The sequence below is a fragment of the Capricornis sumatraensis genome, chromosome 10 (assembly GCF_032405125.1).
Source record: "Capricornis sumatraensis isolate serow.1 chromosome 10, serow.2, whole genome shotgun sequence".
NCBI lineage: Eukaryota > Metazoa > Chordata > Mammalia > Artiodactyla > Bovidae > Capricornis > Capricornis sumatraensis.
In genome coordinates, this window is record NC_091078.1 from 67,611,422 (window position 1) to 67,683,510 (window position 72,089).

At 38.5% G+C, this 72,089-nt stretch overlaps 1 protein-coding gene across 1 annotated transcript; it reads right to left on the reverse strand.

Annotated features, from left to right (window-relative positions):
• Nucleotides 1-9,213: 9,213 nt before the first annotated feature.
• LOC138087613 (histone-lysine N-methyltransferase SETMAR) lies at nucleotides 9,214-18,243 on the reverse strand. The gene is made up of 2 exons (XM_068982885.1): nucleotides 18,072-18,243; nucleotides 9,214-10,483 (listed from the first exon to the last, which is right to left on the reverse strand). The coding sequence occupies exons 1-2, from the start codon at nucleotides 18,186-18,188 to the stop codon at nucleotides 9,680-9,682; spliced, it is 921 nt and encodes a 306-aa protein (XP_068838986.1). The 5' UTR covers nucleotides 18,189-18,243; the 3' UTR covers nucleotides 9,214-9,679.
• Between the last annotated feature and the right edge of the window lie 53,846 nt (nucleotides 18,244-72,089).

Genomic DNA, 72,089 nt, shown 5'->3' on the forward strand with positions numbered 1-72,089 from the left:
AAAGAGCCAAATGACCTCAGTTTTTGAAATTTGCATTGAGGACCTAAAGTTGGCCTGCTAGCAACTCCTTGTTGGTTTGTGGCTTTTTGGTTACCCTTGGCATGTGCTTTCTCTCTTGGAGCCTGTGGGTTTTGCAATATGAACGTGGAGGTTTGGAGTTTTTATGTCCCATAATGTCTGTAAGATTCTAATAATCAAATTGGCTTTGTGATAAGGGATAAATGATTACTTACTGCTTTGTATGTCCTCAGAGTGGCACTGTTTATAAACAAATAAGCTAAAACTGCAATTGGAGAATTCTAACTGAATTTCCTCTTAATTAAAAAAAAGTGTGAATAACATTTGTTATCATCATAGATGTTTTATGGCAGTGATGGAGTAGGTGGACAAGGTGTCTAACCAAACCAGCTGTGAAAGTACAGGTGTCTTAGTAAAAAAAAAAGTTTTCTTTAAAAGGGAAAAAAATGTGACTTCACTGGATTGCTGTCCAGTAACGAATGCCTAATGAATGCTTGTTATACTTTAAACCATTTCAAAGGATAGTTGCCAAAAAGTCTCCCTTGCCTTTAGCCTTATAAGTTTCCTAAATTTTAGAAAACCTATTTCTGTCTGGTATCATAATGAGAAATTGATACAAATGTCAAATTTGCACACACACACACACATCAAATTAAAGTGTTTTGAAGACCTATGAGGTATAGACATAATATGGAGATCTTTCAGTTGAGACCCTCTCTTATTTTTTTCTTTTATTGGACTGTACATGCTTTGAGAATGAAGATTGCTTTTGGTCTCTGTTTCTCTAAAATGTAGCATAGTAGGTGCTTGGAAACTTTTGCTGAGTTAAATATGAGTTCAGGGACTTGACCTCACGCCACCCAGCACACACTAGATAACTTGATTTTTGAGGAATCAATGAATGACTGAATAACAGAATTGTTTAGGTGACTGGGTGGATCAGCCAGAACTACTTCCCAAGTGCTCGTCTTTGGGAAGAAAAGTAGGACCAAGTGTCAGGTTGTTTATAAAGCTACACTGATTTTAAGAACTGCTGAGATATTCTGAAAGAGATTATATGTGCCCCTCCCTACCTTCCCTGCACCTTCTCTTTCAGAAAGGTTGTGGTAGTAAATATTAGTTGATCATAAAATCCTCTTACTAAACCAAAAAGATCAACAATTTAGTAGCCAGAATGGTTGTAAACTAGTCAAAAATTTGGGAGCAATTTCTGCAGAGAAAGGTAGGGTACTGGGAGGGTCTGGGGTTTGCCAAAGATCAAAGATTAGTCTCGGAACCATCCTTAATTTCCACGCTTGATGGAGGTGAGAATGCATTCCAATGAGTGTACAGTTGGGGGAGTGGGAAAGAGGTAGACTGGTTACTGGAAAGGAAAGGAGAAAGAAGTTAGTTTTAAGAGTTGGGGAAGACAGGAGAAACAGGAGACAGACACTTCCAAAATAAACAACAAAAACAAACCCACTTTGCTGTGAGGGTAAATGGAAGTTCTAATTGAGGGGATTCAGCTCAGTTCAGTTCAGTTCAGTCACTCAGTCGTGTCTGACTCTTGTGAGCCCATGAATTGTAGCATGCCAGGCCTCCCTGTCCATCATCATCTCCCGGAGTTCACTCAGACTCACGTCCGTCAGCCATCTAGCCATCTCATCCTCTGTCGTCCCCTTCTCCTCCTGCCCCCAATCCCTCCCAGCATCAGGGTCTTTTCCAATGAGTCAACTCTTCGCATGGGGTGGCCAAAGTATTGGAGTTTCAGCCTCAGCATCAGGCCTTCCAAAGAACACCCAGGACTGATCTCCTTTAGGATGGACTGGTTGGATCTCCTTGCAGTCCAAGGGACTCTCAAGAGTCTTCTCCAACACCACAGTTCAAAAGCATCAATTCTTCGGCGCTCAGCTTTCTTCACAGTCCAACTTTCACATCCATACGTGACCACTGGAAAAACCATAGCCTTGACTAGATGGACCTTTGTTGGCAAAGTAATGTCTCTGCTTTTAAATTATGTTTAATACAGGCTAGGCAAATACATTTCAGGTTTGTTTGGAAGCACTTTGCTGTATCTACCTACTCTGCACAAATGCCTAGAGGTAGCGGTAGATTAGAAAAAGACAGAGTGGTCTGGGGGTGGAGGGCGGGGGGAGGGTGGTCTGGTCGGAGGGGCACATGGTGAGCAGAGGACATGGGCCATGCGGGGTTGGAATTAGTGGCTTCAGCCCTTTTTAATTGGCTGCCCTTGTATACAGGGAGCATTGAATATGTCTAAACCAGAAGACTAATTGAAGTACACAGCAGGGATAGTACTGAGGTACCTCAGATAATTTATATTTTCCCAGTTCAACCATGGAGACTTGGCAGTGAGGACAAGGCTGGGCAGGTGGTTGGAGGAAGATGAATGACAAGGAGACAGCAGGCTGATGGAAGTGATGGCTAGGCACAGACCGAAACAGGAGTAGGAGGGAAGGAAGGAAGAAGAGACAGGGAAATAGAATTGCGGCTCTCCTGTTTAGCTGCCTGGGAGCCTTGTAAACAGGTAGCCTGGGAGATGGAGTATAAGAATACCAACAGTATCCAAAAAGACAGTCCAGAGTATTCTGCAAAAAAGGCAAAGGTAAGAACAATTTAAAGTAAAATCACACACACACACACATACACACACACACACACCCCCTTCCAATGCCCTCTGAAGGTAAGAACAACTTAGAGTAAAATCACACACACCTTCTAGTGCCCTCTGAAGGTAAAGTTAAGCAACCTGCTACTTTAAGCTTCTTCCAGAAGGGAAGGGGAGGACAAGAGAGAGCATGGCTTTTCAAGTTGGACCTCAGAGAAAGATGAGTGAGAGATGAGGTGGAGAGGGAGTCAGGGGCCATCTGGTCACTTTGAGCTCTTTGGGCTCTATCCTGAGTGTGATAAGAAGTCATCGAAGGGTTTGAAGGCAGAGGATGCCCTGTGGGGATGGTGAGGCTGGAGGCAGACAGGCTGTGTCTGAGAAGAAATGACGGATGCCTGGAATGCAACAGTAATGGGGCAAAACAATAGATTTGAGAGATGCATAGGGCAGGAATGTATAGCACTTGGTGACTGGTTATTTATGGGGAAGAGGAGGAAGAGTCACAGATGACTTGTAGTTTTGGGCAGTGAGGAAAAAAGTAATGCCATTAACTGAATAACAATATATACAAAGAGAGCAAGGCTTTTTATCATCTCAGGGAAATTCCAAATAATTATAAAGTAAAAGGGATGATGAACTAGAGGGGTGGAATGGAGTGGGGGTGGAGTTTCAAGAGTAAGGAGATATCTATATATGATTATGACTGATTCATGCTGATGTATGGCAGAGACCACCTCAACATTGTAAAGCAATTATCCTCAAAGTAAAAGTAAACTCCAAGGATGTTCTTCACATACTCTTCATAATTTGGCTGTAATTAAATGATCAAAGACAAATATTCTTTTAATTAATTGATTAACAGATCTCCTTTGGGAACTTATTCTAATACTTCCACAACATTTACCACCAAGAGAGACTTACCATTATATGGAATCTAAATGAATCTTGACTGTGATAATATAATATGCATGTGTTTGGTTTGGTGTAGCACAGTGTAAACTCAGAAATATGCCTGTAATGATAACCAAATTTATATGGTACTTTACAGCCTATATAAATACACTATTTTCTGTGAGTCCCATAACAACCTAGCCAGGGGAGCCAATTCCTTCCCTCCTTTATAAGCATCAAGGCCAGGACAGCTTGTGGAAGTACCATTGGCAATATGTTGAAATATTTAAAATTTATAAGTCCAGTTTGACAAAAATGTCTTCATAACCACAAGAATAGACATCATATATAAAGTTACAGGTTTTTATATGACTGAAGTTGGCAAAATATCATATATGATGAAATTTAATTATCCTTGGGCTTCCCTTGTGGCTCAGCTGGTAAAGAATCCACCTGCAATGTGGGAGACCTGGGTTCCATCCCTGGGTTGGGAAGATCCCCTGGAGAAGGGAAAGGCTACCCACTGCAGTATTCTGGCCTGGAGAATTCCATGGACTATATAGTTTATGGGGTCCCAAAGGGTCGGACACAACTGAGCAACTTTCACTTTCACTTTAAATTATCCTTGTTCATTCCTGGCATCAAGTTGAGTTGGCAATGCTTGGATGGATAAAATAATGACCTGTGTGATTCATAATTTTTTACATAATTATTCTAAAGAATCAATTTTTCTTATCTTCCTTTCAGTAAAATTATAAATTGTGCTATTATAAACAGGATTTTCACATGGTTGATGTCCTGTTAACAGTGATGCCAAATGAGACACATCTTTTTTGAGTCAGTGTAGCTCTTCGATAGTCTTTTTTAAATTGTTTGAGAAAGCTTCACTGTGCTGAAACAGAGTTGAAAATAAATTATGAAATTTACTTATCATGTCCAAACATTTAATGATATTATATCTGATGAATTATCATTGTAGAAAAAGATGTTGACTTCGTCACATAAACTGCTATCACTTACGTTGTCATTTTAAGTATCTCTTTAATGAGAAAAATGAGAAGAACCATGTAATGTGAAGAACCGAGATCAAACTTCTAGACACACACATCTGCAAATTTAAACGTAGTATGAATTACAAAATATTTGCCTCCATGTGCAACTATAATGCATACTGTGCTAATTCGTAAGAAACCACACAAACCACTGGAACGACAAACTGAGAAAGAGAAACAAGAAGATTGATATGCAATACTACAAGGAAACCATACTTTGTTATTTAAGAATTGCATTCATGTTGAGAGGAAGGATCTGACAAATTAATTAATCTATCCATGTTCTTACCAAACTAAGTACTCCTACTGTTTAAAATCTTGCTGCTTTGTGAGCAGAGTCTATCTCTGATAGTGGTGATGGCCACAAAAAAATCACATTAGATATAGTATAATATAATCACATTAGATGTTTTGTTTTAAGGACATGAATAAAGAAAGTGGAGAAGCATTTCCCTGGGTTCTGAGAGTGCTTATTCCTTAGAGTTCAGAGTTACAGGTTACCAGTTTCCATGTGAGAGGCACCCATATCTTCTTTCTTTTTCTTATGACAACTTTGAAAGTGTTAGTTGCTCAGTTGTGTCCGACTCTGTGACCCCATGGACTGTAGCCCGCCAGGTTGCTCTGTCCATGGAATTTCCCAGGCAAGAATACTGGAGTGGGTTGCCATGCCCTTTTCCAGGGGATCTTCCCGACCCAGAGGTCAAAGCTGTATCTCATGCATTGCAGGCAGATTCTTTACCATCTGAGCCACTAGGAGATAGAATTCACATAACATGATACTCATCCCTTGAAAGTGGTTTTTCGTATATTCACCCTAAAAATAAACTCTGAACCCACTACCAGTCACCTCCTATACCTCTCTCTCCACCAGCCCCTGGCAAAAATTAATCTACTCAATGTGTTTATGGAATTATTCTGGACATCTCATATAAATAGGATCATATAATTTGTGGCTCTTTGTGTCTGGCTTCTTTCATTTAACATATTTTCAGCATTTAACTGTGTTGTGGCATTGTCAGCACTTCATTCCTTTTTATAGCTGAATACTCTGTGATATGGATATCACATTTTGTTTATTCATTTATGAGTCAGTAGACATTTGGGTTGTGTCTACTATTTGACTATTACAAATAATGCCACTGTGAAGGTTTGCATACAAGTTTTTGTGGGACATGTTTTCATTTCTCTTGGGTCCACACCTAGGAATGGAGTTACTAGGACATGTGGTTACTCTATGCACAGTGTTTTAAGGAACTAATCAAATGACTTTACAAAGTAGTTGTGCAGTTTTACAACTCTACCAGCAAAATATGAAAGTTCTAATTTCTCCACATGCTTGTCAACACGTGTAGTTGCCTTTTTCATTATAGCTATGTTAGTGCTGCATTATTGTTTAAACCCTTTACAAGTGTTAACTTATTTGATCCTCTCAATAATGCTATATCCAGAAGAGGGAATTCAGAGAGGTTCAGTAACTTGCTGAGCACTCACGCACTGGAGAGTGGCGGAGCTGTAACAAGGAATGTGTGACACAAAGAAAACTCTGGACACTCAAGGGAATGATAAGTTGGGGAGACTTTCACCTCTTTTAAATGAGATCTTCCTGAATTTAAGATAAAACCATCTATTCTATGCAAGATAGGCTCCTGTTGATGTCTACTCAATCCACTTCTGACTTATGTTTCAGTTAGGCTGTATTGGGGCTTAATATTGAAAACAAGAGGGAGTAAAATAATCTCTGAATATTCATTTCAATTAAGGCAAACTTTTCCATTTAGTCAAGAATAAAACATACTAGCCACTAATATTATTTTGTGATTGTTAATTTGAAATTTAAAAAAATAATTTTAAAAAGACTTGAGAAGTTGTGTTCTCCAAGTATGTTATTATTTTGGGCAAAAACAATTTCTGAAGTACATATCTCTACATTCTTAATGAATTCAGTAGAAATTGACATAAGAGCTATTTTTATGTTTTAATTCCATGAATACACACCACCTTTTAAAATTCTAATTTTATAGTAATTTATAATGGTAAAAAGCAGAGAGTCAGACATGATTGAGCAACTTTCATTTTATATATTTTTATATTATAATAATCAAACAAGTATATCTTTTAATATTTGTTCTCAAAAGTATGTGTCAGCTTTTTTAGGAACATAGCAATTAAGTAAATGCAGTTAATTCAGTGCCTATAAAAGATGCGAAAGAGTCTTAACTCTTACTTTGGGAATCTGATTTCCAGGTGCACGTGTGCTCAGTCATGTCCGACTCTTTGTGACCCCATGGACTGTAGCCCACTAGTCTCCTCTGTCCATGGGATTCTCCAGGCAAGAATACTGGAGTGGGTTGCCATGCCCTCCTCCAGGAGATCTTCCCAATCCAGGGATGTGAACCCCCGACTCTTAATGTCTACCTGAATTGGCAGGTGGATTCTTTCCCACTAGCGCCACCTGATTTCCAGGACTATGTGCTGTCTAAGAATACACTTGTGTATGAGTACAAAAAACTCCAAGGCTGAGTTGTCTTTGGAAGAGACATCACGTGGAAGATACTGCTCATGTCCTAACTGCTTATACACAGGCAGTGATATTCAATAGATAAGGAGCAGAGGGAAGAAGGAAAGGGTATTTGTAGAATCAGTGACCCACTCATGTTCCTTCTGACCATTTCCTTATTCTTCTTTTTATGTTGTCATTAAATTTTATCTTTACTTTTAATTTTTTGACCACGGCGCACAGCATGCAGATTCTTAGTTCCCCGACCAGGGATCAAACCCACATTCCCTGCAGTGGAAGCATGGAATCTTAACCTGGACAACCAGAGGAGTCTCTCCTTATTGCTTCTTAAGTAGCTCATTTACTTGAAGCACTTGAAAGGCCCTTTTAAAGTTCAGGTTACAAGCTGCCTTACAAAAAGCAGGACTGCTTCAAAGGAAACAGTTACAGAGGAAGGTTGGTATGAAGAAATGATTAGTTTGGAGGAAAAAATCTGTTCTCTTTTAGAACAGATTTGTATGTTTGTAGTTTAGGGCATTTTATGTGTATATAGTGTCATTTGTTCACAGGGAATCACTCCTGATGATGTTATATGGATATGCACACTGTAACATAGTTATTACTTTAACCGTTTCATTGAGATATAATGCATATACCATACATTTCATTCACTTAAATGTACAATCCTTTTAATGATATACAGGAGTACAATGTTATGTATAATATGGGACCTTATGATATACCTTTTAAAGCTGTCTCTTGGTGGTAGAGTTTAAATGTACAAGAAAAATTATAGGGCCCAAGTAATCATTTTAGCTTTCAAAAAGTCTAATAAACCTCCACAGTAGCTTTGTTTTTGCTTTAAGGAAGCAAACACTCTTGCTTTAAGGAAGGAAGTTAGAGATGTTTGCCTCTCCAGAAGTTTAAATGCAATTATAAAATTTCCACCACCTTCAGTGGTGTGGAGAGTGTTATTTTCATGTTGTTAAAATACAGAGTGAAGCTGTTTGAAGTTTTCAGGCATAACTTCACAAGTTTTCCAGTATAGCCATGGTATATAGCAAAATTTTTAGTTTGTTTCCTTTTATGACTTTTGGTTATACACATGGAAGTCATTCTCATGGTTATAGTTTTCATTGTTGGTGGTGATCGTTAGGGTTTTAGTAGGTGATAATCAATCATGACCTTTTCCTTGATTTGTTCAGCAACAAATGAGAAATAAAATGCAGGAGTCAGACAGAAATGAAAATATCAGCTTTATTACTGATAAAATGGATTGTAAAGCAAGGCTTAGGTATATAGTCATAGCATCCTTGGATCATTGATTAGGTTTGGTGCTAGTACTGGAAAATTCAAAATAACAGTAGCATCAATGATGGAAAGACTATTTCACACCTAAAAGTCCAGAGGGGTCAGATCAAGATTGGTACAGAGCACTGCACAATATACCATCCCCAGACTCCTTTCAGTGTTGCTGCTTTGCTGTGTGTGGTTTCCTTTTCATTTAGGGGACTAGGATGCATGCTCCAGCTCCAGTTATCATGTATACCTTACAGCCAAGAAGAAATGAGAGGTGGGTAAGGGAAGGATGTCTCAATTTAAGGACACATTTTCCCTCATATTCCACTAACTGCAACATAGTCCCTTAGACACATCTAACTAGGAAGAATGAGTACAGTAATATATGAATGAGTTCTGTTCCAAGAGCATGTTAATAAGTCCAATTTGTTCATTAAGTCCAACAAAGTTAGCCTAGGTACCCAACTAACACGAGCTTCCCAGGTGGTATTAGTGATAAAGAATCTGTTTGCCAATCCAAGAGACACAGGAGACTCAGGTTTGATCCCTGGGTCAGGAAGATCCCCTGGAGGAGGAAATGGCAACCCACTCCAGAATTCTTGCCTGGAAAATTCCATGGACAGAGGAGCCTGGCGGGCTACAGTCCATGGGGTCACAAAGAGTTGGACATAACTGAGCACACACCCAACTAAAACAATTGACTATATAGTACTGTACTGTGGTAGGTTTATAATACTTTTCACACAAATACATAAAAAACAAACATACACACAAAATAAAACATTTTTAATCTTGCAGTACAGTACCTGGAAAAGTACATTAGTGCAGTACAATAGCTGGCATACAGGGGCTGGCTGAGTGAACAGGCAAGGAGAGTTACTGACTAAAGGAGGTGAATGATGGTAGAGCTGAAGCATCGTCAGCAATAGGAGATGGAGGGCAAGCTGCGGCTTCACTCACACCTGACGCTGATGGAATGCATGTCTGCATCTTTGACAGTTTGCAACTTGAAGGTTTGCAAGTAGAGTACTTACTATGTTCTCGATAGTCACATACCCAGCTAAAAACTAAGAATTTGGATAGGAAGGGAGAGAGTGCTGCTGGACAATCTGTAGTCTATGCCACATTCCCAAATTAAACTTATGCAGTCAGGCAACCACTGGGCTCCTGTAGACTAAGGGATGAGTGAGCTGCTTCTGGAGAGCAGGGACCAACCTCGAGGGTAACTTGCTTATAAGAAGGGAACCCAGGAAGGGCTGAGTCAACAAGCTTGGATCCTTCTCATTCTCTTCCACTCCAAGGCCAGACACATTTCTCCTATGCTCTTCCTTCCTCACTCGTGTTTGGCTTTTCTGAGGGGCAGTACAGGGAGCTGTCATAGGGCAGGAACGCAGCACATGATCTGGCACCACAATAACAAGGTTTTCTTAATTTCCCGTTATCTAACCTTTCTTTGTCTTCACTATTCATTAGATTAAGAAATCTTCCTGAATAGTCATAAGAGAGCTCTTCTTCTGGAAGAATGTCTCTGGCTGCAAAAAGTGCCAACTTTGGTACCATCGAGTCGATTCGGACAGGAATCATCAACAGGTTTGGCTCACAAGAATGGTTAAGGAATCGTCCAATATTTCCTATAGAGGCAGGATCCACAAATGTTTCCATTACCTGCCCATTACAGACATGCTCCCTGATGGCTATAATGTAATTCGAATCATGTATTGTTTGTAACTGAATTCTTCTGTGCACTTCAGAGATTCCTAACACCTCACCGGCATATTCACAGACAAACCGTCCTTTTGGTATGAAGTCCAGGGTACGAAGTCCCCAGCCTTTGTGATCCGTCTTGAACACCTGGAGGTGGAACTGCAGACCCCACTGGACCACTCTGTTCCTGCAGCGCTCGGTGCACTGGCACAGGACATTGCATTCGAAAACTGGCTGAGTGCACTTTGCTTCGGATCCTATATCTCTGAGGCATGAATGATCGTCATAGTTATTCTCACGACGGAGACAGGAGCAAGTACCAGGGAGGCAGGGAGTTTTGAGACAAGCACATCCAGGAAAGGTTATTTGAGAGGGATCTGTATCTGCTCCAGGCCCAGCTACGTGATCAGGAGTATACTGCAAAAAGCAGAAACACTGTAAGTCAGCATGGTACGTCATATATCTCACCTGTATTTCAAGCAGCTCTCGCTGAGACACTTCCCAATTCCAACAAGCAGAACAAAAATGACAAAATATATTAAAATACTGTCTGAAAACATCTCCAATTTAAAAAAAACATAAGGTTATTTCTTAGACTTAAAATTCAGTGGTTTCCTTTTAGGTATTGGAATAACACTAGGAAAAAATTATGAAATTTTCCCTGGTGGCTCAGACGGTAAAGGTGTCTGCCCGCAATGCAGGAGACCTGGGTTCAATCTCTGGGCCAGGAAGATCCCCTGGAGAAGGAAATGGCAACCCACTCCAGTACTCTTGCCTGGAAAATTCAATGGATGGAGGAGCCTGGTGGGCTACAGTCCATGGGGTTGCAAAGAGTCGGACACAACCGAACGACTTCACTTTCTCTCTTATCAGATATTGGAAATTTTGTAATCCATTTTGTTTCCCTCTTGGCTTTAAGTATCAGGAAAATCAGTGCTGAATTTAGTTTTTGAAAACAGCTAAGTATTTTCTCTTTGGTTTTTGATCTCTTTTACGTTTATCTGATAATATACATGTACATATGTATTTTTATTGTGAGTTACCTGAGATCTTTTTTTAGGATAAGAAAGTCATAAATGATAAATCAATGACCTTTGGGAGAGTCTTCCATTGATTTTTTGAAAGAATTTTTAAAATTTGAAGATTACCTAAACTCATATATTCTTTCATCTTTTTAAAAACACTGTTACCTTATAGTTCTACTTGAGTCTTCACAATGTTCAAAGCAGAAATTTGGCAAAAAACTTGCAGACAGAATTCGAAAACTGGTTATATAATAGTAATAGATACTGAAATTTATTGTAGATATATTGTATACATATATATACAATAGAAATCTTTTTCTTATTAAGTGCGAAAGGGATAAAACAAAAATGTTTCTTGGTCTTTTAAATGTATCTGTATTTTCAAAATGTCACATTTATAAGATGTTATGAAAAATAAGTCCTAACTCTAAAATCTCTGTGTGAAGCCTTACCTCTGGTTATTTCCTCACTGGCAGAATGAAGCATGTTCTCCAACCCTGCAGATCAAAGTATCCCTGGTAAGCCCAGAGTATTTCTTTATATAGAGAGTAATTCATTGACTTATACTTGTTTTGTTCCAAAAAGGAACTTTTTAATGAGACTTACAAAGAAGTAAGATAAACAAACAACAGGTAAGGAAAGTAAGGTGAAGTGAAAAATAAGTCAAGTGAGCTTAGATACCTAAGTGTGCAGCAGAAGTAGACTGGAGATCCGGCTGTGCACCAGGATAGTCAAAGAGGGAAATATGGTTAGAGGTATGGCTTGTACTGTCCTAAGGAACAGTCTTACTGTTCAGAAGCATTGACTTTTTCCAGTATGGAGACGGGAGAGAAATGTCACCAATGAGTCTGTCAAATTGTTCTTTTCCAGGAAGCAGTTTCATGGACTGCTTTTCATCTCCTTCATTCTGACCCTCAGGAAAGGCTGTTGGCATGCTGCCACAGCCTGTCAGCAAGAGACCAGTTGAATAGCCAGTAGTAATTCAGGGATTGATTTTAGTGAGTGCATCCAGAGGAACATTTGAACAGCCTACCTTGCAGTCAGTTTTCTATTAATACTGTGTCAATACTTTCAGAAAAAGTATTGAACAGCATGTAGTTACACTCTCTGTGGAGGCCTCGGAGGAGCTATGCAGTTAGGTGCAGAATCCTATATTTTAAAAAAAGCTGAGCTGGGGTGAAGGATTGACATCCTCCTGTGAAAGAATGGTGAGTGGGTGTATCTGCGGGGGAAGGCCAATACTGCTTAAAAAGTGATTTGGGGGTGGAGAGCGGAAATAGCTTCTCTTGTTTGTGTGGGTTCTTACAGCTTTAGCTTGGCAGAGGTGTCCTAAAAGGATAAAAGATGGCTTAGAAAAACATACCCTATCAGTCAGATTCAGTGACTACTGTCTTATACAGAATCTACTTCCAGATTTTAAGAGTCAACTTTGAAATGGTTACTGAGGCATTTTAAGAAGTGCTTGTAAAGTGAACACTTTACTATCACTTTGTAAAACTGTTCATGAAGAATTCTTTTCAATTGATGAGTTTTTAAAGGTACATATGGGGTTGAAGCAACAGTTAGAACTGGACACGGAACAACAGACTGGATCCAAATAGGAAAAGGAGTACGTCAAGGCTGTATATTGTCACCCTGCTTATTTAACTTCTATGCAGAGTACATCATGAGAAACGCTGGGCTGTAAGAAGCACAAGCTGGACTCAACATTGCCGGGAGAAATATCAATAACCTCAGATATGCAGATGACACCACCCTTACGGCAGAAAGTGAAGAGGAGCTAAAAAGCCTCTTGATGAAAGTGAAAGAGGAGAGTGAAAAAGTTGGCCTAAAGCTCAACATTCAGAAAACGAAGATCATGGCATGTGGTCCCATCACTTCATGGGAAATAGATGGGGAAACAGGGGAAACAGTGGAAACAGTGTCAGACTTTATTTTTGGGGGCTCCAAAATCACTGCAGATGGTGACTGTAGCCATGAAATTAAAAGACACTTACTCCTTGGAAGAAAAGTTATGACCAACCTATTAGCATAGGCTATGGTTTTTCCAGTGGTCATGTATGGATGTGAGAGTTGGACTGTGAAGAAAGCTGAGTGCCGAAGAATTGATGCTTTTGAACTGTGGTGTTGGAGAAGACTCTTGAGAGTCCCTTGGACTGCAAGGAGATCCAACCAATCCATTCTGAAGATCAGCCTTGAGATTTCTTCAGAAGGAATGATGTTAAAGCTGAAACTCCAGTACTTTGGCCACCTCATGCAGAGTTGACTCGTTGGAAAAGACTGATGCTGGGAGGGATTGGGGGAAGGAGGAGAAGGGGACGACAGAGGATGAGATGGCTGGATGGCATCACTGACTTGATGGACGTGAGTTTGAATGAACTCCGGGAGTTGGTGATGGACAGGGAGGCCTGGCGGGCTGCGATTCATGGGGTGTCAAAGAGTCGGACATGACTGAGCAGCTGAACTGAACTGAACTGATGGGCTTCCCTGGTATCTGAGACAGTAAAGAATCTGCCTGTAATGCAGGAGACGAGGGTTTCATCCCTGCGTCAGGAAAATCCCCTGTAGAAGGGAATGGCTACTCACTCCAGTATTCTTACCTGGAGAATCCCATGGACGAGGAGCCATGGGGTCGCAAAGAGTCAGACACGACTGAGCAACTAACACTTTCACTTTTCTTTAAAGGTGCATATAATTTTAATGTATTATAGAAAGCACTAAACTCTAAGGTGATTTTCTTTTTTGACACAGATGTATGTGTTGTATGTGCTTAGTCACTGAGTCATGTCTGATTCTTTGTGACCCCATGGACTGTAGACTGCCATGCTCCTCTGTCCATGGGATTTCCCAGGCAAGAATACTGGAGTGGGTTGCCAGTCCTCTTCTATGGGATCGTCCTAATCCAGGGATCAAACCCATGTCTCCTGTGGCTGCTGCATTGCAAGCAGACTCTTTACCACTGAGCCACAGGGGAAACCCTCTTATAGGGGTTCATAAACTGTAGAGTACCTACCAGGCATTCCTAAGATCTAGCACAGACACTCGACCTACTGAGTGTGTGGCCCACCACAGGACATGGGTGCTAGCAGGGGTGTGAAGTGGGGAGGTGGTAGAAATATCTGATGATAGCTTGAGTGTTCTGGATCCAGAGATGCCTATAGTTACTGCTCTTGGACTCTGCTGTTATGTGGGGCAATTGCTTTCCTTTTTTGCCTGAGTCAGTTTGTATTGTATTTATGTTTCTTACAAACAAATGAGTCTTGACTAATACACCCAGAGTGGAAGCTGAGCATGGTTCCAGGAAATGGCTGGAAAATTTAGTCAAAGATATAAACGGCTAATAAGCAATGAGGTCTCCAGCTGGGAAGTGAGATGAGAGCAAAGCGGGCAGGAGGCCAGCCAGGAACTCTGTGACTGCTGCCTGGAACTCTGGGCAAGCAATAGAGACCCTCTTAATGCGGAACATGGAATGTCCCAGAGGAGACATGCACAGGTCCAGGCTCGTATTAGCACCATGACTTATAGCAAGTGACTTGCTAAACTTTAGGTTAGCAACTATAAATCAGGGATAATAGCTATATTTGAGGGGGGAATGTTCTCAAGAAATTTAATTAACATAATATTGTACTCTGTGTCAGCCTCTTCATACTTTTAAAATAGTCACTTTCTTAAATTCTTCTAGATATCATTTCTAGATTTTTATATTTAAAACATCATATATTTCTGGCATATTACTTAAGCTCTCTAAACATTCCCTTCCTATCTTATCTCTCTTACAGGTTGCTATGAAGGAAATAAATGTGAGAAACCACGTAAAAAGCTTACTCCAGTGGCTGGCTCATAAGTGTTCAATATGAATTATACAGTAGCCATTTAGTAGTGGTGGAAAAAAAACAAACAGGTTCTGCAGTTAAACCTCTCAGGTTTAAACATACTCAAACCAAAATATGTGTGGGAAACCATATGATTATCTTCCTACCTCCATTACTTAACCATCTGGAGCAGGGAATACCAAGAGCTGACCCAGTACAGACTGTCTTCATTCATCAGTAAATACTGCCTTATTGTCTACTCTATGCACACGTTCCACGGGGTCGCAAAAAAGTGGGACACCACTTACCGACTTATCAACAAACAACATGCACATGCTGGGGTTTAGAAAGAATCACTCAGAAGAACAGAAAAGAGGACATGGGATTTTTATCACTTTTTCAGTTGTCACAACATAAGCTTTACTTTTTCCATGTATGTATCAAAGCACAAAATTGCCCAGGTAAGAGTTGGAAATAAATACAAGATGATCAGTTCAAAATGCACTAGAAACCAGATCCTTGAAGAACTGGGTGGAGAATTCACGTTTTTTGACAGAAAACTTAAGAGTTAAAATTTTTTATAAGCAGTCACCCAAGAAGCCAAAATGCAAAGAGAAGACTGTTAAAGAGTAAATATACCTCCTTGGCTACCCTCATATACAATTAATTTCTCCCTTCTCTGAACTATGTGTGCACTTATTAATAGCATGAACTTTGGAATCTTAAGTGGCAGAGACTTTCAGCCTCTCTGGTTGTACTAAGTGTGTAGGTCTGACCTTTCTAACAAGTATATATATCTTAAGGAAAGGCATGGTCATGAGGTTTGGGGTATGGAATGGTGATAGGTGTTGGGTTCCTATCCATGGTATTAGGCACAGAGCAGGTGACTCAGGGAGTGTTATTTGACTGCTTAATTTCAGCTCTGAATAATTTGATTGAAAGACTGATGTTTTTGAGTCACATTCTATACCACAGCCCCAGAAACTAAAACATGTCATTGCACAATATTCCAGGCTTAAACCCTAGGCCTCAATTCTGGATTTTAAGGAAGTGCTGTGAAAATCTTCATTCCTTTTTTGGTTGTTTTGAAACACCAGCTACAAGAATCTTTGTACTTGGCCTCTAGCCCCATGAGTTTGTTTTTCCTCCAAGCAGTTATTAGGAGACTGTGAGCCAGATCATTCTTGTCAAGGCCAAGTTGAGATCTTAAAAAGGATATCTGAGGCTGGTTTTAGAAACCTGAAAACATGGCTAGATCCAGCTCTTAGTTCAAGAAAATCAGTTTATTTTCTACTTGTGTTTCAACACCAATAGCATTATGATGTACTTGTTTCCAATCTTGAGTATCTGAATGTCCTTTTTGCCTTTTCATATAGGACCCAAAAGCAAACTAGACACAAAGTTATTTTTACCTTGAATTCTCTATGCCTTAATTCTTATGTGTATCTATGTCTGTGAAGGTAGGGTTTGGGGCAAGCAAACTCTTTTGACCTTTTTTAAGACTGGTATTGTGCTTCATGAATATATGGGAGCAAACTAGTTGAAGGCACTTTTAGACTTGTCATTACGTGTTTCAGGAATGCTTTAACTTCTTGGTAAGGCTATAAGCTCCTTAAGGAAGGGAGCTTGTCTTCTATTTGTAACTCTTAGTGGTCTCAGAACTGTGCACACAGCCAGGAAGCTAGAACACCATGGAATTGAGTCTTAGTTTCCTGATTTTCATTTAAGCCCACCAACTGTAGGTGTAAGGATCAATCACAGGGCTTCCTCCACCCCACCCCTTCCCCATATAGTGCTTTCTATATGCTCTTGTAAGCTCAAGGGCAGGAACTGTATTGTTACCATTTTGTCTTCTATGCCTAGTTTAACATGCCGGGCACATTATAGGCACTCAGTTATTTTTTGAAGAAAGAAAACAAATCAGTGTTTTTGACCAGGCATTTAGCAGTGTTTGGTCTTCAATAAGCTTTTTGGGATCAGTGTTTAATATGGTGCTTGTCAACTGTATTATTAACCACAAACTGCCTAACGTAGTTTGAAGAAAAATAACCATTTCCAACATAAATATCCTGCTCTACTCTTTGAAAACTGCTATGAATCTTTATTGTCTTACTTGATTCTCAAAATAACCCTAGGAAGAGGACAGGCAGGGTTTGATATTGATTATGGGTGTGACAAGGAGAATAAAACGTTTGCTTTCATTTTGGAGATGAAGAAACTCAGGCTCTGAGACATGGCTAAGATGATAAACCCTGAACCTAGCTCTCCTATATTTCCATGTACAGGGCTGTTTCACTCCAACATTCTTGTTTTTTGTGGGTTTGTTTTTTTTCTTTTGGTCATTCCTTGTTTCTTAAGCAACATGTAGGACAAGCTCAGAGAGTGAAAAGTTTGAGCAGAAAGAGCTTTGAGGTAATATTAGTGAACATTTATTGAGTTCTTTCAGCAAACCAGGAACTGTATTTTACCTGTAATTCTCAAAGCAATCTGGAAAGAGGTACTATTATTTTAATAGCACACGAGAGGGCTCTGAAGGTCTAGCCGAGGCTATTTATATTTGCCAAAGCTCTCACAGCATGGGGGAGGCCTCAACTAAGTCTGACTCCATAAGTTTTTAATCATGACACTGGGATCTTAAAAACAAGACACCTAAGAACAGAGAGGCCAGTGATTTGCTCCCTATCTTTCAGTGAGTTCTGGAGACAGAACCAGGAGAAAAAGCCAGGTTCTCAAGGCTTTTTCCAAGGCACCTCAGGAAACTTCTGGTTTTCTCTTAAGTGAACTGCCATTCTTAGGGTAGAAAAGACCTTGTAAAGGTCACTGTGAAGAGTTAGCTGAGAAAAACCCGGAAACTTGACAATTTAAGACCTATTTCCACGCGCAGACAGCTGTGAGATTGGGTTAAGAAAAAAAACAATGGTCGAAAAACTTGAACAACCCGAAGCAAGCGTAAGCGTCAACCATCGACAGACGACCACTTAGGTAATTGCGAACCGAGCGCGACGACCTCCTACCCTACTAGCACGCTTCCTGGAAAGGCGCCAGCCCGGACCCCGACGCTGCGCACGCAGCGCGCGAGACCGCCTAGCCCCGCCCCACAAAAAAAGATGCCGGCCACGCCCTCGGGGGCCGCGCGCGGCTCTCGGGCCAGCCGAGCCCCGCCCCTACCTGAAAGGGCTCAGGCTCTGCCCCTGGGGGCCAGGCGCTCACAGGCAGATTTTCAAGGCCACGCGCAACGTCCAGCTGGTCCTTCAAGGCCTCTGGCGCCTCCTCACACTTTGCCATTGTGCCAGGGCCAGTTCTCCAGGGCCTTAGCGGCCGTTTTGCCCCGACACGGTGCTCCTACCACCTAGACGGCTTGAGCCTCGCAGAGGACACTGGGAGTCTAGCCCTGGGGCCCCACAGCCTCATGGGAGCGGTAGTTTTTATACCGCAGCTCACGAGTGGCTCCTCCCTCCACGCTCAGCTTTCCTTCAATTTATTGTCTGGCTCAGTTTTTGCTTTGAGTCAGACGCTCAGCAAATAATACAAAACCTTGTAAGGTACGGACAGAGCTTTGGGGACACAGTGAAGTGCTTGACGTTTTTCTGTGCGCCCAGGGAGGGCTTTCGAGGCGAGGTCGTTTGTCCGTGTCTGAGGGTTTGGAAGTTTTACCTGGCGGGGGGCGGGGAGGGGCGCGCCCTATGCTGAGGTGGGGAAAGCACCCCTTGGGTCTCTGCAAACCTGAAATTTGTAGAGTGGCTCCATGGCTTGTTACAGGGATTGTGCTCGGAGGCCAGGTAGCCTGACCTGGCATCGGAAGTCTGTGTAGGGTCCGCTCGCTCCCTGACTGGAATCTCTGTTCGCTGTTGACGTCCCCTGCTCTGAGAAAACCAAGCCTGGTCCCGCAAAGGATGCCGATAACATCGAAATTGCTGAATCCAGTGGAATATTTTGAACTTTCCCAAAGCTCGTTGACTCGACTGTTCTGCTGCTTCTATGTGAAACCCTCTCTCACAGATGGTGGGGGCCCCGTCCTGGGTGCCCTTGCCTCGCGCAGACCGTCTTTACTGTCCTGTCCTCGGGCGTGACTGAAATGGGGGCGGTTGTCACAGGTTTCTCTCAGGGCCCCTTTCTCACTTTCTCTGCAATTCCTCAGTGATAGCATCTACTTTTTGGCTTCAGATGCTCTTTTTGTTAGGGTTTCAGCTCAGCTGAAGATGGATTCCAGTTGTGGATCACTTCAGTTCACTCGCTCAGTTCTATCTGACTCTTTGCTGCCTGTTGCAGTCCATGGGGTCGCAAAGTCGGACAGGACTGAGCAACTGAACTGGACTGCAGCACGCCAGACTTCCCTGTACATCACCAATCTGGGAGTCTACTCAAACTCCTGTCCATCACATTGGTGATGCCATCCAACCATCTCATCCTCTGTCCCCTTCTCCCGCCTTCAATCTTTCCCAGCATCAGGGTGCTTTCAAATAGGTCAGTTGTTCGCATCAGGTGGCCAAACTATTGGAGTTTCAGCTTCAACATCAGTCCTTCCAAAGAATACCGAGGACTGACTTCCTTTAAGATGGACTGGTTGGATCTCCTTGCTCTCCAAGGGACTCTCAAGAGTCTTCTCCAACACCACACAGTTCAAAAGCATCAAATCTTCGGCACTCAGATTTCTTTCTAGTCCAACTCACACCCATACATGACTACTGGAAAAACCATAGCCTTCACTAGATGGACCTTTGTTGGCAAAGTAATCTCTCTGCTTTTTAATATGCTGTCTAGGTTGGTCATAGCTTTTCTTCCAAAGAGCAAGCGTCCTTTGATTTCATGGCTGCAGTTACCATATGCAGTGATTTTGGAGCCAAAAAATAGAAAGTCTGTCACTGTATCTTTTTGCCATGAAGTGATGGGACCAGATGCATGATCTTAGTTCTCTGAATGTTGAGTTTTAAGCCAACTTTTTCACTCTCCTCTTTCACTTTCATCAGGAGGCTCTTTAGTTCTTCTTCACTTTCTGCCATAAGGGTGGTGTCATCTGCATATCTGAGGTTACTGATATTTTTCCTGGAAATCTTGATGCTGGGCTGGATGAAGCACAAGCTGTATTCAAGAGTGAGGGTGGGAGGAGAAGGGGACGACAGAGGATGAGATAATTTGACGGCTTCACGGATACAATGGACATGAATTTGAGTAAACTCCAGGAATTGGTGATGGACAGGGAAGCCTGGCGTGCTGCAGTCCATGGGGTCACAAAGAGCTGGACGTGACTGAGTGACTGAACTGAACTGAACTGAAATATTCATACTGACAGGACTGTCATAAAGCCACACGTGTCAGGTTCACTCTGAAGATCACAGCCTGCTGCCCCAGAGGCTACAGATGTTCTTTGGGAATAGTGCATACAGTTATCACACAGATGATTACACAGTAGTTATAAATGCCTTAGTGTTCTTGTTTGTCTTCCCAGAGGATGATTCAAATGCAAGAGGAGATCCTTATTAATAGGAAATGGAATCATCCTGAATGAGGAGTCTTAAACACCATTGGAAGTATAGGCTTGAAGGTAGTTACCTAGTAAATATTTTATCAGACTTGGCTATGTACTTGCTGTTACCTAGGAGACAGTTACTTATGCAATGCAATTGGTTAGAGTATAATTAAGGATGTAAGGAAGTTTAAGAAATTGAACAACGAAAGATCACTTGTAGGTGGGAAATTTGGAGAAAGCTTCATGGAGAAGGGGTTATTTGCCATAGGCCTTGAAGAATGAATAGGATTTATGAGATTAGGAAAGGGCATTGCAGGAGAAGAAACAGTAGGAGTAGAATAAAGAGAGAAGGCTTTTAGACTATTAACTTAATATTCTCCTGTTGCTGCTGCTGCTGCTAAGTCGCTTCAGTCGTGTCCAACTCTGTGCGACCCCATAGACAACAGCCCACCAGGCTCACCCATCCCTGGGATTCTCCAGACAAGAACGCTGGGGTGGGTTGCCATTTCCTTCTCTAGTGTCCAAAAGTTTCTATGATGATAAAAATGTTCTGTACCAGCCATAGGTGATTGTTGGTTACTGGGATATGCTTAGTGTGACTGTAGAACTAAATTTAAATTTTATTTAATTTTAATCTACCTAAATGTGATTTAAATAGCCACATGTAGTTCGTGCCTACTGTGTTGGGCAGCATATTTCTAGGCTTTATACTTCATACTATATACGTTTCTTTTCTATATACATTTCTACATATTATATACATTGTATATATACATTTCTTGTCCATGAAGTAGGCAATATTATCCCTATTTAAAAAGTTTTGGGAATTGAAGTTCAGATAAATTAAGTAAATTACTGGCGTGCTGTAGTTCATGGGGTTACAAAGAGTTGGACATGACTGGTGACTTTCACTTCACTTCCATATGTATGACAGGTAGAGTGGAATTTGGGCCCAGGTCTGAAACTGCCTGTAAAGACAAAGTTTCTCACCATTTGTGTTAACATATCTTAGCCATATTCAGAGACTGCCTTTCTTCCAGCTTGTTCAGTTGCTTAGTTGGGTATGACTCTTTGCAACCCCATGGACTGTAGCACACCAGGCTTCCCTGTCCCTCACTATATCCTGGAGTTTGCTCAGACTCATATCCATTGAGTTGGTGATGCCATCCAACCATTTCATCTCCTCCTTCTGTCTTCAATCTTTACTAGCATCAGGGAGATGAGTCGGCTGTCTGCATCAGGTGGCCAAAATATTGGCACTTCAGCTTAAGCATCAGTCCTTCAAATGAATATTTAGGGTTGATATTCTTTAGGATTGACTGATTTGATCTCTTTGCTGCCCAAGGGATTCTCAAGAATCTTCTCCAACACCACAGTTCGAGGGTATCAATTCCTTGGTTCTCAGGCTTTTTTATTGTCCATTTCTCTCATCCATACATGACTACGGGAAAAACCATAGCTTTCACTAGATGGACCTTTGTAGGCAAAGTAATGTCTCTTCTTTTTAATATGCTGTCTGGTTTGTCTTATCTTTTCTTCCAAGGAGCAAGCGTCTTTTAATTTCATGGCTGCAGTCACCATCCACAGTGATTTTGGAGCCCAGGAAAATAAAGCCTGTCACTGTTTCCATTGTTTCCCCATCTATTTGCCATGAAGTGATGGGACCAGATGCCTTGATCTTAGTTCTTTGGATGTTGAGTTTTTTTTTTTTTTTTTTTTTAATATATTTTTTTTTAATTAAATTTTAAAATCTTTAATTCTTACATGTGTTCCCAAACATGAAACCCCCTCCCACCTCCCTCCCCATAACATCTCAGTGGGTGATCCCCATGCACCGAGTTTTAAGCCAACTTTTTCACTCTCCTCTTTCACCTTCATCAAGAGGCTCTTCAATTCCTCTTCACTTTCTGCCATAAGGTTGGTGTCATCTGTGTATCTGAGGTTGTTGATATTTCTCCTGGCAATCTTGGTTCCAGCTTGTGCCTCATCCAGCCCTGCATTTCACATGATGTGCTCTGCATATAAGTTAAATAAGCAGGGTGACAATATACAGCCTTGATATACCCCATTCCCAATTTTGAACCAGTCCATTGTTTCATGTCTGGTTCTAACTGTTGCTTCTTCCAGCTACTGTGGAGTAAATAAAGGTTTAGAAATGATGAAACTTAAAAAAATATATACTATGTATATATATATCACACCATCTTTTATTTTATTTGAAAGTATAGTAATTGTAGATGAGGAACTTCCCTGGAGACTCAGATGGTAAAGAGTCAGCCTGCAATGCAGGAGACCCAGGTTCTATCCCTGAGACAGGAAGATTCCCTGGAGAAGGGAATGGCCACCAACTCCAGTATTCTTGCTTGGAGAATTCCAAAGATAGAGGAGACTGGTGGGCTATAGTCCATGGGGTCACAAAGAGTCAGTCAGGACTCAGTGACTAACACTTTCTTTCATGTAGATAATGGCATCATTTAAGTTGAGAGTTGTTTTTTTTTCCTAAGTTCTGTGTCCTTGGGCTTTGAAAAAACAACCAGGTTAATTAATTGTTTTGCCTCAAAAAAAAAAAAAATCTTTATCTTACTACTGGATATTCTAGTCCTGAAATCTGACTACTAAGAATAGCCTCTTAAGGCTACTGAGGCCTCTGCCTTGTGACAGTCAACTGTTATTGCCTTGATTTTACCAATTTGAGTTAGCTGAGAGAAAGAACTGAATAATATAAATCTATTTGCAGTTGGGATTCTATCTCTTGGTACTAATCAGAGTGTAGGGAAAACCAATTTATGAAGGGCCACAGGAGCAATTTCTAGTTCCACTGTCTTTATCTTTTAGGCATTTTAAGTAAATGGAGGCAACCAAATTCTCCATTCCTGTGCCACTGAGGAGAGGCAAAATAAGTGGCCTTTTGAATGCCAGACTTTTCACCTTCAGAAAAGAAGGCGAGAAGTTTATTTTTATGGGAAATAAAACTTTCTTTGTAATAGTAGTAGGGTTTTTTCCAGTGTCATTCTAATCCTAACTCTTCCACTTTCAGTTATATATTATAAAAACACTACATGGTTAATAAATGACTGATTATATCTTGCAGGTCTGAATTTCCTTCCCTAGTTGATTCTAGCTTTAATCCCCTCAGTTGAAAAGTTTCACCTTTCATTTAGCTCTTCCCTTGTGATATTTGCAATTTTTAAAAAAGTGAAATATTTTTTGAACCTATTTGCTTTAGTAAAGTTTTAGCTCTGGAAGGTGAAATTTTGTATCCTGGAATTCACCCATGAGCTCAGCTTATAGGAACATTGAATATAATAATTTGCTTTTTACAGAAACTGGAAATTACAGAGTTGATGACAGGAGAAACCGATTCTTTCTGAAGATGAAATATGTGAGTCTTATCCTCACCTCTTAGCAAATTTATTAAAGTTTTCCCCCAAAGTGAGTTTTTTGTTTTTATTTGGTAAATTATACAGGAAGTTCAGATTGTGTTTTCTAGACCCTAGATTTTTTAGGTATTTGGTGCTGGGACTTTTGTCTTAATGAACTCTGGCAGTACCTCTTTAGGTAAGACAGTTCATTTTACCTCTGCCCTGGCACTGAGTCCAGCCATCTGCTCTCAGTCTGAATTCAAACACAAAGGGAAAATACAAATTATAGCCGACTTGGTGGTGACAGCTGTTGGGAAAAAGAATCATTGTGTTTGATGGTGTCCTTTGGAAACAGACCAGGAGGTGAATCAAATACAGTGTATTGTTTCATCTTATCAGTGCCTGCAAGTTAGTTGAAATTTTAATTTCTAACTCACCTACCTATTTCTACTTCTAGAGGAAGCCCCTTCTGTCACATACTGTGTCATCGAAATGTTCTTGGATAAGGGTAGACCAGGAGTGAAGTAAATATTTCACTTAACAAAGCATTTGCATCAGCCAGTGCATTGTGGATGTGCTATTTGTTTCAGTCTGTTTATTTTTAAACTAGAATGATCATGGACAGAACTGTATATTCTCTAGGGCAAATGATCATCTTAGTGATATTACTGAGCCAATATTTTATTTTTCCCCCATTAAAAAATCTCTGTGCTAATTAATAATAGCTAAGTAAGGGGAGCAAAATTTTATATGAATAAATTTATATCTGAGCAACTGGAATTTTATTCCACACCATCTGGAGTAAATCATATGCCAGTCTGTTTTTGCAACTAAGTAGTTACAACTATCAGTTATTTCCATTTTTTTGGTTTTATTAGTGAGCAAATGAAGCTACAGCAGATCCTTAAATATAGTTATTGGAAGCACCCTTATATCTAAAGAAACACTGTATTAGGATTGTGATGAGGCGGGTAAAGAGATTAAAGGGTGACATCAACTTTGAAGGACAAGGAGATTTCTTGTGTTCCTTTTTGGAAAGTGTCTGAAGTTCTTGATAATTTGGTTTTCAGCTTTGTGCTTGGAAACTTAATTTTTGTCTTTCCCCAAGGGTCAGTTTAAAAAAACCCATTTTCTGCCATTGGCCAATCAAACAGGAGTATGGGATCAGTGAAAGAGACTTAGTAAAAAGCTACTTCATTTTCTTCTGTTGGAGAAACTTAAAAAGCTTATTCACTAACCATGAAGCCACATTATCTATTATTTACAACAAACCTTTTCTGAAGCAAAATGAGACATAAATTATATATTTTGCATTGTGAAATAAACTGAGAAGAACAGGAGAAAGGAAGGCATTTTAGACTGAATCAGAAGGGCAGAAAAATGCAGAAGGAAACAAAGATTTGTATATCTCTTTATATCTATATTTATGTAGATAAATATATCTAGAATTTTAATCTAAATGAATGTAACTGGAAATTTTTGAGATAAAAATCTGTCAATTTATTTCGAGCAGGAAGAGGCAAAGAAAAGAAGTCTGGGTTATTTTTCAGCAAAGAGCTTATATCCCTCGTAATGATCTGCCCTGTTTTTACCCTGGAACTACTATCAGTGTTAACATGTCTTAAAATATTCCATTGAAATCCTTTATTTTATTTATCATTTAACAACTGAGTATTTATTGAGGGATTTATTTCTTTCAAGGCACTGTGATGGGGTAAGGAGAATGATTATAGTATTTGGTGAGCACGATTAATATGCCAGACAGTAGACACAGCCTTTTATGTGGGTTATTTTGTTCAATCCTTCGAGTCTTGTGCAGTAGGAACTCCTCTGCCTCTCCTCATTACATAATGCAAGTAGAGAAAATGAGATGTGGAAAAGTTAAACCTGATTAAAATTTTTTTTAAGTATTTTGATTTGTTTTCTGATTTCTGTTGTATAAATGTTCCTACCATGACCAGTTTCAGCCTACCAACAGTTTAACAAATGGCTTGAAAATTTCTAAGTAGTAAGCTATTGGTGAGAGCAGGCATGAGCCGGTTTCAGTATTCGCAGTCTGCATGTCCTCAAAATACTTCCAATGAATGTAAGACTTTGTAATACCAGCTGGAAAATAAGAGGAACCAATAAGGTAGCATGGAGGTTTACAGCAAAGACACATTTTCATTTAGTCATTATCTTATAATTTTAAAATACAATTAGAGATGATTCTATGATGTGGCCATTTAAAAACAATGACTTGGGTTTTATTCACTGTTGCTGCTGCTGCCAAGTCGCTTCAGTCGTGTCCGACTCTCTGCGACCCCATAGACGGCAGCCCACTAGGCTCCTCTGTCCCTGGGATTCTCCAGGCAAGAGTACTGGAGTGGGTTGCCCTTTCCTTCTCCACTAGAATTATTAAAGTCAACCCAAAGTGCATATGAATATAACATTATAAAAATCTGCCATCTTGTTGAATGATTGAAAATTCCTCAGCCTATCATATTTTCAACAATTACTTGTTTCTGAATTGTTCTATTTTCTAGCAAAATTCAAAAATATCATAAAATATTATTTAAAATCTTTTAATATTAATTGCAACTTTATGTTTAAGCCAAATGAAAATAATCTTCTTGTATTGATTGCATATAGAATAATTGCTTTCTGAATTTTCTCTCATATGTCCCTATGAAGTTTCATACCGTTCACATTCGTATTTATTCTTTTAACAAATATTTATCACATGAATGTTTTTTACCTCCATCTTATGAGGATGCTGCTGTGCTAGTCCATAAACTTGTATGTTCACTGCCTCCAAATAGGGGTGAGAGATAGATGAACAAAAAAGTTAAGTTAGAAATTGGTGAAAAATATAATAGATGTAATAAGTTCAGTTTAGTTGCTTAGTTGTGTCTGACTCTTTTCGACCTCATGGACTGCAGCACTCCAGGGTTCCATGTCCATCACCAACTACTGGAGCTTGCTCAAACTTGTGTCCATTGAGTCAGCGATGTCATCCAACCATCTCATCCTCTGTCATCCCCTTCCCCTCCTGCCTTCAATCTTTCCCAGCATCAGGGTCTTTTCAAATGAGTCAGTTCTTCACATCAGGTGGCCAAACTATTAGAGTTTCAGCTTCAGCATCAGTCCTTCCAGTGAATATTCAGGACTAATTTCCTTTAGGATGGACAGGTTGGATCTCCTTGCAGTCCAAGGGACTCTCAAGAGTCTTCTCCAATACCACAGTTCAAAAGCATCAATTCTTCGGTGCTCAGCTTTCTTTCTAGTCCCAGCTCTCACATTCATACATGACTACTGGAAAAACCATAGCTTTGACTAGATGGACATTTGTTGGCAAAGTAATGTCTCTGCTTTTGAATATGCTGTCTAGATTGGTCATAACTTTTCTTCTAAGGAGGAAATGTCTTTTAATTTCATGGCTGCAGTCACCATCTGCAGTGGTTTTGGCGCCCAAGAAAAAACAGTCTGTCACTGTTTCTCCATCTATTTGCCATGAGGTGATGGGACCAGATGCCATACTCTTTGTTTTTTTGAATGTTGAGTTTAAACCAACTTTTTTACTCTCTTTCACTTTCATCAAGAGGCTCTTTAATGCTTCTTAACTTTCTGCCATAAGGGTGGTATCATCTGTGTATCTGAGGTTATTGATATTTCTCCTGGAAATCTTGATTGCAGCTTGTGTTTCATCCAGCCTGGTATTTTGCCTGATGTACTCTGCATATAAATTAAATAAGCAGGGTGACAATATCCAGCCTTGACATACTCCCTTCCCAATTTGGAACCAGTCTGTTGTTCCATATCTGGTTCTAAATGTTGCTGCTTGATCTGCATACAGATTTCTCAGGAGGCAGGTAAGATAGTCTGATATTCCCATCTGTTGATAGGCATAATACCCAGAGTAAAATTACTTATAGATGGTCTATAATTTGCTGATAAAATAATTCATACATAATGGTGAGGACATTTAAACTACATTTTGAGTAATGGTTAAGATGTAAAGATGAGGAATTAGAGGCAGAATAACTGGAGGTGATGGGAAAGCATGAGCAACTACTGTTGAGTGTTTTCTGTCCTCCCATTCTTAAAATATGCTTTAGGCTCTGAAGCAGCTATACCCTAACAGTCCACAAGGTGGTAGGATAACTCTATCCTTTTCTTCAAGTTTTATTGTTGGAAATAAGAAAAAAGTTTTCAAATGCTTTAGGAATTGTGATGAGGAATTTCAGAGAAATGCTTTCCTATGCCTTGATATGTTTTGATTCACATTTATAGGCAATCTAAGAGAAAGTCACACTTGATGTATAACTTGACTAAGTGCAGAATTCTTAAGTGACTGAGTGCATAACTTTGACAAAGAAATAAAATACTATTCAGAGGTACTAAACTTGGAAACATGTTTTATTTGTCTGGGTGCTAAGAACTGGGTATTTCTAAGTTTCATTGTGATTTAAAAAACAAAACCAACATAATTTAAATTTATTCACTGTGGTGGAATGGTAAGTATGCCAGTCAGTATGATGTGTGATTCATGTAGTTTGCTTATATCTGGGTCTCATTATATCTAGATCTGCCAGTAGTTACAAAATGCAACTTAATAAGTTACAGAACAAGAACAAGTTGCAGAACATGTTTTAAAACATGTTTTTATCAATACAGTTTACTGGATGTTAGAATCATTTCTAATAAGAAATGATGTATAGTATTTTTTGTAGTATTTTTTCACTTAGCTACCTAACACATGCTTATTGGGCACTGGTGTATGTTGGCCATTGTGCAAGGTGCTATTAAATTCAATTAACTTTCATGTTTGCTCTATTTTTTAAATTAACGTTAGTGTTTTGAACAGGTATAGTTTTACCAAAAAATGTGCAAATAGTACAGTTTCATAAACCCATATCCAGCTTCCCTTCTTAATTAACACTTTACATTTGTAAGATATGTTTGTTACAATTAATGCACCAATTTAAGTAAAAATAAATTCCATATTGTATTCATATTTTATATTAGAGAATGGTATTAAAAATGATTATCTGGGTACTAGGTATGCTTCTCGATTCTGGAGTGTTGTTGATCTTGGGCTTGTTGTTGATATATATGTGTATATATATTTATGTGTGTATATACATATCTATACATATATATGTATATAGATATACAGCATACATATATATGTATATGTATATACAACATGTATATATATATACAACAGAAGCAGAAGATATTAAGAAGAGGTGACAAGAATACACAGAAGAACTATACAAAAAATATCATGACCCAGATAAACACAATGTTGTGATCACTCACCTAGAATTAGACATCCTGAAATGTGAAGTCAAGTGGGCCTTAGGAAGCATCACTATGAACAAAGCTAGTAGAGGAGATGGAATTCCAGTTGAGCTATTTCAGATCCTAAAAGATGATGCTGTGAAAGTGCTGCACTCGTTATGCCAACAAATCTGGAAAACTCAGCAGTGGCCACAGTACTGGAAAAGGTCAGTTTTCATTCCAGTCCCAAAGAATGTTCAAACTACTCCACAATTGCACTAATCTCACATGCTTGCAAAGTTCAAACTTCTCCAAGCCAGGCTTCAACAGTACATGAACCGTGAACTTCCAGATGTTCCAGCTGGATTTAGAAAAGGCAGAGGAACCAGAGATCAAATTGCAAACATTCGTTGGATCATTGAAAAAACAAGAGAGTCCCAGGAAAACATTTACTGCTTTATTGACTATGCCAAAGCCTTTTACTGTGTGCATCACAACAAACTGTGGAAGATTCTTAAAGAGATGGGAATACCAGGCCACCTGACCTGCCTCCTGAGAAATTGTATGCAGGTCAATAAGCAATAGTTAGAACTGGACATGGAACAACAGACTGGTTCCAAATTGGGAAAGGAGTACGTCAAGGCTATATATGATCACCCTGCTTATTTAACTTATATGCAAAGTTCATCATCAGAAATGCTGGGCTGGATGAGGCACAAGTTGGAATCAAGATTGCTGGGAGAAATATCAATATGCAGATATTCATATGCAAATAAATATGAATATGAATCTCAGATATGCAGATGATACCACCCTTATGGCAGAAAGTGAAGAAGCATTAAAGAGCCTCTTGATGAAAGTAAAAGAGGAGAGTGAAAAAGTTGGTTTAAAACTCAGCATTCAGAAAACTAAGATCGTGGCGTCTGGTCCCATCACTTCTTGGCAAATAGACGGGGAAACAGTGGAAACAGTGAGATACTTTATTTTTTGGGGCTCCAAAATCACTGCAGATGGTGACTGCAGCCATGAAATTAAAAGATGTTTGCTCCTAAAAATAAACAAATGGGATCTAATTAAAATTAAAAGCTTCTGCACAACAAAGGAAAATATATGCAAGGTGAAAAGACAGCCTTCTGAAAATAATAGCAAATGAAGCAACTGACAAACAACTAATCTCAAAAATATACAAGCAAATTATGCAGCTCAATTCCAGAAAAATAAACGACCCAATCAAAAAATGGGCCAAAGAACTAAATAGACATTTCTCCAAAGAAGACATACAGATGGCTAACAAACACATGAAAAGATGCTCAACATCACTCATTATCAGAGAAATGCAAATCAAAACCACAATGAGGTACCACTTCACACCAGTCAGAATGGCTGCGATCCAAAAATCTGCAAGCAATAAATGCTGGAGAGGGTGTGGAGAAAAGGGAACCCTCCTACACTGTTGGTGGGAATGCAAACTAGTACAGCCACTATGGAGAACAGTGTGGAGATTCCTTAAAAAATTGCAAATAGAACTACCTTATGACCCAGGAATCCCACTGCTGGGCATACACACCGAGGAAACCAGAATTGAAAGAGACACATGTACCCCAATGTTCATCGCAGCACTGTTTATAATAGCCAGGACATGGAAACAACCTAGATGTCCATCAGCAGATGAATGGATAAGAAAGCTTTGGTACATGTACACAATGGAGTATTACTCAGCCGTTAAAAAGAATTCATTTGAATCAGTTCTGATGAGATGGATGAAACTGGAGCCGATTATACAGAGTGAAGTAAGCCAGAAAGAAAAACACCAATACAGTATACTAACACATATATATGGAATTTAGAAAGATAGCAATGACGACCCTGTATGCAAGACAGGAAAAAAGACACAGCGGTGTATAACGGACTTTTGGACTCAGAGGGAGAGGGAGAGGGTGGGATGATTTGGGAGAATGGCATTCTATCATGTATACTATCATGTAAGAATTGAATCTATCCAGTCTGTCATGTAAGAATTGAATCTATCCCGTCTATGTCTGACACAGGATACAGCATGCTTGGGGCTGGTGCATGGGGAAGACCCACAGAGATGTTATGGGGAGGGAGGTGGGAGGGGGTTTCATGTTTGAGAACACATGTAAGAATTAAAGATTTTAAAATTAAATTAAAAAAAATTAAAAAAAAATAAATAAAAGATGTTTGCTCCTTAGAAGAAAAGTTATGACTAACCTAGGCAGCATATTAAATGGCAGAGACATTACTTTGTCAACAAAGGTCTGTCTAGTCAAAGCAATGGTTTTTCCAGTAGTCATGTATGAATGTGAGAGTTAGACTAGAAAGAAAGCTGAGTGCCAAGGAATTTATGTTTTTGAACTGTGGTGTTGGAGAAGACTCTTGAGAGTCCTGTGGACAGCAAGGAGATCCAACCAGTCCATCCTAAAGGAAATCAGTCATGAATGTTCACTGGAAGCTGAAACACCAATAGTTTGGCCACCTGATGCAAAGAACTGACTCATTTGAAAAGACCCTGATGCTGGGAAAGATTGAAGGTGGGAGAAGAAGGGGACAACAGAGGATGAGATGATTTGATGGCATCACCGACTCAATGGACATGCGTTTGAGTAAGCTCCAGGAATTGGTAATGGACAGAGAGGCCTGGCATGCTGCAGTTCATGAGGTCGCAAAGAGTCGGACACAACTGAGCAACTGAACTGAACTGATATATATATATATATAGACACACACACACAACATCTTTGTGTTGTTGATATATTTGTGTGTGTATATATAGACACACATGAATTAGTATACATATACATGAATTCATACTGGTGTTTCCATTTCTAATCTGTTGCCACATGAATTATTCATTTATATGTCTCCTCTGCTTATCTTTACTTTTATTTGATTTTAATTGAAGTATAATTGGCTTACAATATTATATTAATTTCAGGTGTTCAGCATAGTATCTTGATATTTTTATATATTACAAAATGATCCCACAATATGTCCAGTTACTGTCCATCACCACAAAAAGTTATTCCAATATTATTGACTGTGTTTCCTATGCTATATGTTATTTCCCCATGACTTACTTATTTTATAACTGGAAGTTTGAATCTCTTAATTTCCCTCATCTATTTTTCTTATTGCCCCACCTTTCCTCCATCTTCCCATATGCTACCAGTTTGTTTTCTACACTTGTGGGTTTATTTCTGTTTTGTTATATTTATTTATTTTGTTCTTTAGATTCTAAATATAAGAGAAATCATACATCTGACATATTTCAGTTGAATATAATACCTTTGGACTCATCCATATTGTCACAAATGGCATGGTTTCATTCTCTTTTATAGGGTGTATAATATTCCTGTGTGTGTGTACACACCACCTCTTCTTTATCTATTTTTCTGTTGATGGACAGTGAGGTTGCTTCAATATCTTGGCTGTTCGAAGTAACACTGCAGTGAACAGAGTGCATGTATCCTTTTGAATTAGTATTTTTGTTTTCCTTGAAAAGTAACCAGAAGTGGAATTGCTGATTTTGTGGGGAATTTTATTTTTAATTATTGAGAAACTTCTGTACTGTTTCCATAGTAGCTGTACCAATTTCCATTCCTACCAACAAAGCATGAGAGTTCCCCTTTCTTCACACCCTTGCTAACATGTGTTATTTGTTGTTATTGTTGTTTTACAATAGCCATTCTGAGAGGTGTGAAGTGACATATCCTTGTGATTTTAATTTGAATTTCCCTGTTGGTTAGTGATGTTGAGCATTTTCTCAGGTTTCTGTTGGTCATCTGTATGTCTTCTTTGGAAAGATTTCTATTCAGGACCTTTGCCTTTTAACAAAATCAAGTTTTATTTTATTTTATTTTTTGATGTTAAGTTGAATGAGTTCTTTGTATATTCTGGGTATTGACACCTTATGAGATATATTGATTGGAAGTAACTTCTCCCATTCAGTTAGCTAGCTTTTCATTTTATTGATTATTTCCTTTTCTATGCAGAAGCTTTTTTTTTCTTTTTTTTTATTCATAAAGGATTTCTTTTTTTATTATTTTTATTTATTTATTGTTTTATATTTTTTTTAATTTAATTTAATTTTATTTTATTTTTTCATCAAGTTTTATTTATTTTTTTTTTTAAATTTTAAAATCTTTAATTCTTACATGTGTTCCCAAACATGAACCCCCCTCCCACCTCCCTCCCCATAACATCTCTGTGGGTCATCCCCATGCACCAGCCCCAAGCATGCTGTATCCTGCGTCAGACATAGACTGGCGATTCAATTCTTACATGATAGTATACATGATAGAATGCTATTCTCCCAAATCATCCCACCCTCTCCCTCTCCCTCTGAGTCCAAAAGTCCATTATACACAGCTGTGTCTTTTTTCCTGTCTTGCATACAGGGTCGTCATTGCATCTTTCTAAATTCCATATATATGTGTTAGTATACTGTATTGGTGTTTTTCTTTCTGGCTTACTTCACTCTGTATAATCGGCTCCAGTTTCATCCATCTCATCAGAACTGATTCAAATGAATTCTTTTTAATGGCTGAGTAATACTCCATTGTGTACATGTACCAAAGCTTTCTTATCCATTCATCTGCTGATGGACATCTAGGTTGTTTCCATGTCCTGGCTATTATAAACAGTGCTGCGATGAACATTGGGGTACATGTGTCTCTTTCAATTCTGGTTTCCTCGGTGTGTATGCCCAGCAGTGGGATTCCTGGGTCATAAGGTAGTTCTATTTGCAATTTTTTAAGGAATCTCCACACTGTTCTCCATAGTGGCCGTATTAGTTTGCATTCCCACCAACAGTGTAAGAGTGTTCCCTTTTCTCCACACCCTCTCCAGCATTTATTGCTTGCAGATTTTTGGATCGCAGCCATTCTGACTGGTGTGAAGTGGTACCTCATTGTGGTTTTGATTTGGATTTCTCTAATAATGAGTGATGTTGAGCATCTTTTCATGTGTTTGTTAGCCATCTGTATGTCTTCTTTGGAGAAATGTCTATTTAGTTCTTTGGCCCATTTTTTGATTGGGTCGTTTATTTTTCTGGAGTTGAGCTGCATAAGTTGCTTGTATATTTTTGAGATTAGTTGTTTGTCAGTTGCTTCATTTGCTATTATTTTCTCCCATTCAGAAGGCTGTCTTTTCACCTTGCTTATATTTTCCTTTGTTGTGCAGAAGCTTTTAATTTTAATTAGATCCCATTTGTTTATTTTTGCTTTTATTTCCAGAATTCTGGGAGGTGGATCATAGAGGATCCTGCTGTGATTTATGTCTGAGAGTGTTTTGCCTATGTTCTCCTCTAGGAGTTTTATAGTTTCTGGTCTTACATTTAGATCTTTAATCCATTTTGAGTTTATTTTTGTGTGCGGTGTTAGAAAGTGATCTAGTTTCATTCTTTTACAAGTGGTTGACCAGTTTTCCCAGCACCACTTGTTAAAGAGATTGTCTTTACTCCATTGTATATTCTTGCCTCCTTTGTCAAAGATAAGGTGTCCATATGTGTGTGGATTTATCTCTGGGCCTTCTATTTTGTTCCATTGATCTATATGTCTGTCTTTGTGCCAGTACCATACTGTTTTGATGACTGTGGCTTTGTAGTAGAGCATGAAGTCAGGCAAGTTGATTCCTCCAGTTCCATTCTTCTTAAGATTGCTAAGAGGAAAGTTCATAGCAATACAGGCATACCTCAAGAAACAAGAAAAAAGTCAAATAAATAACCTAACTCTACAACTAAAGCAACTAGAAAAGGAACAATTGGAGAACCCCAGAGTTAGTAGAAGGAAAGAAATCTTAAAAATTAGGGCAGAAATAAATGCTAAAGAAACAAAAGAGACCATAGCAAAAATCAACAAGGCCAAAAGCTGGTTCTTTGAAAGAATAAATAAAATTGACAAACCACTAGCCAGACTCATCAAGAAGCAAAGAGAGAAAAATCAAATCAATAAAATTAGAAATGAAAATGGAGAGATCACAACAGACAACACAGAAATACAAAGGATCATAAGAGACTACTATCAGCAGTTGTATGCAAATAAAATGGACAACATGGAAGAAATGGACAAATTCTTAGAAAAGTACAATTTTCCAAAACTGAACCAGGAAGAAATAGAAAATCTTAACAGACCCATCACAAGCATGGAAATTGAAACTGTAATCAGAAATTTTCCAGCAAACAAAAGCCCAGGACCAGACGGCTTCACAGCTGAATTCTACCAAAAATTTCAAGAAGAGCTAACACCTATCCTACTCAAACTCTTCCAGAAAATTGCAGAGGAAGGCAAACTTCCAAACTCATTCTATGAGGCCACCATCACCCTAATACCAAAACCTGACAAAGATGTCACAAAAAAAGAAAACTACAGGCAAATATCACTGATGAACATAGATGCAAAAATCCTCAACAAAATTCTAGCAATCAGAATCCAACAACACATTAAAAAGATCATACACCATGACCAAGTGGGCTTTATCCCAGGGATGCAAGGATTCTTCAATATCCGCAAATCAATCAATGTAATTCACCACATTAACAAATTGAAAACTAAAAACCGTATGATTATCTCAATAGATGCAGAGAAGGCCTTTGACAAAATTCAACATCCATTTATGATAAAAACTCTCCAGAAAGCAGGAATAGAAGGAACATACCTCAACATAATAAAAGCTATATATGACAAACCCTCAGCAAACATTATCCTCAATGGTGAAAAATTGAAAGCATTTCCCCTAAAGTCAGGAACAAGACAAGGGTGTCCACTTTCACCGGTACTATTCAACATAGTTCTGGAAGTTTTGGCCACAGCAATCAGAGCAGAAAAAGAAATAAAAGGAATCCAAATTGGAAAAGAAGAAGTAAAACTCTCACTGTTTGCAGATGACATGATCCTCTACATAGAAAACCCTAAAGACTCCACCAGAAAAGTACTAGAGCTCATCAATGAATATAGTAAAGTTGCAGGATATAAAATCAACACACAGAAATCCCTTGCATTCCTATACACTAATAATGAGAAAGTAGAAAAAGAAATTAAGGAAACAATTCCATTCACCATTGCAACAAAAAGAATAAAATACTTAGGAATATATCTACCCAAAGAAACTAAAGACCTATATATAGAAAACTATAAAACACTGATGAAAGACATCAAAGAGGACACTAATAGATGGAGAAATCTACCATGTTCATGGATCGGAAGAATCAATATAGTGAAAATGAGTATACTACCCAAAGCAATTTACAAATTCAATGCAATCCCTATCAAGCTACCAGCCATATTTTTCACAGAACTAGAACAAATAATTTCAAGATTTGTATGGAAATACAAAAAACCTCGAATTGCCAAAGCAATCTTGAGAAAGAAAAATGGAACTGCAGAAGATTTTAGTTTGATGTAGCCCCACTGCTTATTTTTGCTTTTATTTTCTTTGTCTAGAAGATAGATCCAAAAAAATATTGCTAAGACTGATGTCAAAGAGCATACTGCCTATGTAGTTTTTCAAAAGTTTTATGGTTTCAGGTCTTACATTTTGGGCTTTACCATTTTGAATTTATTTTTATATATAGTATGAGAGAGAAGCCCAGTTTGATTCTTTCACGTGTAGTTTTCTAGTTTTCTCAACATAATTTATTGAAGAGGCTGCCTTTTCTCCATTGTATTTCTTGCCGCCTTTGTTGTAGGTTAATTGCCCTCAAAGTGTGGGTTCATTTCTGGGCTTTCTCTTCTGTTCCACTAATCTGTGTGTCTGTTTTTGTTCTGGGCTGTTTTTGTTCTGTTCCATTAATCTGTGTGTCTATCAGTACCATAGTCTTGAGAAAACTGTTGCTTTGTAGTATAGTTTGAAATCAGGGACCATGGTACCCCTAGCTTTGTTATTCTTTCTCAATATTGTTTTGGGCTACCCATGGCCTTTTTGTGGTTCCATAAAAATTTTTAAGAATTATTTTTTGTAGTTCTGTGAGAAATGTCATTGGTATTTTGATAGGGAATGCACTGAATGACCTGGGTTGTATGGTCATTCTAATAAGACTAATTCTTTTAATCCATGAACACAGTATATCTTTCCCCCTGCTAGTGGGGCCTTCCATTTTTTCCATCAGTATCATATAATAGTTTTCTGAGTATAATTGTTATATCTTCTTGTTGGATTTATCCCTTGATCACTCCTTCCTTGACTCTTGTTATACTCTTGTTTTAAAGTGTTTTGCCTTTTGTAAGTATTGCTACCCCAGCTTTGTTTTTGTTTCCGTTTTCATGGAATACCTTTTCCCATTCCCTCACTTTAAGCCTGTGTGTGTCTTTAGGGCTGAAGTGATTCTCTTGTAGGGAGCATATAGATGGGTCTTTTTGTTGTTTTTGGTCTATTCCAGTACTCCATGCTTTTTGCTTGGAGCATTTAGGCCATTTATGTTTAAAGTGATTATTGATAGGTATGTACTTATTGCCATTTTTATTGTTTGCAGGGTTTTTAAAATAGTTTTTTATTTGTTCTGTTCTTCTTTTGCTTTGTCCCCTTTACATTTGATAACTGGATTATGTTATATTGGAATTCTTTTATTTTTTCTGTGTGTGCATTCATTATAGATTTTTGTTTGTGGTCACCATGAGGTTCTTATACAATAGCATTTATAGAAAGTGAAAGTGAAGTCGCTCAGTCGTGTCCGACTTTCTGTAACCCCATGGACTGTAGCCTACCAAGCTCCTCTGTCAATGGGATTTTCCAGGCAATAGTACTGGAGTGGATTGCCATTTCCTTCTCCAGGGGATCTTCCCGACCCAGGGATCAAACCCAGATCTCCTGCATTGTAGACAGATGCTTTATCATCTGAGCCACCAGGGAAGTCCAATAGCATTTATAAGTATATATTATTATTTTAAGTTTTTAATTTCCTAAGTTCAAACACATTCTCACAACTTTTAATTTTTACTTTCCTACTGTACTTAATGTTTTTGACATAATTTGCATCTTTTTCTCTTGCATATCCCTTATGCAAGGGATTCTGGGATCCACAATTAACTACTTATTGTGGATGTAGATGATTTATAAATGATTATATTACTTTTGTTCTTTATCTCTCCTATTAGCTTTATAAGTGGTTGATTTACTATCTTTACTATATATTTATCAGTTGGATTTTTCCTTTCATAATTTTCGAATTTGTAATTGTGGTCATTTTTCCCCTTTATGGAAGTCCTTTTAACATTTATTCTAAAGTTGATTAGTGGTACTGAGCTCTTTTTGCTTTTGTTTGTCTATAAAACTCTCTATCTTCCCTTCAAATCTGATAGTCTTGCCAGTTAGGTTGGTTAGATTGATTATGCATCCCATTCTTGAAGTGGCATTATGTAGATTCCTGCAGAGCTTAGTACCACATTTCCCTCTGATCAGCAGAGTTATATGCCCTAGGAGTGCCCCCATGCTGGCTGCTTGGGCCGTTCTGTTGTGGGGCTGATAATTGTGTGTACACTGATAGGCAGTTGACTGCCAGATGCTGCCTCATATGGTGGCTGCTGGCCAGAAGGTGGTTAAGGCTGGGTTACAGGTCAGCTGACAGTGGGGCCTAGGGATCCAGGGCTAGTTCTGGTCCACACTTGGGCAAGTCAGGATCCTAAAGTAGCTGGCTGCAGGCCTTGTGGGTAGCTGTGCTAGTTGCTATTTTAAGTGGTCCTTTGTTGTCATTGTGCTCCAGCTAGAAACTTTACAACTAGACATTTACCTTTTATGGATGATAGTGTCACAGAAAATGAGTTTAAGTTAAGAGAGATCGTGGTTCCAGTCTATAATAGTGTAGGAAGTACTGGAATGAGTGATGAGATGTGGGTGTATGTGGGAAGGTGGTGCTTCCCAGGAAGACTTCCAGGAAGTCTTCAGGAACAGAGAAACCTATATGTGTTTGAAGGCTAGAGTTTAAACCCTGTCTTTTAGGTTCCTTCCAATTTTATTTCAAGTTTCTAGATTTTTAAAGCCATAATGTGAGAACATTCCCTCACACATCATCTGTGAGTGACCAGTGTTCACCAAGTGGCACAATATGGTCCTTGTTCTCAGATTAGTTTCTCAGTTTCATAGGACCGGCCCGAGAATTTAATTAGGCAGGAAATGTGTGATGTATTTTGGCAACTGGAAACGGCTTTTTAAATTCTAAGAGGAGAAAGAGAGCTGCAGATTCTTGACCCCCATCCCTAGATGATAGTGTCCTCACCTCCAACTGCTCTTTTACCTCCAGTCTGAGTTTTACAGGCTTCCTTTATGTCGTTATCAGTACTACATGATCCAGTCTGCCGTTGTTTGACTCCATGGATGTGAAACTGTGAATACAGAAGGCAGACTCTACACTTATATGTGGATTTTCAACTTCATGGGAATTAGAGTTAGTTCCCTTAGCAAGCTCATTGTTCAAGGGTCAACTGTAGTTCTTTCAAAATCTTTCCCCAAAGTTCTAGAGTATTTATTTTTTAAGTGGAAGGACATATAGAACAGTAATTTCTGCTTCTTAATTTTTTGCCTGAAGCTGATGATATTTTTGTGCTATGCCAAGAGTAATATTCTGTCTACGTGTAGTTTCTCCACTTGTCAGTACTATTTGCATACTGCTCAGATTTATTTGCTGAGATTAGGAAACTGGCATTTATGAACCAAATGATGAAACAATTAAGAACTTGGTTATATTATTATATATAACCTCAACTTCCCTAGGTGTTTTCTGGTGAGGTAGTTCTTTTTTTTTTTTTTAATATTTAAGAGTAAGTTTATTTTCTTTTTATATATATATATATATTTTTTTTAATTTTAAAATCTTTAATTCTTACATGTGTTCCCAAACATGAACCCCCCTCCCTGGTGAGGTAGTTCTAAATGATCATGAACCTGTACTGAAAATAGCAGGTGCCTGAACTCTCATAGGTCATTATTTTGCTTTTATGTGGACTCATCTTTAAATTTTTCAAGGAACAAGAGTTGGGAAAGGGAACTCATAAGACGGGAAGGAAAAAAACCATGTATGTCAGAGCAGCAGTATGAACTGTCCAAATCCATGAATTATCAGAAAGATACCAAAAAATCATCCTATTTTGCTATACTGGAGGATTCACTAATTTATTTTAAGATCTTAGTTGATAATAATGGAATTTTCTAATCACAAACAGCTGTCTAATGCAGAACTAACCAAGGTAACAATGAAAGGCACTCTATGATTTAAATATATTGTTTCCAAAAGCACTGAGACACCTTGGGGCATAGTGCTCCTACGAGGAGCACTTGTAGGGGTACTGCAGATTATTTTAAATATTCAAGGGGAACACAGTGATACTAAACATCTGTGCAAATTATTAGTTCTAGGATAGTTCATTTTCAACCTCAAATTCGGCTATATTTCTTTTGATTAGGTCATATCTTTGTGAAGTTGGGTTTTGGTGATTACTGTGATTGATATAAAACAAGTACCAGTGATAACCAATAGGAAGTGAGAGTGAGTTTTCAACCTCTGAGGAGTTGGGTAGTGACCTGTAGGCACACACATCTCATTTGTAAGTAGCTGTCCTTAAGAATAAAATAAAAAAATTCATTTTATGTGAATTATCGTTCCAAATGGCTATTAAGTGGTTGAGACATAAATAGCTGTTTGGATGTAACAGAACTCTTATATTTTCTCCTGGCCTAAGAATGTCATGAAAAAATTAGTCAGGCACTAAGGTTGGTGGCTCAGTGGGTAAAGACTCTGCTCGCCGTGCAGGAGACCTGGGCTTGATCCCTTTGTCAGAAAGGTCCTCTGGAGAAGAGAGTGGCAAACTACTCCAGTATTCTTGCCTGGAGAATTCCATGGACAAAGGAGCCTGGTGGGCTACAGTCCATGGGATCAAAAAGAGATGGACATGACTGAGCAACTAACACATACAAGGTTACCATGACTCAAAAAGTTTGACAACCTATAGGTGAAATGATTTTTGAAAATTGGTTTGGGCTCTGGTTTTTTCCTTCTTAAAAGCTTTTATATTTTTTCCCATCATTTTACCTAAATGTAATCATATAACCATTTTTAAGCTATTTTTTGTTTCTGCTGCTTTTCTCTCTACCTCTTCCTTATACCTCCTCACTTCTTCACCAGGAACATGATATATGTTGTTAGCAACCTAGTATATATCCTTTTATATTTGTCAAGGATATGCTTCTATAAGACATATATACATGTCTATTTAAATATACAAGGCTGGGAGGTATCATTGTTTTATGAAAATTAGAGAATGGTAGTTACAAAAGGCAAATGATATCTGGGCATTATTATGGAAATAATTTTAACCTTCTTCTGTATAATCATAACGGCTTTGATTTAGGTCATACCTGAATGGTCTAGTGGTTTTCCCTACTTTCTTTAATTTGGGTCTGAATTTGGTAATAAGGAGTTCATGATCTGAGCCACAGTCAGCTTCTGGTCTTGTTTTTGTTGACTGTATAGAGCTTCTCCATCTTTGGCTGCAAAGAATATAATCAATCTGATTTTGGTGTTGACCATATGGTGATGTCCATGTGTAAAGTCTTCTCTTGTGTTGTTGGAAGAGGGTGTTTGCTATGACCAGTGCATTTTCTTGGCAAAACTCTATTAGTCTTTGCCCTGCTTCATTCCTCATTCCAAGGCCAAATTTGCCTGTTAATCCAGGTGTTTCTTGACTTCCTACTTTTGCATTCCAGTCCCCTATAATGAAAAGGACACTTTTTTGGGTGTTAGTTCTAAAAGGTCTTGTAGGTCTTCACAGAACTGTTCAACTTCAGTTTCTTCAGCATTACTGGTTGGGGCATAGACTTGGATAACTGTGATATTGAATGGTTTGCCTTGGAGACGAACAGAGATCATTCTGTCGTTTTTGAGATTGCATCCAAATACTCCATTTCAGACTCTTTTGTTGACCATGATGGCTACTCCATTTCTTCTGAGGGATTCCTGCCCACAGTAGTAGATATAGTGGTCATCTGAGTTAAATTCACCCATTCCAGTCCATTTTAGTTCGCTGATTCCTAGAATGTTGACGTTCACCCTTGCCATCTCTTGTTTGACCACTTCCAATTTGCCTTGATTCATGGACCTGACATTCCAGGTTCCTATGCAATATTGCTCTTTACAGCATCGGATCTTGCTTCTATCACCAGTCACATCCACAACTGGGTATTGTTTTTGCTTTGGCTCCATCCCTTCATTCTTTCTGGACTTATTTCTCCACTGATCTCCAGTAGCATATTGGGCACTTAATGACCTGGGGAGTTCCTCTTTCGGTATCCTATCATTTTGCCTTTTCATACTGTTCATGGGCTTCTCAAGGCAAGAATACTGAAGTGGCTTGCCATTCCCTTCTCCAGTGGACCACATTCTGTCAGATCTCTCCACCATGACCCACCCGTCTTGAGTTGCCCCGCAGGCATGGCTTGGTTTCATTGAGTTAGACAAGGCGGTGGTCCTAGTGTGATTAGATTGACTAGTTTTCTGTGAGTATGGTTTCAGTGTGTCTGCCCTCTGATGCCCTCTTGCAACACCTACCATCTTACTTGGGTTTCTCTTAGCTTGGTCGTGGGGTATCTCTTCATGGCTGCTCCAGCAAAGCACAGCCGCTGCTCCTTACCTTGGACAAGGGGTATCTCCTTACCGCCGCCGTTCCTGACCTTCAACGTGGTGAGTCTGAGTGAACTCCGGGAGATGGTGATGGACAGGGAGGCCTGGTGTGCTGCGATTCATGGGGCCGCAAAGAGTCGGACACGACTGAGTGACTGAACTGAACTGAATTTTAACCTTGCAGACCCTCTGTAATCATCTCAGAGATCCCAGAAGTTCCTAGACTACAGTTTAAAAATATTTGCAGTAGATGTATTTTGTTTTAAGCAAATGAAAACCTAAATCTGGATTGTAGTGATACACCCATAGTAATTTTTTTTAAGTTCTATGTAAATATTTCATGTCTAAAAATGCTTAATAATTTTTATCTACAATATATAGTGTTATAAATGTAATGTTGTGGTATGTCATGATAGTGTTATGATAGATTTTTCTTAATATTTTTCATTTCCTTTATTGACACTGATAAAATACCTTTTTAAAAAAAATTTTTATTTTTACTTTATTTTACTTTACAACGCTGTATTGGTTTTGCCATACATTGACATGAATCCACCACGAGTGTACATGAGTTCCCAATCCTGAACCCCCCTCCCACCTCCCACCCCATATCATCTCTCTGGAATCTCCCCATGCATCCTGTATCCTGTATTGAACATAGACTGGCGATTCGTTTCTTACATGATAGTATACATGTTTCAGTGACATTCTCCCAAATCATCCCACCCTCTCCCTCTCCCTCAGAGTCCAAAAGTCTGTTCTATACATCTGTGTCTCTTTTGCTGTCTTGCATTCAGGGTTATCATTACCATCTTTCTAAATTCCATATATATGTGTTAGTATACTGTATTGGTGTTTTTCTTTCTGGCTTACTTCACTCTGTATAATCGGCTCCAGTTTCATCCATCTCCTTAGAACTGATTCAAATGTATTCTTTTTAATGGCTGAGTAATACTCCATTGTGTATATGTACCACAGCTTTCTTATCCATTCATCTGCTGATGGACATCTAGGTTGTTTCCATGTCCTGGCTATTATAAACAGTGCTGCAATGAACATTGGGGTACATGTGTCTCTTTCAATTCTGGTTTCCTCGGTGTGTATGCCCAGCAGTGGGATTGCTGGGTAATATGGCAGTTCTATTTGCAATTTTTTACTTATAGTTATTTTAAATGTTCTAGGATGTGAAAATTATTTGCAATATTCTTTAGATTTTTTTTTTTTTTTTTGGATGTGCTGTGCGGCTTGCAGAATCTCAGTTCCCTGACCAGGGATTGAACTCAGGCTGTGGCAGTGAAAGTCCAGAATCCTAACCATTAGGCAACCAGGAAACAGCCATATTTATAATATTCTTTTATATTTTCTTTTTAATTGGCATTGGCCTGATAGCTGACAATGATGAGAACCATGTCATGTGCTTATTGATTCTTTGTATATCTTCTGTGAATTTTGTTCATGGCTTTTGTTCATTAAAAAAATCAAGTTGCTAGACTTTATAATTGTTCTTTATATATTTTGGATACTATCCCTTTAATATATGTGCTATATTTTTTTTTCCAGTCTGTGTGTGTAAGATAGTTTTGAGATTCAGATGAGGAATTATACGTTAGGAACTGTACTTGGCACATAGTAATTATTCAAAATAGGTAGAACAGAGACTACCAGTCTATGAACGCCTGTTTCATATTTTCCTTAGGGATTTGATTTGGGGACTGTGGGCTTAACATCATTGCTATTCTGATAAAAATGAATTCTGATAAAAATAAACAATAACACATTTGACCATCATTTTATTTACCATTTTGTTAAGAAACTGAGTCAATCGCATTTTTTGTTCAAATAAGTCATTTTTTCATTTCAGAATTAAAATTTATTTCTCTTTGCAGTGTCTGTGCTTAGCGTCAAAAGACATTCTACATTCTAGGCTGTTATCACTCTGTATAGTATTAGATGTTCCCAGTCTTGTTTCTTCATTAAGATGGTTTCTGCTTTGTTTTCCTCTGGATTCATAAAATTCACATTTATAATTCAAAAGAACATTAAGAAAATATCATAACTTTGTAGTTTTTTTTATTCTGAGTCCTTATTTTTATATATTATTATAGTCTTATAAATGCCAAAAAAATTGCATTTATTCCTTACATAAGAACTGTAATGCACTGACAACAAAACTAACAACAACAAAAAAAACCCCTAAACATTTTAGAAATAGAAGTGACTATGTAATTTGGGAATATTGTGAACTGGTGATGCTTTTAAGATGTCTCAAAGAATATGCAGTATACTCTTGCAGCATACTGCAATATGGGCCAAGCCGATGGGTGTTGCAGATATTACTTATCTATCACTAGTATAGGAGGCTCAGTTAAGATTTATTTTTATGACATACCCTAACAATAGGCTTGAATTAATGAAGTGAACTTATAATTTACAAATTTTGTTAACTTTTTTTTTGCTTATTACATTACCATTCTAGGATTACCCATCAGTATGGAAGTATTTGAACATTTTAACAGTTCCGGTGTTTATCAGATGACTCAGTTCAGTTCAGTTCAGTCACTCAGTCGTGTCTGACTCTTTGAGACCCCATGAATCGCAGCACCCCAAGCCTCCCTGTCCATCACCAACTCCCAGAGTTCACTCAGACTCATGTCCATCGAGTCAGTGATGCCATCTAGCCATCTCATCCTCTGTCGTCCCCTTCTCCTCCTGCCCCCAATCCCTCCCAGCATCAGATGACTACATGAACTCTAATCTTTGCATTCTTGGAAGTATCATTCATTCCTCAAACAGCTACTAATTACTTTACAAATATGAGGGACTATGAGCCACTGTGGGAGAATATAATTATGTAATAAGATCCAGAATGTATACTCAGAAAGCATGTAAAATATGATACATTTGTATAAGCAAATAGAACATATGGAAGAAAATGCCTAAGACTAGGAAAGAAGTATTAATCGTCCTGGGTGTTCTTTGAAAGGACTGATGCTAAAGCTGAAACTCCAATACTTTGGCCACCTCATGCAAAGAGTTGATTCATTGGAAAAGACTTTGATGCTGGGAGGGATTGGGGGCAGGAGGAGAAGGGGACGACAGAGGATGAGATGGCTGGATGGCATCACTGACTTGATGGACATGAGTTTGGGTGAACTCCGGGAGTTGGTGATGGACAGGGAGGCCTGGCGTGCTGCAATTCACGGGGTCACAAAGAGTCGGACACGACTGAGTGACTGAACTGAACTGAACTGAATTTGCATTCACAGAGATCGAATAGTTTTGTTTGAGAAATTTCATTGTCAAAGATTGAAATTAACTGTATAATAGTATTTTTTCCTTATTATAATCATATACTCTCATTGTGAAAAAAATCAGAAACTCTACACAGTCACAAAGAAGAAAAATTGCTTATAATTTCATGTAACAATTGCCATTTTTAGTATTTTGGTGTTTGGCTTTATAGAATATAGGCCCTTTTGAAAAGTAAAGATACATCTGGGTAGAGTTCTAGGAGTAATGGAGATAATATATACAGCTCTTGCTATTGGGTGTTTCTGAAAGAGGAAGGCTATTAGGTCAAGTTATCTTATGCACAGCTTGTTTAATGGACAATAGTGGTTTGACCAGAGATTATGTGTGTAACTTCACCATTGTGTCCAAGAGATCTGAAATAAATAGTGCAGCTTCCTTATTTGGTGGCTTAGGGACAGAAGACTCTCAGCCATGGAATTCTGAGAATGTGATAGGTTCTACTCAGAAATAGAAGCAAGCCTCATTTTACTTCGGGGAAGGAGTATCAACTGATTCTTAGAGACAGCATGATACTTACATGAGAAGAAGAAGCTTAGCAAATCCACTATCACAATTATGACCACATAAATGTTATCAGTTAAACCTTTGTATTTAAATTAAGATAGGTTTATTTCGCCTCTTCATTTAAAATTTTTAAGTACTTGTTTAAACTAATGTGAATTCCATAGGGGACTAGCTAAAAGATATTTTTGATGGCTAGAAATTAATCACAGTGGAGCAAAAGATATGTCAAAGATATTTCAAGTGGATCATTCACATGTAGATAATGGAAAGTTGATAGTAGGGCCACTTGTATGCAAATAAATAGAAAAGCATGGCAAGCCCACTTTTTTGTACTTTTCCATTTTCTCTTTTAACATTTTGAATTCTTAACTCTCCTTGCTATTTTTCTAGAGTCCCTTTCTGGTGGGTAATACCTACACTTGTCTTCATTATATGGTGTCCAAAACTTAGGCTTATTCTGTGCTTTCTCCCTTTATCAGAAATGTTGTTACTATCAGCTATTTTCTGTTACATGTTGAAAAATAAACTAATGTGCTGATCCTCCCCAAAATCTTAATATTTAAAGGATATTTTAATTTATTAATCTTTCAGTCCTATTTGCATTTTGACAATTTTTAGAGAGGCAAAATTTTAACCAAGAAAGAACAAATATTTCATGTTGCATTTTCAGATGAGTTGATGAAAGTATTTAGACACTGAGTTAACATTATAGACCCCTCAGTTCATGCTATAGACAACCAAACAATTCCAGTTGAATATATACTTTTACTGTGTCAAGAATAGAAGAGAGAAGTGCTATTTGTGTCTTTTAATGCAAATAGACATGTGGAAATTCCTTTTCCATGAAGTTTTACAGACTTTACTGTTGCCTCCAGAAGTTGGATTTGGGGGGAATTTTCCAGAAGAGATTTAAAATAATAGGAGCACACTTACAGAAGCTTTGCAAGCCTTCTCTCCTTAGTGATTTCTCTATCCCTGAGAGTCTAAGATTGTCAGGAAAATGCACCCCATGCAGAACGTCGTCAGTTCCTTTTAAACCCACAGTCTGAGCTCCTAGAATGGTATAATATGCAATCTGAAATAGAGAGACAGTCATCTAATTCATTTTTTTCTCAGAGTAGAGAAGTATAGTGCATGATTACAGATTGAGCCTTTAGGAGAGCAATAAAAATAGCTCTGACAGTCATCTCCAATAAAATAATTTTTTTCGCTGGGCAGAGTATCTAATCAATAATGACATTTTTGATGTTCTTGTTTGTATAATACAACGTTTGAAGATATTATGTCTCCAAAAGTAGTCACAGGAAAAAGGAGTACATGATTGAGACACCTTATCTTAAGAGAAATGATCTATGACCTTTAAGTTTTAAACTAAAATTTCCTTTTAAGACGTTTTTCTAAATAGGAATTGACTGAGCAACAGTTCTTTCACCTTATACTCTTATGGGGGTATAATTATTTTCCCTGAAAGTGCCATTTAGCATAAAAGGGTTGAAATTGTAATAACTATGGCTAAGAGCCATTCATATTACCATAAAGATTTTTTCCCACTCTTGGGGCCAAGTAGTTCTGTTGTTTGCTTTGACAAGGCAAGAATTGGGGAGTAGAGAAATTGTGGAAGATTTGTATGAAAAGATTTTTTATCCTAATTAGTGACTTTGTAAATTAAATAGAAATAGTAGTCCGTTAACACTACATCCTTCCCCTCTATTGCTTCTTTTTGAAAAACAAGGTTTAGAATTCTTAGCATTGTGTCTTATTGATGGCCAGGTATTGCTTCTGGTAAAATTGCAAAAAAAGCTTTCCCCACCTTCCCATTCATTTGAATGTGATTTCTATCCATGGCTAGATAAGTACATTGATTTTATGTTTCATGGAGACTAGTGGTTTAACAAAATGTTAATAGGGATTATCGATTCTACTTTTTGTACATTGTTATGGACTTAGTAATCTTTTTAACCCATGCAGAGTCTTTAAAGATGTTTTCTTTTTGTTCTATATAATATTAAATAAAATGTATAATAACTATACAAATCAGGCATATTCAGTTCAGTTGCTCAGTCGTGTCTGACTCTTTGTGACCCCATGGACCACAGCATGCCAGGCCTCCCTGTCCATCACCAACTCCCAGAGTTCACCCAAACCCATGTCCATTGAGTTGGTGATGCCATCCAACCATCTCATCCTCTGTCGTCCCCTTCTCCTCCTGCCTTCAATCTTTCCCAGCATCAGGGTCTTTTCAAATGAGTCAGCTCTTCACATCAGGTGGCCAAACTATTGCAGTTTCAGCTTCAACATCAGTCCTTCCAATGAACACCCAGGACTGATCTCATTTAGGATGGACTGGTTGGATCTCCTTGCTGTCCAAGGGACTCTCAAGAGTCTTCTCCAACACCACAGTTCAAAAGCATCAATTCTTTGGGACTCAGCTTTCTTTATAGTCCAACTCTCATATCCATACATGACTACTGGAAAAACCATAGCCTTGACTAGATGGACCTTTGTTGACAAATTAATGTCTCTGCCTTTTAACATGCTGTCTAGGCTGGTCATAACTTTCCTTCCAAGGAGTAAGTATCTTTTAATTTCATGGCTGCAGTCACCATCCACAGTGATTTTGGAGCCCAAGAAAATAAAGTCTGACACTGTTTCCACTATTTCCCCATCTGTTTGCCATGAAGTGATGGGACCAGATGCCATGAATTTAGTTTTCTGAATATTGAGCTTTAAGCCAACTTTTTCACTCTCCTCTTTCACTTTCATCAAGAGACTCTTTAGTTCTTATTCACTTTCTGCCATAGGGTGGTGTCATCTGTATATCTGAGGTTATTGATATTTCTCCTGACAATCTTGATTCCAGCTGTGCTTCATCCAGCCCAACGTTTCTCATTATGTACTCTGCATATATAAGTTAAATGAGCACAGTGACAATATACAGCCTTGACATACTCCTTTTCCTATTTGGAACCAATCTGTTGTTCCATGTCCAGTTCTAACTGTGGCTTCTTGACCTGCATACAGATTTCTCAAGAGGCAGGTCAGGTGGTCTGGTATTCCCATTCTTTCAGAATTTTCCACAGTTTATTGTGATGCACACAGTCAAAGGCTTTGCATAGTCAATAAAGCAGAAATAGATATTTTTCTGGAACTCTCTTGCTTTTTCAATGATCCATCCAGTGGATGTTGGCAATTTGATCTCTGGTTCCTCTGCCTTTTCTAAAACCAGCTTGAACATCTGGAAGTTCACAGATCATGTATTGCTGAAGTCTGGCTTGGAGAATTTTGAGCATTACTTTACTAGTGTGTGAGATGAGTGCAATTGTGCGGTAGTTTGAGCATTCTTTGGCATTGCCTTTTTTGGGATTGGAATGAAAACTGACCTTTTCCATTACTGTGGCCACTGCTGGCATATTAAGTAAACAGGCATATTAAGTTAGCAAAATTAAGATTGTTAGCTTTTACCAAAAAGTCAAAGCCAATTTCCAAGTCCTTATATAATCTTCTATATTCTGGATTGTTATTTTTACTATTGTACTGAATTGTTCTGTCTTTATGAAGTGTTTTATGCTACTTTTTGAAAAGGAAGTGTTTTCAAATAGATTAAAAAATCAAAGCAATGTGAAAAGTTTATGGTAAAGAGTCTCATTCCTACTCCTGCTTTTACCTTTCTTTCTCTGTTCCTACATTTTATTCTACAGGTAACAACTTTTATTATCTTCTTTAAATCCTTCCAATTTTTCTTTATCTAAGTACATATTCCCCCCATCTTCTCCTCGAAAGTTCACTTTATACGTAGACAATTCTAAATCTTTCTGTGTTATTTCTTCTAATTATTTTCTCTCACCCTGAACTGTAAACATGTTCCCCAGACTTTTTGGCTTTTTGGTCAGACAAACCTGTTTGAAAGTGCTGATCCTACTACTTACCAAGTGTGTGACCTTGAGTTAAACTTGAAGGTCTCAATTACTTTATTTTTAAAATGTAAGTTTCTTTACCTATGAGATAGGGTTGCTGTGAGTATTAAATGAGGTGATCTATGACTGATAGCCTATGGTGGGCAGTGTGTATCAGACCTTTTTCTCTTGGCCTTTTCTCTGTCCCATAGTATAACCACCCTTTCCCATCATCCCTTCCCTGAGACAAAGGTACTGTAACCTCACCAATCACATAATTAGCCCCTGCCCATCTATTCTTCACACTGCAAGTAGAGGGGTCTTTCTGTGACTTGTGTCACCTACACAGAGGACGAACTTCAAAGAACATCATGTGATACTGTTCATGATCTAGGCTCTTCTTACTTGTCCAGCCTTATTTTATGCAATTCCTCTTTTGTGCTCTATGCTTTATCTCCCTGTCCAGAGGATATTCTTCATTTGACAGTTCATAGATCTTTTCTTTAGGGTCAATTATTAGAGCTTTCTTCATTTTCTTTGGCGGTATCATATTTACCTGGTTTTTCATGATCTTTGGTTTGTTATGCTGGTCTCTGTACATTTGAGTAATGGGGCTCCTCTTCCAGACTTTGTAGCTTTGCTTTGCAGAGATAGTTCTCCACCAGTTGGCTTAGTTTGGGTTTCTGGGTGTGTCCGCTGGTGATGTCTTTGGGCAGATGATCTATTTTTGAGTGAGGCAACTATTTGAGCTCTCAGGATGGGGATGAGGGGTATGCCACTGGCTGAAAACATCTGGATAAGACTGCTGGCCTGGTTCCCTACCCATGTGAGGTTTTAGGATGACAATTTCTGTGGTTGCTTGAGTTCTCTAGTCAGGCTTACTACATGGTCAGGACTGGGTACTATAGTCAGTAGCTGATGGGACTATAACTTAATAGTTTCCCTTCACTGGCAACAGGCCAGGGCTCAGGGCCTGTAGAGATGTACAGTTTGTGGGCCTGATTCTAGCCTGGTTGGATGTTGCCACTGATTTTGCTCTGCAAACAGGAGAAGTCATGGGTTGTGCTCTGTGTTCAAGTGCCACTATATGTAGGGCTGTTGAATGGGCTATTCAACTCTGGGTGTGCTCTGGTTAGATTCTCTGGTCGGACAACTGAAAGCTGTATTCAGTAATGAACAAGGCTACAAATTAAATTCCCTGTCCGGGTTCAGTGAAAGAAGCAGCTCTAAAACTGGTAAAGCTTTTTGTTGTCTTAATCAAGCCATCGCACATCCTGTGTTCCCAGGCTAAGGAGATCCTCTGGCTTTGCTCTACAAACTATTGGTTCTGTTGGCCCTTCTCTCAGCTTAAGCACCGCAGGCACACACAACCTGTAGGACTTGTCACTTGCCCTCCTGGTCAGATGTGGGCCCGCCCTTCTGGACAGAAAACTCTCTTCACAATAAGTGGAGGTATGACTCAGCCCCTTGCCTGAGTTTGGGAAGCTGGGATCTAGGATAGAGAAAATTTCTCCTTAGAGGACTCAAATTAGCAGATCAGCATCCTGTCAAGCTCCCTGGCCAGAGTCCACCCCCAGCTTGTTTCTGCAGGTAAGCAAAGCCACCAGGTGGGATTACTATTAATACTTGGGCACTACACATGTGAACTTGGTCTGACAAGATCCTTGTGCTGGTTGTTGAAAGCCCTTCCCCACTTCTCTGTCACAATCAGATTCACAGTATTTGAGCCCCATAGATTCCTCTATGATTTCTGTGGTAAAATCAGAGTAGAGTTCTACTGTGAGAAATCAGAGTAGAGTTCCCCATAAAGTGATCCACAGTGCTTTGGAAAGCTAGTGTCCCCCCCACCCCCCTGCCACCTCCAACCCCTGGTTCTCTTTTCCCACCGGAGAAAACTGATGGGAGACCTCTCTGTATGGTGCTGCCCTGCCCTGGAGAAGGGGCAATGTGGTCAACATGTAGACACTTCTCTCGCCCTTCTAATGCAGTCTGCCTTGATGGCTGAGGTGCAGGGAGTACTTCAGACTCACCATTGTGTTCTGGGATTCTCTTACTGGTGTTTTGATCTTGAATAGATATGAGTGTTCTTGTCAGGGAGAAGAAATGACCTGTATTTTGCCATTTAGTCTGTATATAGCTTTTTATTATAAGCTTTTTATCATTACATAAAAAAGAAACTAGTGTGAGATTTAAGTGAATTGACTTTAATGGCAACTCATAATTTTCCTCTATCACTAAGTACACTGTTTAACTTGCTAACTTTTTTCTCCATAATAACTAGACTTTTCCAGTGAAGAAAGTAGTGCAGTAACTTATATTTTGACTCAGATTCCTTGTTGTTGTCCAGTCACTAAGCTGTGTCCAACTCTTTGTGACCCTGTGGACTGCAGCACACCCGGATTACCTGTCCTTCACTATCTCCCAGAGTTTGCTCAGACTCATGTGCATTGAGTTGGTGATGCCATCCAACCATCTAATCCTCTGTCACCCCCTCTCCTTATTTGAGTAACTATTCCAAAAGCATTTCCTATTATTGAAGCTATTCCATTTGACCACAGTCATATACAAAATTTAAATTCCAAATCACATGTGTTGACAGTGTTGAGAATTTAGAAGTTTATGTCCTTCAGAACTAGTTGTGTTTATCAGCAGTGTAGCTGGAAAGTAATCATAAATATACTACAAAATATTGCTATGTTAAGAGTAAAAATTACTTTACTAGTTATATTTGTTCTGTAAACTGAGCTTCTATATCATTAGCCAGTGCCTGGCTATGCTGGGTTATTGTGTTATTGAAAAGGAGTTTTTGAGCTACTTTCTTTGCCCTAGATTCACCTACATTTCCAATAAAACATTTTTGTGTTTTTTCAGTCTTAGCAATCTGAGTGCTACATAAAAAAAGGCTTAAAAGCACTCATATTTATATGTGAGGTATTGAAAATCTGCTTCTATTAACTTTTTAATTCAGCACTCTTTCTTTCAAAAATTTCTTTGGCTCTGAGCTTATTTGTTTTTGATTTATATATAAGATCTGCTTGAGTTTTGACCAGTCAACTTGTCTTCACAAATAACACATTGTGAATTTAGTACTTTACCCTCAATTATGACTACACAAAGTCATAATATAAATTAGTTAATATACATACATCAAATATAAATTAGTTAATATACATACCTTGTATATTAACTAAAGTTAATACAATAACTTTAATAAATTTAATAACTTTAATAAAATTTTAAATAACTTTATTAAAGTTATTAATAACTTTAATTAATAACTTTAATAAAGTTAATAGCTTTAATAAAAGTAATAACTTTAATAAAGTTAATTTATAATATAAATTAGTTAATATACATACCTTGTATATTAACTAAAGTCAATATACAAGGTATCATATTTCTAATAGAGTTGGTACAAATTCATTTGGTCCTCATTTTTGGAATAAACTTCACCATTATCACTTGACTTACTGCTGCTGCTGTATGCAGAAAAATGAATGTCTCTTCTGGAAAAAATATTTCAGTGAGGTTTATCTTGGCATATGTAAATTGGAGTTAAAATAATTTTATGTCTTAATTTAGCTTATTAAAGTATAATTTTAAAATAAGCTTAATCTAAAATTGTAACAATCATAAAAATAGTCTAACAAATTTTAAAAATAAGTACCTGCATTTTATCAAATTTTTATTCCCTTGTGGGTTACAGGTGACAAATTCATTAGAAATATCACATATTTCAAGGTCTTATTGTGCGTTATTAACTAGCATGCAGTTTAGGCCCCATGCTGCTCACCACTGAGTATGACAGCATCCAAACTTGTTTATACCTCATTTATCAAAACGAGCCCACTGATCCCATGCTTGGATGTTGTGGCAATGTCAAACTGTTTAGTAAATTTCTGAACTCTAACTATCATATTCTATAGTTATCTTGTCAAGAACCGATAACAAACTACTGGTTCACGGACCACACTGAGTAATGCTGGCCAGGCAGATATTAATGGGCTGCAATAATACCAATTAATGTATATTAAATTTTTATGCCAGGCTGTTTGGCAAGCAGTTTACAGGTTTGTCTCATTTAATCCTTACCATAATTCATTAAGATACAGATAGTGTTATCATTTCTACTTTACAGATAACAAAAATAAGGCTCAGAGTAGTTTAGTAAATTTCCAAGGTCATAATGTCTTCCCAGTTGGACCTGGGATTTAAGCCCAGGCCTGTGGACTCCAGAACCTGAGCTCTCAATCTCTAATTCAAATGCCATAAAGCAGGGGTCCCCAAGCTCCAAGATCTAATGCCCGATGATCTGAGATGGAGTTAATGTTATAATAGTAGTAATAAAGTACGCAATAAATGTGATATGTTTGAGTCATCCCAAAACCATCCCATTCCCAACCCCACCACTCCCCTGGGCCCCTCGTGCCCTTCCTCCTTCTCCCCTCAATCCCTCCCTGCAGCCATGGAAAAGTTATCTTCCACAAAACCGGTCCCTGGTGCCAGAAAGGTGGGGGACAGCTGCCATAAAGCATTGTCTTCGGCCTTACAGGGTGAGTTACAGTGGAAAACATGAGAAACTAGGTTCTGCTCTTAGTTTTGGTGCAACCTAGTAGTTGTATGGCCTTTGTCAAATCATTTTATCTCTGGGCTTTGGTTTTTCTATCTGAATGTGACATGGGGAGGGTAGAGACATCAATTATATGCTCTGTAAGCGGTGGTGTGCTGGAGGCAGTTATGCCATCTCAGAAGAGCCAATTGTTAAACTTATAGGTATTTTTTTAGCTGGATTGATGTCATCTTGGTAGCTTGAAACTGACCATCATGATAGTACTTAAACCATGGAAATCAGCAAACACTGTAAGTTAGGGCTTTCTCTTGGTTATTAAACATTTACTAGTATAATAGCACTGCTTTTAGGACTCTTCAAGTTAATTCCGTATATTTTCAATCTTCCTATCAATCAGGAAACAACTCCTTTGTCTCTTTATCTTGAGTGGTTAGCACAGTAGATGGGTATCTAGTACATATTGGATGATGATGATGATGAAATCACCACATCTATACCATACAACTTTGGATGGGCCCTGCTGGAAGTTACTTCCCTGGAAATAGTGGCCCCTCAGGGGAAGTTCTTCCTATGGCTCCAGTGACCTGTGTATTGGCCTAATTTTTAGTGGAGATACTTTAACACTGCTTATAGCTTTCTTTTGCAATCCAGTTGGCCTTTATCACATTATTATGCTGAGTGGGAAAGTATAACACAGAAATGGTACATATGAAGTCATTATCCTTTATGCTAGTTTCATTGAGTTCTGGATTTAAAGCACATTAGTGGTTTTCATTTTTAGCTCATTGCAAGGCCCTCCTGTGTTGGTCTAGTCTCCTTTACTAACTTGGATAGAACCCCTGCTGTTCTATCTCTAAATTTTTTTTCCCTCCAGTTTCGCCTGTCTTTCTGACTAGCTCTTGGTCTCTCTATTGCTTTAACTCATACCCTGTAGCTGTTTTCCTATAGCTAATCCACATTTTCATGTTCTCTCTTAAACAGTCTTTCTCCTTAGATCCAAAGAATTACAACTGGTTCTTAATGTAATGTTTGGCATACCACTTTAGAGTAATGGGTTGGCCAAAAAGTTTGTTCTTTTTTTAAATCAAGATGGAAAAACCTGAAGGAACTTTTTGGCCAACCAAGTAATGATAATGTAACTGATGAGGTAATGGAAGAATCCCAGGCTTTTGGTAAAGGAGACCTAGACCATTTATCAAATGATGCAGTTAGATTATATTGTGATTCCCAAACCTGCCTGTGCCTCAGTATCACCCAAGGAATTTGATTAAAATATAGATGGCCTGTCTCACCTTACTCCAGAACTAATGTGTCTCTTTTGGGGTTGAGGGACAGAGAATGATGTGGAGAGTTTATTTTTTTTCTATATAATGGGTGACAGAAATAGAGTTTCAGACAGTTTCCACAGAGACAGAGTTTCTTCTTTCATTTCCTTCTTGTAATGGAAACAAATAGGACTACAACCAAGTATTGGTGGAATGTTCTACTGATATTATACTCAAAAATTCTCATTTATCATTGTAAAATAAATAGTTACATTTTTAATGTAATAGCAGTGTTTATGGAAATCAGTTAAACATTTCTTGCTTGGTGAGTCACCTAATGTCTTTTCTGGTTATTGAAGGTGGATTCCTGGTCAGTGAAATCCCCCAGGGGTCTTGAGATCTGAGAGAAATTACTGTCATATGCTTGTACCCATGAACTACTTGGATGTCATGAGAATCAGGGTTCAAATTTTTTTTTTTAATTGTGTAAGATAATTAGAGACACGGTGAAATGAAACTGATTTGGGAAATTAGCTTCCTGGGAGTTCTTAAAATATACAGATTCTCTTCAGATACTAGGATATGAACAGAAATAAGCCAATGTGATTTTTTCTGTTCTTGTTCCCAAACTCCAGGTTCTGCTACTTCTGACCTTTGCACCATAGTTGCTGGCAAGCTGACACTTGCTTATTTCAGCAATTAGAGCATTTGTGCAGGGTACAATGTTGATTGTACACCTGACCAACATTTTGCCTTTAGTTGTTCCTGAGAGAATTCTGACTTTGTCTGAATATCCAGACAAAGCTCCCCAGAGCTTTGTGCTTTAGAGGTCGTTAGTCTCAGCAGTAGTTAGAGCAGGCAGATTCTGTTTAGACTGAGCCAGTCATGGTGATTCCAAGTGGACCACATGCTAGTGATTGGTTTAGAGGTGATAAATGATTTGTTTTGGCCAATAAGATGTGAGGGAAGGTCTGCTGGGGTGGAAGTAGGGGATTTGGGGAAAAGTTTTCTTGTTTTTATGAAGGATGCACCAGAAGAGACCATTCATTTTCTGACTCTTGACATTATTTTGTTTGTATATTTTGTCTGGAACTACTTCCTCTTTTACCACCAGTCTAAGGATGAAGTTAATGCAGAGGAGAGAGGAAGCAAGATAATCACAGGGAAGTGGAGCTGGAGCCCCAGTCATATAACCTCTGAAATTGCTCTAACTCTGAATTTCCCCACATAAGAAACAATACATATTATCTCAACAAGTTGAGTCTGTCTGTACTTGCAGACAAAGTCATTCTAACACCTACATCTCTCCTGTCTGTTATTCTACCATGGTTATAGGCTTTTTTCCTAATCACTCATAGCACAAACTGAGGCCAGAATATAATGAAAAGGATGTGCAGTGTAGAGAATAATTTTCAACTATTCATAACGCAGATCAAACCTGGGGTCTCTCCCTAGGTGCAGTGGACACAGAGATGTGACATCCAAGAACTCTGATGGGCAGTGCTTGCTCCAGAGAGCCCCACCAGGTTGGTCAAGGCTTTATCAGGCCTGGATCACAGTGGAACTTCTTGTTTTGTCCTATCTAGCCTCCTAGTGCTTCCTTTCACTGACGTTCTTTCCTAATAAACACCTTGCCCCCTCCCCACAACCATCTCAGTATCTGCTTCTGGAGAAGCCAACCTGTGATTCCAGGCCAGCTTGCTGTTCCCTTCTGTCCTGTCTCTATGTGGTCAGGAGCACCTCATCTCCCACAGTCATTCCCGATTGCTTTGAACCTTGGTGTCCAGGTAAATGGGCCAGGAAATTTTTAAAAGAAATATCCAGCTTCAGGAAAAACTTCTCCCCAGGATGTTTTATAATGGGTAGTCAGTTTTTTTTTGGGGAAACTCCATTCCTATACATAGGGGACAGAGTCTTGCTGCATAGCTCCAAAAAGACAATCACAAAGTAGTCTGAAATTCATAAATATATTGTCTGGTTTATACAGTCTTATTCATAGTTGTTTTTTAAACCATACTTGATGACTTCAGGTGAACTGTTTAATCTTCTGAACCTCAGATTTCTCATTCATTGAATAAAAATAACCATCCACCTCACAGAAATTGTAGTTAAATAATAATTATATATGAAGAGTACCTAGGACAGTATTGACTATAGTATGCTCTCAATAGAGGTTAGATTTTTTTTTTTCTATTTTAACTCCTGCCTTTTCCCCCTATGTATTTTGTATCTTGGTGAAGGTAAGTTGAAATGAACATCTAGGGCAATCTTGAAGGAAAGAAAAATAAATGTGATCTCATTAAATGTGTATATAGTTGCTTGTTGGTATTACATGTAGGAACTCATGTAACATGCAGTCTCTTTTGGCTTCTTTTGTTTATCATAATATATTATTTACTTAGTTATTTTTGGCTCTGCTGGGTTCTTGTTGTTTTAGGTAGGCTTTCCCTAGTTGCAGTGAGTCGGGGGCTACTCTTCCTTGATGTGCATGGGTTTCTCATTGTGGTGGCTTCTTTTCTTGCTGAACACAGGTTCTAGGTGTGTGTGCTTCAGTAGTTGCAGTACATGGGTTCATTAGTTGCAGCATCTGGGCCCTAGGCTCTTGGGCTTTAATAGTTGCAGCTTGTGGACTCAAGAGCGTGGGATCAGTAGTTGTGGTGCACAGGCTTAGTTGCCCCGAGGCAGTGGGATCTTCCTGGACTAGGGATCAAACCTGTCTCCTGCATTGGCAGGCAAATTCTTATCCACTGTGCCGTGAGGGAAGTCCTAGTATAATGTTTCCAAAGTTTATCCTTGTTGTAGTATGTATGTATCAGTACTAAATTCCTTTTTATTGCAGAATATTATTCCATTCTATGAATATAACACATTTTGTCATCATATCCATTTACCAGTTGATAGACATTGAATTGTTTCCATTTTTGAGTCTATTTTGAATAATGCTGTTAAGAACATTCTTTGTGCATAAATCTTTGTGTAGATGTATATTTTCATTTGTCTTTCATCCAGGAGTGGAATTACTGGTGCATATGGTAAATTTACATTTACTGTTCAAAGAAACTACCAAACTGCTTCTCAAAGTTGTTGCACTATTTCCTATATTTATTACCTTTGATTTTTGGAATTGTTTTAAGATTGTCTGTTGTCTATTAAGAAACAGAAAGGTGTTAACCACAGTATAGAGTAATTATATAGCAGACACTCTGATATGATACCCAGATTCTCCTTTAGGACTGAAAGATCTATTCCTCTACCTTCTAGAAGTGCTGCTAGCTGACAGTCCTCAGGTGTGTCAGCCCTCTCCAGAAACTGCCCTTGGCTAATTGATCACCTTGTCCAAGGTCATGACTGCTTCCTAGAGGCAGAATGTATCCAATGACTAGTTGATATGAATCATATCACTGTCTTTTTGCCCCAACTGAGGGGGCCATCCAGTTTCAGGTCAGCTGATGGAGGCGCTTGTTGAGACCACATTACAGCCCCATCCCCTGTCTTCTTTCTTCCCTTCCTCCAGAAGGAGGATTGCTACTCAGACCACTCTAGTAAACATTGTGTACATTATTCTGTATCTGTCCATCTGAATTGGTTCTTGGAGGAAACCAGTCTTGAAAACAACGGATTTCTACCTTTTAAATAATATAGATTACATTTATACTTGTCTTATTAGGTAGATCCCTCTGTTGACAAGAATCAGACTATCTTGTGGAAGCCTAAGAGAGAGAAGAGAGAGAAGTCGCTCAGTCATGTCCTACTCTTTGCGACCCCATGGACTGTAGCCCACCAGGCTCCTCTGCCCATGGGATTCTCCAGGCAAGAATACTGGAGTGGGTTGCCATTTCCTTCTCCAGGGGATCCTAAAGCCACGTTCTAATCCCTGCATAGAAATCAGCTTCTGTTATCTCAGTATCTACCAAGAGAGGGCAGTGAGATGCTAGTTAAACTAGCAGAACTGTGCTGAGAATAAAGCAGAGTTTGATTATCACAGAAATTCCCAGTACTTTGTTCTCCAAAATAAAAAATATATATATATTTTTGCTGAATCTTCCTATATATTGAGAGATCTGTAGGATATGTTAGAAATAACTTCATTTAAAATGCTCTAAATAAAGCAGAATTCCATTGAGTTCCCTTTTTTAAAGGACACTTCTAAGCACAGACTGCGGTTTTAATTTTTAATTAATTAATGCTTCATTTGAAGCATTTGAACAAAGTGGATTCTTCTTAAAATATAGTTATGGATTACTTATAAAATCATATAATGTTAGACTCCAGGATTTCTTTAGTTCAGTCTCCTTATTTGGTAAGTAGAAATACATGGTGTCAAAGACTTGGTGTGGTTAGTTCAAGAGTACCAAGGAGAACCATGACTAAAATTTGGTCAGCGTTTTTTCTCTATACCTTACGCCTCTTCCTCTCTTGTAGGACTTCAGTTATTTATAGTTTTTCAGGGAGTTAAAAACATTCATAAAGAAAAATACTACAGAAATCCCCCTGAATGGAATTAGTGATAGGTATTAATGTCAGAGAATTAGGCTGACTATGATATTTTCAGTGACTGAGTTTGGCATGTCCCAGGATTTGTTTTCTCTGTTTGCATTTCCAGTCATTTACAATATTACTCTTACCAATAGCTGATAATTAGCATAATTAGTCAGATCTAATTGGCCAGTTACTATTTTGCATGATTTGGTTTTACTTTGTAGTACCCAAAACTCTTCTCTTGGTGAAAGTATATTGTTTAAGAATCTAGAACTCTCTAGGAAAGTTCCTAACAAAGTAAAAATCAAATAACCATCTTTGTTAATATCAATATTAAGTTTTCTAACCTCTTTGCTTGGCAAAACCAGGAAATATCCTGCACCAGACGTGACTAAGTTTTTAACACTAGTTACATTTATGGAGTTTCCCACATACTGGTGTCCTTTGTTAAAATCAGAGGCAAAGTTCAGTGCCATTTATTTTTTGATGATCTTCTTGTCATGAATTAAAATTCTCCTAACACTCAATTCTCTTTGTCTCTGTAAACATGTACTCTTGTTGTGACAGAATCCTAAAGAATTACAATATGTAATTATAAATGCATTGCTTATTCAATGGTTTAAGTTTTTCATCTCTTTATCAGTGTGCTTTGAATTTTAGTGGTGTGTGTGTTTGATAACAGAGAAAGATGAGAGAGAGAGACAGACAGATGGACAGACAAGAAAGGAAGGGACCATTTCTTTGCTGGTCTCTTTGCTTGTTTTCTTTTCTTCTGTATTGAGACCTGTGGTCCCTTTATCACCTGCAGAGTTGGTTATGCTTCAGTTATTGTTTCAATACTGAGGTTTCTTTTTAAGAGCCCAAAACCATCTTCACATCTTCAGTTTAGCACCAATTTCGCTTTTCCAGTGGTCCAACTCTGACCTCTAATTTGTCATTTGTTTTCCCTGAACTTTGAGTAAATGATCTAACTATTCTGAGCCTCGGTCTCTTATACATGACATGTGTTAAGAATACCCAACTCACAGTTTCAGTGTGCAATGGTAGCTATGAAATATTTAACATGCAACAGTCACTATGTGGTATCATTGCTTCATTGTAAGAGCTTCACCTTTAGAAATTTCCTCCTTTTTAACTGTTAGTTGCATGGAGTGTAGAGAAACTAGAACAGCTTATGTTATTATATGAGCTCTTTGCTTCCCACTCCATCCCCAAATGGGTGGAACTCTAATAGGGTCAAATCGTCAAACAGCAGGGATGCATGTCTGGTAGAGTTTCAGGCATCAAATGAAAGAGTCTGATGGAGTGTATTTGTTAGGTTTCTCATGGCTTCCAAAATTATTCCACATGAGGAGTTTTCTTCTTTTGCCTTTGGGCATGACTGTTGAATTTTGAGAAACTTGAATTTTTGATTATCAGGATGACTACTTCATTCATTCTTTCTTTCTAATGCTTCAGGCCTTTACTCTCTTCTCCCCTAATAATCATGGTGCCCTATCTTTTGCATATATCAACTAATTTGAAACATGGTACTTTTTAAAGATTGCTTTGTATTTGCATGTATCTACTAGATATCCTTTAATTATGATGCATGACTAAAATTTTATTTCTTATTTAAAGCTTGAAAATTTCAATACTGTAGTTCCAATACTTTGATAAGTGTGTGTTGCTAAAAAATAGACTAGTTAAGCCTCAGATTTCTAAAATACTATCTTGTAATTCTTTCATTTTTTTAAAAATAAAAAATTTCTTATTGCTTAAAAATAAGGGAAGATTTAAAATATTTTTGTCTTTTTAGGAAATGCTATAATCTGGGGGTAGTTAGGTAAGCTTGGAGCTATTAACAGAGATACTACTGTGAGAATTTAGATAACATTTGTGAAAAAGTGTCTTGTAAGCTATAAAGTGTTATTTATATGAGGAATCCTTATTGCCAAAGAAACTGACAACCAGACTTGAAGTCACTGTTATAAATAACAATGGGAATTTTAGAGAAATAAAAATATGGCTCACAAATTTAATCTCTTGGTTCAAGGTTTGGCTGTGTGCATGCTAAGTTGTTTCAGTTGTGTCTGACTCTTTGCAACCCTATGGACCGTAGCCCGCCAGGCTCCTCTGTCCATGGGATTTCCCAGGCAAGAATACCAGAATGGGTAGCCATTTCCTCCTCCAGGGGATCTTCATGAACCAAAGATTGAACTCATGTCTCCTGTGTCTCCTGCATTGTTGGTGGATTCTTTACCACTAGTGCCACCTGGGAAGTCCCCAGTGTTTGGCTACATTGTCTTTAAGATCATCAGTCTTGGAGTCTCTGAAAACACAAGCAGAAATTCAAAAGTAAAACAAAAAAAAATTAACACAGAGCTTTCCATGTTCCCACCAGATGTAGAGGACACTTTTTTGTCCTATTTGTTAAGTGATGAGAGTTGGGGTCAGATGTGTTACAAATTAGTGCTGTAATGATGTCTGATATTGGTTAAGTATCTCTTTTATAGTCTGGGAGTCAAGGTGCTCCTTCTCTAACATACCCCTTTCATTTACAATGAGCCTATTTTCTGATGATATCCTTTTAAACAGTATCCATTTTATCATGCAATTATTCAAGCTTGATGGAAAACCTAAATGGAATGTTATTTTTCTCAAAAGAAAAGCACTTTAAAGGTAGTGAAAGGGCAGCTGATTTAGATGTTTACAAGTCATATCTATGGAAAAATAAAATATGTGCCTTTCCTTGCTGCCTTCCCTTTATTAAAGTGTTCTGATGCTGCAAATTACAAAAACACTTATAGCTTATGAAATTCTCATTACCCCAAACCCCTTTGCCCTTAATTGTTAGTGTGGTAATGTGTGATGGCAAGAAACAGACTCTGACGTTTTGAAGAGGCATAGTACTAATGCTATGGCTTGTGGCAGCTCTTTTACTAAAAGTCTCACTGTTCCTTTCCAGTGACTCCCTAATTAGCTCAGGCTCTGGCCCAGAGGACTGTACGTGGCTGTATTTAACTGCCTGGAAAGTGGCTCTGAAAAGATGCTGGCTCAGCGTAAGTAACTGGGTTGTATCCTGGCTGCCTTTGGGTGAGAGCTTTATTTTTAACTCTACTCCCTGTTTCAGGTGATTACTAAAGTTAGACGATAGTGAGGAGAACTTGGTTTCATTCCTAGACCTTTGCTTCCTACTTGGTAGTGTTCATAGCCGTTTTCTTCTTCTCTTTTGCCACTAAGAAGTAGGAGTAAAACGATAGGCTTCTCTGGAAAATGTTATGTGCACAGTACTTAAGATTTGCTATGTGTTTCTCTGTCTATAGCTCTTGCAGGAACAACTCTGTCTTCTTTTATTCAGGTCTTCTATCACTGAATGATATAATAAATAAATAAAGCAATACAAAACAAAATAAGCAATTCAGTTGCAATTTCAGGATGGGAAAGAGGCTATAAATATATGGAAAATAGCACATCCTTGCCCACTAAGAGTGTGTATCTAAGTATAATATAAGATAGACTGAAATAAGGGTCAGAGAAGAGAATTAATGTTAATAATATACTTTAACTGAGAGAGCTTAATAAAGGGATCAGGGAATGTTTCCTGGAAAATGTGTTGTATATGTGAGGTTTTTAAAGATGAAAAGGGTTTTCTAGGCAAAGAATAGATTGGGGGTTTCTCCTAGTCATGAACTGAGAAGAACCATGGCAAGGCTTAGTGAGCAGCATTGATGAATGTGGCCTACATGATTGGATATACTAGCAGACAAAGCTAGAGAGTCAAGGAGGGTCTTGAATCTGCTAGGCTAAGGAATTTTAATATTTTATAGTACTGGATTTTTATAGTACTGGATCTCTCCCAATCATGTTTGAAATCTGTTGAAATATTTCTGTCTTTCTTTTTTGAAAAACATTATATACCTATTACTTGCATTACTTTGGAGTCATGCTCTTGGTTTCAGAGCAATACATTTTAGTGAAGCAGAAATCAATTGGAAGATATATCCATGATGTCATTTGTCTTATTTAGTCATCTCCAGAAGGAGTGACTTAAACTGATCAAATGAGGTAATATACATGGACAGTTTAAAAAGAATAATGTCAAATGATAGATTCTGTTATTCTGAAGAAAACCCTTGACCTTTATATTATCATATCTATATTTATTTAAAACTTAGCATTGTTATTCTTTTCCTTTATTCCACACCTTCCACCTTTATTAAAAAATAAAGAGAATATAATAACATTAAAGAAAATTTGGAAACAGAAAGGAAAATATACGCACAAGTCCCCTCCTCTCATTGAGCTACTTCTATCACTATAGTCCTGGGTTAGAGCAAAGTTGGATTTTGGCTGTTTTTGCCAGGCTGGCTGGCATTTGTTCTCTTTTTATCTTGAGTATCATTCTGACTTTCCCTGAAGAAACAAGCTACTCTTGGACCACATGGTTGGTGTGAGACTGACCTTTTGCTTTGTCTGAAAGGATCATGGCATGACCACATGGCAGCTGCATCATTCTAGTTATGATGATTGGTTTAGGGATGGACATGTAGTCAAGCTAGGGCTTTCCTGATAGCTCAGTTGGTAAAGAATCCGCCTGCAATGCAGGAGACCCTGATTTGATTCCTGGGTTGGGAAGATCTGCTGGAAAAGGGATAGGCTACCCACTCCAGTATTCTTGGGCTTCCCTTGTGGCTCAGCTGGTAAAGAATCCACCTGCAATGCAGGAGACCTGGGTTTGATCCCTGGGTTGGGAAGATCCCCTGGAGGAGGGAAAGGCTATCCACTTCAGTATTCTGGCCTGGAGAATTCCATGGACTGTATAGACCATGGGGTCGCAAAGCGTCAGACTCGACTGAACGACTTTCACTTACACGTGGTCAAGCTACGCTATTCAGAATCACAGACTCAATTCTGTGACTTTTGTTAGAACTTTTGGAAAAGAAGCATGCTTTTTCCCTGGAGTTGCTGAGATAATAGAATATAAGCTTAAAGCTACCCGAAGTCATCTTTCTACCACTTGAGTAAGAATGGGGCCAACTTGGGGGAAAACAGAACCAAGAGCCAGAGAGAAAGAGAAAGTGTTTTCTGATGGCACTGCTTGAGAAGCAGCCATGCCAGGAATTGCATTACAGTCATGGGTATTTTTTATTTATGTCTGCCAATAATTTTCTTTTTTGCTTTGGCCACTTTGAACTGTATTTCTGTCATTGACGAACACACAGAGAAATACCAGAGGTGTTAGAGTTTGAACTCAGAGGAAGAAGATTATCAGTGGGAGCTGTAGTGGTCTGGGAAATCAAAATGTTGGCAATGGCATTTATAAAGCTTTGAAGGATGGCTCAGATTACATTGCTTTATTAGACAAGGCCTCTCCATCATGCTTGGGGTTTGTGCTGAGTAGTATGCATCCTCCTACCTGGCCCAGGGATGACACACTTTCATGTACCCTCAAGGTCAGTTTTTAGGAAAGAAGGGACAGCCACCCAACCTTTATGCTGTCTGCTTGGCATGAGACATGGCTTAGACCTACTTCAGCTTACAGTAGCTCTCTGTGCACAGAGAAGATTGGAGACGCCATCAGTTTTGGCCATTTTGATAAGAAGAGAGACAGACCATGTTATATACTTGGTTTCTCCCTTTGTTCTCATCCCAGAATATTTTTCCTGGTGAATCTAGCTGATATGAACATCAAGGACAGCTGGAAAGAACAACCTGTAGGCTATATATAGAGATGGAGTGGGATAGTTGCTCTGAACCTTTAGAACCATACAGTAGAAACGACTCCTGTCATCCCCCGTCTCTGTGCATCGATGCTCAAGTGCCAGCAGCACAGGCACTAACTGTGGCGCCTTTGGAAGAAGTCTTTGTGTGTCGCCGAGGCTGTTCTTCTACTGCACCCTGTAAAGGGAAGCAGGAGTGAAAGTGGACAGATTTTTCCATGCAGGCTTAAGCTCTGATGTCCTTCACGCTGCTGACTTTGGCATCTCTCTTCCGTCGAGCTGTGATTGCAATCATCATCTCGGCAGGCATATCACAGCTCCAGTTAGACTGCAGATGGTTTACACCCAAGCCAACAGAAAATGTGCATAATCCATGGGCTACCAGATCCTCACAAATCCTCCAGAGACAGCAGGACATGCAACCCATGCCCAAGCTGCTTTCATTTCTGCAAATTCCAAACTGGCTAGACAGTGAAGGATCAAAAGCAGGCATTTAGGTAACAGTAAAGAGGTAGGCTGGTTATGTAGTGGAGTGGCTTTGCATTTTAAATTGAATTTATCTCTTTCTCTCTTTCACTTACTTGTCCTTTTATCTAGTTCTGAATCCCAAACCAAATGTTACTACTCCAGTAAGTTCTAGTTAAACAGAATGTTTCTCTTTTTTGCTTTTTCCTTTTCTTTCCTGTCCTCACCTCTCCTTTTTCCCTACCCTCTCCTTCTTTTCTGTGCATGTTATTGATTCCACTCTTATGAGAAAATTACATTAAAAGAAACAAACAAACACTAAAGCAGTCAAGGCAGGCTGGTACAGAGGGAAGATCACCAAATGTCTTTTTCTCCTAGCTTCATCTTTATGCTCTGTGGACCTTAGTTTTCAAATCTATAAAATGTAAAGCTAGGAACACTATATTATTTTGTTACCATTGTTCTAACAAATGATCATAAACTTAGTAACTTAATACAAATTTATTATCTTACAGTTCTATAGGTAAGAAGTCTAATACAAGGCTCTTGAGCTAAAGTCAAAGTGATAGCAAGGTTTCATTCTTTTATGGAGGTTCTAGGGGAGAATCTGTTATCTTACCTTTTCCACCTTCTAGAAGCCACTACCTTCTTCAGTTTGTTGCCCTTTTCTTTCATCCTCAAAGCCAGAAACAGCAGCTCAGATCCTCATGTCCTATCTCTCTGACCTACCCTTTGGCCTTCCTCTTCTATTTTTAAGGACTCATGTGATTAGGTTGAGTCCACCAGGATGATCCTAGATAATCTGCCTGTTTCAAGCTTCTTAATGTTACTCACATCTGCAGAGTTCCTTCTGTCCTGTAAGGTAACATAGTCACAGATTTTAAAGAAGCTATCTGCAATGCAGGAGACCTGGGTTAGAATTCTCGGTTGGGAAAATTCTCGGAAAAAGGGAACAGCTACCTACTCCAATATTCTTGCCTGAAGAATTCCATGGACAGAGGAGCCTGGCAGGCTACAGTCCCTGGGGAGACAAAGAGTTGGACATGACTGAGTGACTTTCACTTTCATGTCTTTGCAGAGGGGTCAATATTATTCTGCTTATGTGTTAGTGAATCCCTAAGTCTCTGTACATATTGAATTCTCTTTGGGGAAGCTTCCTGTCTTCCCATCTTGTCCTGTAGATCAAGACTATGATCTAAATCTAACTCAAGTTCAACTCAATCTCTGATAACCAAACTGTTAATTGATAGGGCAATTTAGGTTCATCGTCATGCAAGTTAGCTTATGTGTTTTAAAAATGTCTGTTTAATTGAAAATTTTTAAATTGGAAATTTCACATAAAAACACCAATTTCCAGCTTCTCTCAAAGGAGCAACAACACCACCACCAGCAACAAAACAGGAGGATTAGATAACACTAGGTTTTTTTTTTTACCCTTCGCATGACAACCCTTAACCAGAATTAAGTAGTGCCTATTGGTTATCTTCTTCAGACAGGTGTTTTGTACTTGTTTGGTCTCTGTGTGAGCATTTGAATTTTCTAGCTCTTTTCTAGCCCTTCTATTTCTTTAGCGCTACTATACAACCGCTCTTCACCCTGATGATCGAAAAGTACAGCACGTTTACGACTGGAGTTGTAAATTATACTTTATCCACTAATTATTGAACTAGACAAACAGATTACTGTATTTTATCTCTTTCATTTTTTTTTCTGGTTCAAAAACAATACGTCTATTATGGCATTTGAGAAAACTTTCTAAATCACCACAACTATACCTCCTCCCTTGAGGGTTTCAGTTAATTGAGGTTTTCAATATTATTGGCTTCCTTCTGTTTATAAAAGAAAAATGAAAAATGGTAACTGTCTTTTGTAGGTAGTAATTTATGGGTTGTTTTAATAGCCTCCATTTTGAAAATGTATTTTCCAGCTTTCCAAAGTGGAGGTGATACTTTTATAATATAAAAATATTTAGTGGAAGTTATTCGTTTCATCAACATCCTTTTGCCACTATGTTTTGTGCGGCTACTACTGAGCTCTAGGCAAAGAGAATTGAATGGAAAATTATTCATTGCTTGGTATTTTCAGACTTGCAATACCCTTCCTAGATTATTCAAGGCCAGTTATAACCCAAAAGGCAAGGTGCTGAGATTTATTGATAGAAAAAAAATAAACCACAGTCCCCAAAAGTCACATATCCCACATCTTTTTTTGGTTTTTTGTTTTTTATTTATTATTATTATTATTTTTTAACTTTACAATATTGTATTGGTTTTGCCACACATCAACATGAATCTGCTACGGGTGTATACGTGTTCCCAATCCCGAACCCCCCTCCCACCTCCTCCCCCCAACACCATCCCTCCGGGTCATCCCAGTGCACCAGCCCCAAGCATCCTGCACCCTGCATCGAACCTAGACTGATGATTTGTTTCTTATATGCATATCTCACATCTAATCCAAATATTACTTTGATGAAAAAGCAGAAACATGTAAATAATTCTCATCTGAGATTTTAATTCTGTATTGAACGATCATGTCATCTTAAACAATTATATACTCAACAAAAGCTATCTTTTTGCCTTCTGAAATATGTAGATCAAATGGGGTGCTCTTCATTTAAATTCAAATTGTGATAGTTGTGAAAGTTCAGGAGCAATGGAAAGAAACTTTGCTAGGGATAAGCAATGTTCATTCTCAGTTTTTTGAAGGAAACATAAAAGTTGGAAAGTAAACCAAGAATTAGTTACATAAATTGAGCTTATGTCTTAAAAAGCTTTCTAACAGTGCCTTTTTTTCTTACACTACAACTTACTGAACATGTAAAATTTAGCTGGATCTTAAAAAATTTGAACCTTTATGGAAAAGCACATAATTAAGTCAAATTGGTGATGAATTAGGTTGAAAGTTAGGTGATAGAAATCAGATGTTCCCTAATTCTGGTTTCAGAAGAGCAAGCAGCCAGTGGAGATATTGGCATTTTACAAAAGAATATACCATGAACACTTTTGTAGAGGGTATCTTTTTGTGTTTAAATATCAAGAAACAGAGGTGCAATTTCAAATTATTTGTTCACCGCCTGAATATTCACCAAGTCAGACAATTTGCAGTTTTTTTCATCTTACAAGTAGAGTTCCTTCCTGTGCCATGATTTTCCACTGTACCTGGTGAAAGAACAGATTTTCCCTTTTATTGAAGAGGTTGGCGGGGTGCATATAGTAAATTGGGAAGAAAGTGGTTTGATAGAAACTGCTTGAGGTTGTAACTTTCAATTTTCCTAGTTTTCGTTCTCTCCCTTAGACCTTTGAGTTGATTGTACCCGTGAAAAAGGAGAAAAGGCAGGCTGATAATGAGCTTGGCTGCCTTCGTTCTCCATTCCTGCCACTCAGGGTTTTATTTTTCAATATTTGAAAGTTCAGCAGTTTCAGAAGGGTAAATGTATTTAGGGATTACTTTGTTTTTGTATTTGGGGAGAATAAATAATGTGGGAGGTTGTACAAATGTTTTTTAAATAGCTGTGTGTGTGTGTGTGTGTGTGTGTGTGTGTGTGCATGTGTGCATGTTTGAAGGGGAATCCAAAATCTCCTGCAGAACTATTATTTGCTACTTTGTTGTTACTTTTCAGGGGATTTGGTTATCCCAGAAATGACACTTATGTAGCCCAAAGAAAATAAAAGGACATACTTGAAACATTTAATTATATTTCTGTTGGGCAGATATTGTGTATTTTGTAGGAGATTAGGATCTTTTTCAGAAATATAAATTTTTTTTACATAAAACATCGCAAATTACACATTTATCCATTTATTTATGTCAGTGGTAAAAGGACTATGAGGAAATTAGGATGAAAACTACCACTCTTTATATTTGGAGGCTCAGTAGATTGCATAGTTTATAGTTAACTAAAATTACCTTGATATTTGGTTTGCTACTTGTCAAAGACAAATGGCATCCAACTCTGTGAGAGAACATAAAGCTTATTTATCTCCCTCAGACTTTATATTTTTGGGCTCCAAAATCACTGCAGATGGTGATTGCAGCCATGAAATTAAAAGACGCTTACTCCTTGGAAGAAAAGTTATGACCAACCTAGATAGTATATTCAAAAGCAGAGACATTACTTTGCCAACAAAGGTCCATCTAGTCAAGGCTATGGTTTTTCCAGTAGTCATGTATGGATGTGAGAGCTGGACTGTGAAGAAAGCTGAGCGCCGAAGAATTGTTGCTTTTGAACTGTGGTGTTGGAGAAGACTCGTGAGAGTCCCTTGGACTGCAAGGAGATCCAACCAGTCCATTCTAAAGGAGATCAGTCCTGGGTGTTCATTGGAAGGAATGACACTAAAGCTGAAACTGCAGTACTTTAGCCACCTCATGTGAAGAGCTGACTGATTGGAAAAAACCCTGATGCTGGGAGGGATTAGGGGCAGGAGGAGAAGGGGATGACAGAGGATGAGATGGCTAGATGGCATCACTGACTCATTGGACGTGAGTCTGAGTGAACTCTGGGAGTTGGTGATGGACAGGGAGGGCTGGTGTGCTGCGATTCATGGGGTTGCAGAGAGTCAGACACGACTGAGCGACTGAAATGAACTGAACTGGACTGAACTGAACTAATTTTCCAAACCAATCCTTTAGAAAGACATCTGAATTGGGAACAGGAATCCCTGTCTGCCATGTGGCTCAAGGCATGTGAGCAGATGTCAGTCAGTGAAAAAGGAATAATGGAATGAAAGCTCTTACACATGAGCCACCATGGCCTCTGTGTCTCCCCCTTTGTATGTATATCATACTTTAAATCTGCTGATCCTCTCAAGCAAGTCTGTAGGCCACAGTGGGGGCAGTTTGGGCATGTCTGGTTTTTTCTATACCATGTATAGTTTATAGAAATATGTTATTTTCATAGACCTTTTCTCTGCCTGGATCTTGTCTCCCTCTGTCTATAACCCCCTCTTTCTCTACTACAGCTTCCCCATGTTGGTTGAGTATATGCTGAAAATTTGCATCCTCCTCAGATTCCAGGTGGAAGCAGGAAAAAAGCCCCTTCTACTCTTGAATCTTCGAAGTATAGCTGAGGGAATCTACAAATGAAACCTGGGTCTATGGGGATGGTGGGAGGTGGTGAAAGGAGCCCTCACTTACATCTAACTCTTCCCTTTTTCCCTCCACCTGCTTAATCCAGCTCAGGAATGGTTTTGAGGGGTTTCCTTTGTAGTGGAAAATTGCACTTGCATCATATCCTCTTTTTTTTTTTTTTTTTTTATTCTACTGCTCACAGGAAAAA

Coding starts and splice junctions, on each gene's coding strand:
- LOC138087613 (XM_068982885.1), bottom strand. CDS start 18,188: ATGGCAAAGTGTGAGGAGGCGCCAGAGGCCTTGAAGGACCAGCTGGAC. Junction 10,484..18,071: donor CAGAGCCTGAGCCCTTTCAG/GTAGGGGCGGGG, acceptor TGCTTTTTGCAG/TATACTCCTGATCACGTAGC.